Below are 72,089 nucleotides of genomic sequence, written 5' to 3'. Positions count from 1 at the left end.
CTGTTGGGGCTGGGGGCGCTGTTGTCACTATTTATGGTAATCGTGTAATTTTTTAAACGGCTTCCTACAAAATTCTTGATCGTACAATATGCATATTATTATTATTATTGGATAGAAAACAGTCTATAGTTTCTATAGGAGTTGAAATTTTGTCTCTAAGTGGAACAGAACCCATTCTACAGCAATTTCCCTGACATGGAGTCAGATTTCAGAAATTTTGGCCCCTGATCTGGAGTCAGTTAAAAGGCCATAGTTATTGCTATGAGTATACGGACACTGCTTACGTCTTCCCCTGGATGCCTTTACGTGATGACGATTTGAATGGGGTCGATTGCGCGTTCACAGGCACTATAAATTAAAAAACCCTGTAGCTAGTCACTCTTTTCTTGCTGCGTCATGCGCCTGGAGGACATCGACCCGCACTTGTTCCAAGCATTAGTGGAGGGAGTAATATTACTCTGGTCATGTTTCTACTCGTTATAGGAGTTAAAAACATCATAAGGTAGTTAATTTAAAGCGTTTTATAGCAATTTATATCCGTTTAGTGCGATTTTGGGACATTTATTTCTGAAACGCTGTGAATCGCTGGGCACGCTTCCAGTTCATCCCGAACGCAGTTGGCATTTCCACATGGCAAGAGGACAGCTTTCCACCAAAAGACGATTAGACCCAAGAAAGGATCCTTTGCCCAAGATACTGATGGAAGAACAGCTCAAAGTAGGACATTTTTATTATGATAAATCGTGTTTCTGTCGAAAAATGTTAGTGGCTTAGGACGCCATGTTTTTTGACGTAGCTTCGCTTGGCGCAAACTGTATTGAAAAGTAAGGATAATTTAAAAAATGTAATTCCGCGATTGTATTAAGAATTAAATTGTCTATCAATCGCTGTCCACCCTATATTTTTTAGTCACGTTTATGAGTATTTATGTATAAGAGTAGATCACTGTCTAATATGGCGCACGGACATTTTCTCACCAGCTGGGCTACATTTCACATTGTCTAACCATGATTTTGGTGGCTAAATATGCACATTTTCGAACAACCTGTATATGTATGTTGTAATGTGATGTTACAGGGGTGTCATCTGAAGAATTCTGAGAAGGTTAGTGAAAAAAATAATATATTTTGGCGATGTTGACTTTTATCGCTCACTTTGGCTAGAATCAATGCTGGGCTGCTATGTGCTATGTGCTATGCTAATATAACGATTTATTGTGTTTTCGCTGTAAGACACTTAGAAAATCTGAAATATTGTCTGTATTCACAGGATCTGTGTCTTTCGATTAGTGTATGCTGTGTATTTTTACGAAATGTTTGATGATTAGTAAGTAGGTAAACACGTTGCTCTATGTAGTTATTCTAGTCCATTTGTGACGGTGGGTGCAATTGTAACCTATGCCATCTACCTGAAATATGCACATTTTTCTAACAAAACCTATCCCATACCATAAATATGTTATCAGACTGTCATCTGATGAGTTTTTTTCTTGGTTAGGGGCTATAAATATCTTAGTTTAGCCGAATTAGTGATAGCTACTGTTGTTGGTGGACAAAGAAAAATGGTGGATTATGCTAATGTGTTTTTAGCTAATAGATGTACATCTTTACATATTGTGTCTTCCCTGTAAAACATTTTAAAAATCGGACATGTTGGCTGGATTCACAAGATCTGTGTCTTTCATTAGCTGTATTGGACTTTAATGTGTGAAAGTTAAATATTTGTAAAAAATATTTTTTTTGAATTTCGCGGCTCTGCCTTTTCAGTGGGGGTGGGGGGGGAGTGCCGCTAGCGGCACTCTCATCCTAGACAGGTTAACGTAAGTATTCAGACCCTTTACTCAGTACTTTGTTGAAGCACATTTGGCAGCAATTACAACCTCGAGTCTTCTGGGGTATGACGCTACAAGCTTGGCACACTTGTAATTGGGGAGTTTCTCCCATTCTTCTCTGCAGATCCTCTCAGGCTCTGTCAGGTTGGAAAGGGAGCTTTGCTGCACAGCTATTTTCAGGGCTCTCCAGAGATGTTTGATCGGGTTCAAATCCGAGCTCTGGCTCAGGACATTCAGAGACTTGTCCCGAAGCCACTCCTGTGTTGTCTTGGCTGTGTGCTTTGGGTCGTTGTCCTGTTGGAAGGTGAACCTTCACCCCAGTCTGAGGTCCTGAGCATTCTGGAGCAGGTTTTTATCAAGCATCTTTCTGTATATTGCTCCGTTCTTCATTGCCTTGATCCTGACTGGTCTCCTGGTCCCTGCCGCTGAAAAACATCCCCACAGCATGATGCTGCCTCCACCATGCTTCACCATAGGGATGGTGCCAGGTTTCCTCCAGACGTGACTCTGGCATTCAGGCCAGAGAGTTCAATCTTGGTTTCATCAGAGAATCTTGTTTCTCATGGTCTGAGAGTCCTTTAGGTGTATTTTGGCAAACTCCAAGCGGGCTGTCATGTGCTAGTCACGGAGGAGTGGCTTTTGTCTGGCCACTCTACCATAAAGGCCTGATTGGTGGAGTGCTGCAGAGATGGTTGTCCTTCTGGAAGGTTCTCTCATCTCCACAGAGGAACTCTGGAGCTCTGTCAGAGTGACCATCGGGTTCTTGGTCACCTCCCTGACCAAGGCCCTTCTCACCCGATTGCTCAGTTTGGCTTGGCGGCCAGCTCTAAGAAGAGTCTTGGTGGTTCCAAACTTCTTCCATTTAAGAAGGATGGAGACCACTGTGTTCTTGGGGACCTTGCTGCAGACATTTTTTCGTACCCTTCCCCAGATCTGTGCCTCATCACAATCCTGTCTCGGAGCTCTACGGCCAATTCCTTTTTTGGCTTGGTTTTTAATCTGACATGCACCATCAACTGTGGGACCTTATATAGACCGGTGTATGTCTTTCCAAATCATGTCCAATCAATTGAATTTACCACAGATGGACTCCAATCAAGTTGCAGAAACATCTCAAAATCAATGAAATCAGGATGCACCTGAGCTCAATTTCGAGTCTCATAGCAAAGGGTCTGAATACTTATGTAAATAAGGTATTTCTGTTTTATATTCTTAACAAATTTGCAACAATTAAAACCATTTTTTTGGTCTTGTCATTATCGGGTATTGTGTGTAAATTGTGTAGAATTGTTAAATATTACCTGTTAAATACTGCTGCACTGTCAGATCTAGAAGCATAAGCATTTCGCTACACTCGTAATAACATCTGCTAACCATGTGTATGTGACCAATAAAATTTGATTTGATTTGAATTGATGAGGAAAACATTTTTTAAATACATTTTAGATGTATTAGATGTAGACCGGCTTCTCTGGCATTATCACTTAAAAACCTCTTAACCTGTCTAGGATCAGCGTGGCGCTAGCTGCACCCCCCCCCCTCTGAAAAACCAGTGCCGCGAAATTCAAAAAAAATATTTTTTTAAAATATTTAACTTTCACACATTAAAGTCCAATACAGCTAATGAAAGACACAGATCTTGTGAATCCAGTCAACATGTCCGATTTTTAAAATGTTTTACAGGGAAGACACAATATGTAAAGATGTACATCTATTACCTAAAAACACATTAGCATAATCCACCATCTTTTATTTGTCCACCAACACCAGTAGCCATCACCAATTCGGCTAAACTAAGATATTTATAGCCCCTAACCAACAAAAAAACTCATTAGATGACAGTCTGATAACATATTTATGGTATGGGATAGGTTTTGTTAGAAAAAAGTGCATATTTCAGGTAGATGGCATAGGTTACAATTGCACCCACCGTCACAAATGGAATAGAAAAACTACTTAGAGCAACGTGTTTACCTACTTACTAATCATCAAACATTTCGTAAAAATACACAGCATACACGAATCGAAAGACACAGATCCTGTGAATACAGACAATATTTCAGATTTTCTAAGTGTCTTACAGCGAAAACACAATAAATCGTTATATTAGCATAGCACATAGCACATAGCAGCCCAGCATTGATTCTAGCTAAAGTGAGCAATAAAAGTCAACATCGCCAAAAGATATTAATTTTTTCACTAACCTTCTCAGAATTCTTCCGATGACACTCCTGTAACATCATATTACACAATCCATATAGAGTTTGATCGCAAATGTTTTTATTTAGCCACCAAAATCATGGTTAGACAATGTGAAATGTAGACAAGCTGGTCAGAAAATGTCCTTGCGCCACTTAGACAGTGATCTACTCTTATACATAAATACTCATAAACGTGACTAAAAAATATATAGGGTGGACAGGGATTGATAGACAATTTAATTCTTAATACAATTGCGGAATAACATTTTTTAATTTATCCTTACTTTTCAATACAGTTTGCGCCAAGCGAAGCTACGTCAAAAAACATGGCGTCCTAAGCCACTAAAATGTTTCGACAGAAACACGATTTATCATAATAAAAATGTCCTACCTTGAGCTGTTCTTCCATCAGTATCTTGGGCAAAGGATCCTTTCTTGGGAGCAATCGTCTTTTGGTGGAAAGCTGTCCTCTTGCCATGTGGAAATGCCAACTGCGTTCGGGATGAACTGAAAAGCGTGCCCAACTATTCACATCGTTGCAAAAATAAATGTCCCAAAATCGCACTAAACGGATATAAATTGCTATAAAACGCTTTAAATTAACTACCTTATGATGTTTTTAACTCCTATAACGAGTGAAAAGATGACCGGAGAAATATAACAGGCTAAACTAACGCTTGGAACAGGAGAGGGTCGGTGTCCTCCACGCGCGTGACGCACCAAGAAAAGACTTGCTAGCTACAGGGTTTTTTGATTTATAGGGCCTGTGAACGCGCAATCGACCCCATTGGAATCGTCATCACGTAAAGGCATCCAGGGGAAGACGTAAGAAGTGTTCGTACAGTCATAGCAATAAGAGTGCCCTTTTAACTGACTTCAGAACAGTGGCCAACATTTCTGAAATCTGAATCCATGTCAGGGAAATTGCTGTAGAATGGGCTCTGTTCCACTTAGAGACAAAATTTCAACTCCTATAGAAACTATAGACTGTTTTCTATCCAATAATAATAATAATATGCATATTGTACGATCAAGGATTTTGTGGGAAGCCGTTTCAAAAATTACCCAATTAGCATAAATAGTCTAAACAGCGCCCCCATCCCCAACAGGTTAAGGATCCGACCCTTTTTTTCAATTTTTGACTAAAATGACATACCTAAATCTAACTGCCTGTAGTTCAGAACCTGAAGCACGGATATGCATATTCTTGATACCATTTGAAAGGAGTGGCGCAGCGGTCTATTGTATATTGTACTACTATGCAAGATGGTAACCCTTTACACTTGTACCCATATACAGGTTGAAAATGGCAGAAGCGCCTAAACTGGAATGTAGTGGCTGTACGGTAACATGATATAAATTACGTCAGAGCTCTGGCTCTGCGCTTCACAGGGCTGTATGGGTTTTGACTGACAGTCGTTCTGAACTTGAGAACTGCATTTGACAAGAAGTTGCCTCCATCCCTGCTGCTAACTGGGCAACTTTAGCAATTTTTCAGTTATCTGAGTAATGGAAATGCTGTAAATTAAGAGGACTCAATGTATTTTGAAAGATGAGACTTTGAGGATTATAATAAATACCGCTTTAATGTCAAACTGGCCATTCAACATCACCAGTTGTCATCATAGGCAGGTGTATGGTGAGAAACATCTCGGTCCCCAAGACAAAAACCCTGCGTTCTACCACAGATGCCTGGAGCCGACACTGTCGGTGTCCATGTGGGGTCAAACGACATCAGGAAGGCTAGCTCGGAACATTTGAAAATGGATTTTAAAGAACTGATTTTAGCATTACAAGACTCCAAAAAATGTTTCAGGTCCAGTACCATCATTGGGCAGCGGGTGTGAAAGATTCAACAGACTGCTGGCATTACACATCTGGCTAAAAGACTACTGAAGCTCTGCTGGAGTCACTTTTATTGATAACTTTGACACCTTCTGGAAATAGAAGATACTCTACAGGAACGACGGAGTCCATCCAAATCAAAGACCAGCTCATTGTGACAATGAGTCATCATAATGCTGCATCAAATGTACATGATCTTAGGGGCATTGGCAAACACAATGTTAGTAATTTAATTTATGTACCCCTAATTGCACCGAATACATCTGCTTATCCTACAGCTATTGTAAGCAGTGATCATGAGCCTATAAACCAGAGTTACACTGTTAGCACTGAGGCGGTGTGCAATAGTAGGAAGACCACTTTATGCAGCTCACCCTGCACTATCAGCTCCAATGTAAATAACATGAGTAAGTCTACCTCTGACAAGCTTCCCAGTAAAGCATTAAAAACTATCGGCAACCCAGAGAAGTGCTAAAAATAGGCTATATTAACATATTAGCCTAAGAAACAAGGTCCATGAAGTCAATAACTTGCTTGTAACAGATGACATTCATATTCTGACTATCTCTGAAACTCACTTAGATAATACCTTTGATGATACATTGGTAGCAATACATGGTTATAACATCTACCGAAAATACAGAAATGCCAACAGAGGCAGTGTTGCGGTCTATATTCAGAACCACGTTCCTGTAAAGCTTAGAGATGATCTAATGTTAAATACTGTTGAAGTAATATGGCTACAGGTTCATCTGCCTCACCTAAAGCCCATTCTTGTGGGAAGCAGCTATGGCCCACCAAGTTCTTACAGTCCATATCTGGATAATATGTGTGAAATGCTTGATAATGTATGTGATATCAAAAGAGAAGTATATTTTCTGGGTGATTTAAATATTGAATGGCTATCATCAAGCTGCCCACTCAATATTTTTTTTAAACTGTAACCAGTGCCTGCAATCTGGATCAGGTTGTCAGTCAACCTACCAGGGTAATTACAAACAGCACAGAAATTATTCATCAACATGTGTTGATCACATTTTTACTAACGCTGCAGATATTTGCTTTAAAGGAGTATCCAAATCCATAGGATGTAGTGATCACAATATAATAACCATATCTAGGAAAACCAAAGTTCCTAAGGTTGGGCCTAATATACTGTATAAGAGGTCATACAAGAAGTTTTGTAGTGATTCATATGTTGATGATGTGAATAATATTTGCTGGTCTGTGGTGTGTAATGAGGAGCAACCAGACGCTGCACTTGACGCATTTATGAAACTACTTATTCCAGTAACTGAAAAACACGCACCCATTAAGAAAATGACTGTAAAAACGGTTAAATCTCCTTGGATTGATGAGGAATTAAAAAATTGTATGGTTGAGAAGGATGAGGCAAAAGGTATGGCAGTTAAGTTAGGCAGCCCAACTGATTGGCAAACATACTGCAAACTAAGAAATAGTGTGACTAAACTAAATAAAAATAAAAATAAACGACACTATGAAAGAAAGATAAATTATATAAAGAATGTTAGTAAAAAGCTTTGGGGCACCTTAAATTAAATGTGGGAAAAAAGCCAACTCAGCTCCTTCATTTATTGAATCAGATGGCTCATTCATCACAAAGCCCACTGATATTGCACACTACTTGAATTACTTTTTCTTTGGCAAGATAAGCAAACCTAGGGATGATATGCCAGCAACAAACGCTGACACTACCCATCCAAGTATATAAAACCAAATTATGAAAGACAAGAATTGTACTTTTGAATTCCATAAAGTCAGTGTGGAAGAGGTGTAAACCTTATTTTTGTCTATCAACAATGACAAGCCAGCAGGGTCTGACAATCTAGACGGAAAATTACTGAGGATAATAGCAGACGATTTTCCCACTCCTATTTGCCACATCTTCAAATTAAGCCTACTAGAGAGTGTGTGCCCTCAGGCCTGGAGGGAAGCTACAGTCATTCCGCTACCCAAGAATAGTAAAGCCCCCTTGCTGGCTCAAATAGCCTGTTACCAACCATTAGTAAACTTCTGGAAAAAAATGGTGTTTGACCAGATACAATGCTATTTTACAGTAAACAAATTGACAACAAAATTTCAGCATGCTTATAGGGAAGAACACTCAACAAGCAGAGCACTTACACCAATGACTGATGATTGGCTGAGAGAAATTGATGATAAAATGATTGTGGAGGATGTCTTGTTAGACATCAGTGCAGCTTTTGACATTATTGATCATAGTCTGCTGCTGGAAAAACGTATATGTTATGGATTTACACCCCCTGCTCTAATGTGGATAAAGAGTTACTTGTTTAACATAACACAGAGGGTGTTCTTTAATTTAAGCCTCTGAAATATAATCCAGTTAGAATCAGGAATTCCCCAGGGTAGCTGTTTAGGTCCCTTGCTTTTTTACATTTTTACTAACAACTGACCACTGACTTTGAGTAAAGCCAGAGTTTCTATGTATGTGGATGACTCAACACTATACACGTCAGCTACTACAGTGACTGAAATGACTGCAACGCTCAACAGGACGTTACTGTGTTTCTAACTGACAATGAATGGGCAACACAAACCAAAAATAAACTGATCATTTTGCAGAACTTCAAAATTGAATTTAAATTAACTGAATGATGAGGATGAAGAAGGTGTTTGAATTTAGAACAATAGTGTAAAAATTGCTATTCCTCTGTCCTGCACGGACACATCCGGGAAAATACACTTGTTTTTTTGTTACTACTCATCAGTATTACTTACTAAAACTTTTGTTACACTAAGGTTTTAATTCTAAGAAAAACTTAGACTACAATTAGGGTGTGGAAATTTTAGGATTATTTTGTAGCCTACTCCCAACCTGTCTTGTTGTACAGCACCCGAGTAGCACAGCGGTCTAAGACACTGCATCACAGTGCAAACTGCGTTGCTACAGACGCTGGTTCAATATTCGTGATGGCCTTCACCAAGAGGTGATGGTTCTCTCGCTCTGAAAACAGAAATAAGTCATTCTAAATAACAAACTGGCTATATTTACAAATTAGCAATAATGTCTCACCACATGTTCATGGGGTGAATGTCCTTTTTCTCACTCACTTTAGGTCATTTGAAAATGAAATTATCTCAAAAATATTGTTATTTTTTATTCAAGCCATAGAAAGTTGGTTGCAATTTAAGTTTAGTCCACCAGAAAAGACAGAACAAATAATACAACAAATATTGTGGTTAAAACCTTTACTTAATACCCATCCCATCCGGGATCCTCCTCATCAAAAAAGCTGACTAGCATAGCCTAGCCTAACGGGACAGGGATATCATATAATATAATTTTCATGAAATCACAAGTCCAATACAGCAAATGAAAGATAAACATCTTGTGAATCCAGCCATCATTTCCGATTTTTAAAATGTTTTACAGCGAAAACACTATGTATTTCTATTAGCTAACCACAATAGCCAAAGACTCCGCATATTTTCACCATGTTTCTACCGCATAGGTAGCTATCACAAAACCGACCAAATAGAGATATAATTAGTCACTAACCAAGAAACAACTTCATCAGATGACAGTCTTATAACATGTTATACAATAAATCTATGTTTTGTTCGAGAATGTGCATATTTGAGGTATAAATCATAGTTTTACATTGCAGCTACCATCAAAAATATCACCAAAGCAGCCAGAATAATTACAGAGTGCAACGTAAAATACCTAAATACTCATCATAAAACATTTATGAAAAATACATGGTGTACAGCAAATGAAAGATATACATCTTCTGAATCCAGCCAATATTTCAGATTTTTTAAGTGTTTTACAGCGAAAACACAATATAGCATTATATTAGCTTACCACAATAGCCAAACACACAAACGCATTTATTCACCGCATAGATAGCATTCGCAAAAACCAGCAAAAGATATAAAATGAATCACTAACCTTGAACAACTTCATCAGATGACAGTCTTATAACATCAGGTTATACAATACACTTATTTTTTGTTCGAAAATGTGCATATTTAGAGCTGCAAACCGTGGTTATACATTGTGAAAATGTAGCAAAATTTCCCCAGAATGTCAGGAGCTATTTTGGACACTCACCTAATCTGACCAAAGAACTCATCATAAACTTTACTAAAAAATACATGTTGTACAGCAAATGAAAGATACACTGGTTCTTAATGCAACCGCCGTGTTATATTTTTAAAAATAACTTTACCATAACAAACAGCTTGCGAGACAGCGCCCGCCAAAACGGCGGAGAATAGAAATAACATTTTCTACAAAAATACGAAATAACATCATAAATTGTTCTTACTTTTGCTGAGCTTCCATCAGAATCTTGTACAAGGAGTCCTTGGTCCAGAATAAATTGTTGTTTGGTTTTAGAATGTCCTTTTCTCCTGTCGAATTCGCGCCACACTGCTAGCCAATGTTGATGACGTTCCCAGTTTCTCTAGACGCAAAGAACGGAAAACTCCAGAAGTCCCAATAAACGTTGAATAATCTGATAAAACTCAGTTGAAAAAACATACTTTACGATGTTATTATCACATGTATCAAATAAAATCAGAGCCGGAGATATTAGCCGTGTATACCGAACGCTTATCAGAAGACAATATGGAGGTGCTTTGCACGCCTAGGTAGAGAAAGGAAATTCCTGACCTGCCACTCCAAAAGCTCTTGTTTGACCTCAGATCAAGCTAGACACCCCATTCCACCTTCCACTGCCTGTTGACATCTAGTGGAAGGCGTATGAAGTGCATGCATTTCGATAAATATAAGCCAGTTGAATAGGCAGGCCCTGGAACAGAGTCTCGTTTTCAGATTTTTCACTTCCTGTATGCAAGTTTGATGCAAAATGAGTTCTGTTTTACTTACAGATATAATTCAAACACTTTTAGAAACTTGAGAGTGTTTTCTATCCAATAGTAATAATAATATGAATATTGTGTGATCTAAAATAGAGTACGAGGTAGTTTAATTTGGGCACGATTTTTTCCAAAGTGAAAATAGCGCCCCCCTATTGACAAGAAGATTTAAACTAAAATATACTAATTGATATAAAAAAAACGTTATCAATTAGAACCTTTAACATATGGAATGGGGAAAGTATTATTATTAACCCTGTTTATCACAAGCATACAGGCTGTGAATTATTCTGCAAACAACATTTCTAGGATGGGCTATTAGCAGGACAATATATATTGGTCATATCGGTCATGGCTCCTGAGTGGCCAGTGGTCTAAGGCACTGCATCTCAGTGCAAGAGGTGTCACTACAGTCCCTGTTTCGAATCCAGGCTGTATCACATCTGACCATGATTGGGAGTCCCATAAGGTTGGCCCAGCGTCGTGTGGGTTAGGGGAGGGTTTGACCGGCCGGGATGTTCTTGTTCAAAACATAGGCACGGTGGGCTTTTGGTTTCTCTCCCTCTAAAAACAGAAATAAATATTTTGGCCATTATAAATATTATTTTGGCCTTTAACCACTGATTTACGGTTATTTGAAAACAAAATAATAGTTATTTTTTAAACAAGGACTTGAAAACGAGATTTGCGAACTCTGCAAACAACGTTTCCAGTCCGAGAATGAGAAGGGTAAATGAGTGTAATTAATACATTTGTTCAATACATTGGAATACAAAATAAGTCATTATTATCGGGAATCAAGGTAAGACCCAGATGCAGACACGTTGAATTGACATTTAATATACCAACAGGGGCAGGCAATAGACAGGTCAAGGCAGGCAGGGGTCAGTAAACCAGAGGTGGGGCAACGGTACCGGACAGCAGACAGGCTCAGGGTCAGGGTAGACAGAGGTCAACAATCCAGAGGTGGGGTGGTACAGGTCGGCAGGCAGGGTCAGGGGCAGGCAGAGTAGTCAGGCAGGCGGGCTCAGATTCAGGACAGCCAAGGGTCAAAACCAGGAGGGCGAGAAAAAGAGAGACTGGGAAAAGCAGGAGCTGATAACAAAAACGCTGGTTGACTTGACAAACAAGATGAACTGGCAACGGAGAAACAGAGAACACAGATATAAATACACAGGGGATAAGTGGGGAAGATGAGTGACACCTGGAGGGGGGTGGAGACAATCACAAGGATGGGTGAAACAGTTCAGGTCGTGACAGTATCCCCCCTCTAGGGACGCCACCTAGCGTCCTGACTGGGCGCACACCTGGTTGAGCGGGGTGCCGGCACTGGAATTCAGAGATGAGGCCTGCGTCCAGGATGTCCCTAGTGGAGACCCAGCACCTCTTTTCCGGGCCATAACCCTCCCAGTCAACCAGGTACTGGAATCCCCTGCCCCGAGGTCGAACCTTCAGGAGGCGTCTCACCATGTACGCCGGTCGGCTATCGATGAGACAGGGGAGAAGGGTGGGCCTGGAAACAGGAGACAAGGGACAGTCAGACATGGTTTTAACTCTAGACACAGAAAAGGTCGGGAAAATACGGCGGGTACGGGGCAACAGAGGACGTGCAGCAGAGGGGCTAATGATCTTGGAGCAGGGAAAAAAGTCTTGGCTTCCAGGGTAGTAGCAGCGTGACCTTGACCTTCTTGGATACCGATTGGTGTTGTGGAAACGAAGTGGCCTGGGCAATACCGAACCGCTCCCGGAGGTCCTGGTACTCTGCAGAGCTGGCGGGGAGGTCCGGGGCAATTTCCAAGCCCCCAGGAAGGCGTCCCGGGGCAGGCAGAACTGACTTCTGGCAATGAGTGTGGCAGGATGGGCTCCAGCCCATGATGGCACCAGTAGCCCAGTCAATGGAGGGATTGTGTTGCTGGAGCCAAGAGAATCCCAATACCACGGGAACCTGCGGAGACTCAATCAGCAGGAATTGGATCGTCTCGCTGTGGTTCCCAGACACTCGTCGGTTGACGGGGGTGTTCTGGTGGGTGACCCGGCCTATAGAGCGCCCGTCCAGCACTCTAACACCCATGGTAATGGAGAGGGGTTGAGTGGGGATGCCCAGCTCGGACGCCAGGGTAACGTCCATGAGACTTACTTCGGCCCCCGAGTTGATAAGTACCTGGAGAGACTTGGCCTGGTCGCCGCAGGATGGCACGGAGAGGGTGGTGAGCAAGGGGAGACAAAAAATTATGTTTAAGGCTCACCAGAGTACTCACTGCAATGAATGAGCAAGGTTTCTTGAAGGGACAGGTAGACACATAATGACCAGCAGTACCGCAATACAGACAACTCTGGGTCTCAAGTCTGGGTACGCGTTCGGCTGGAGACAGCCTAGCCCTGCCGAGCTGCATTGGCTCGGGAAGAGGTGAATTGGCAGTCTCCGGAGGCTCTTGGAGGGACTCGGGTAAGCTTGGATCCACTCTGGGACGTAGACGCCGGGGACTTCCAGTGTTCATCAGATGCAAGGTGGGATCCCTGAGTGAGTGTTGGAACTGCAATCGGACCTCTTCTCCCTCCTACATTCCCGTACCCGACCATTGATCCGAATGGTTAAAGCGATGAGTGAGTCGAGATCCGTCGGAAGTTCTCAGACTGCCATCTCATCTTTTGCCTCCAATAATCCGTGCAGGAACGTGTCGAACAGTGCTTCCGGGTTCCTGGTACCCTCCGCTGCTAGCGTGCAGAACTCCACCGCATACTCTGTCACACTGAGGGTGTCCTGCCGAAGCTGGTGTAACTTCTGGGCAGCCTCTCTCCCGGACACCAGAGCCTCAAACTTTTCCCACCTCCACCACGAATCCCTCCAGACTGAGGCAGATGGCGAATTGTTGCTCCCACACCGCTGTGGCCCAGGCGAGTGCCCTCCCAGACATCAGCGTAATAATGTACGTAATCTTTGAGAGGTCCGAGGAGAACGAAGAAGGCTGCAACTCGAAAATGAGGGAGCACTGGGAGAGAAAGGCCCGGCAGATTCTGGAATCTCCATTGTAGCACTTCGGGGGGGTAAACGGGGTTCCCGGGTAACCGGGGTGACGGTGCTGCTACCAGCCGGGTTACTGAGGGGCTGGGAGGTTGCTGTTGTGGTAGGCTGCCTGGTAGGCAACCCACAGAATTGCTCCCGCAATGCGGCCAATGCTAGGTCATGACGTTCGGCCAAGTCCTGGAACTCTTCCATCAAACTGCAAAGCAACTCCTCGTGTCTACTAATGATGGCTCCTTGGGAGGAGATGGCGTTGCGGAGCTGGTCCAAGTCTGCTGGGTCAGTCATTGCCAGTTCATGCTATCAGGTTTCAGGTAAGACCCAAGTGCATACTGTGTAGAAGTAACCATGTTTATTGTAACAACAGGGGCAGGCAAAGAACAGGTCAAGGTAGGCAGGGGTCGATAATCCAGAGTAGCAGGGCAAAGGTACAGGACGGCAGGCAGGCCCTGGGTCAGGTCAGTCAGAGGTTGGTAGTAAGAGAGAGACTGGAAAAAGCAGGAGCTGAGACACAAAACATTGATAGGTTTGAACAAACAAGACGAACTGGCACAGACAGAAAACACAGGTATAAATACCCAGGGGATAAATGGGGAAGATGGGCGACACCTGGAGGGGGGTGGAGACAAGCACAAGGACAGGTGAAACAGATCAGGGCGTGACAATACTTAATGAGTTCTTCCTCAAAGAAATCTCGAGCCATGATACCTGAAAAAGGAGGCAACAGTGAATTATTGTGGAACACAAAGCAGTCCGTGAGGTGTAGGCTACAATATCTTATGTACCTTTTGCTTTGTAAATAGCTAAACTTACCATCAAAAATCAAATATGGGCCTGGTCCCTGGCGAGAAATTGCCCCCCACACATAGAGTTTGAGGGGATGCTTGGGACTCTGCTTGCTTGATATTCTTCTTTTTTTCTGTATCAATTTTGAGTAAATTGCTCAGGGGCCACGGTTGATTCGTCTGTGAAGATGGCGTCATTGAATGTCTCGCCAGCTTTGATCCATGCCTGGGCCTGCAGGACACAAGTTCTTTGTTTGTCAGACGAACCATTGGGTTGAAACTACAGAACAATACAAAACAAGAGAACACATAGGTTAAAGTTCTGAAAAAAATTAATACGTACCTATACATTACAAATTCAAAAGTTTGGGGTCACTTAGAAATGTCCTTGTTTTGAAAGAAAAGCTAATTTTTTGTCTAGTAAAATAACATAAAATAGATCAGAAATACAGTGTAGACATTGTTAATGTTGTAAATGACTACTGTAGCTAAAAAAGGCTGATTTTATATGGAATATCTACATAGGCGTACAAAGGCCCATTATCAGCAACCATCACTCCTGTGTTCCAATGAAATTTAGCTAATCCAAGTTTATAATTTTAAAAGGCTAATTGATCATTAGAAAACCCTTTTGCAATTATGTTAGCACAGCTGAAACTGTTGTCCTGATTAAAGAAGCAATAAAACTGGCCTTCTTTAGACTAGTTGAGTATTTTTGAATTTGTATTCCTATTTATTATGGATCCCCATTAGCTGCTGCCGAAGCAGCAACTGCTCTTCCTGGGGTCCAGCAAAATTAAGGCAGTTTATACAATTAAATTTTTTTACAATACATTCACAGATTTCACAACACACAGTGTGCCCTCAGGCCCCTACTCCACCACTACCACATATATACAGTACTAAATCCATGTGTATGCATAGTGCGTGTGTTATCGTATGTGTGTGTGTATGCATGTGTCTGTGCCAATGTTTGTGTTGCTTCACATTCCCCGCTGTTCCATAAGTTTTTTTTAAATCTGTTTTTTAGTGAACGCGCTTCGTGACTTTGGAATTGTTTACCAAACGCGCTAACCAAAGTAGCTAATTGGACATAAATAACAGACATAATTGAACAAATCAAGCATTTATTGTGGACCTGGGATTCCTGGAAGTGCATTCGGATGAAGATCATCAAAGGTAAGGAAATATTTACCATGTAATTTCTGGTTTCTGTTGACTCCAACATGGCGGCTAATTTGACTAGTTCTGAGCGCTGTCTCAGATTATTGCATGGTTTGCTTTTTCCGTAAAGTTTTTTTGAAATCGGACACAGCGGTTGCATTAACCTCTCTAGGGTATGTGGGACAGTAGAGTCCCACCTCGTCAACAGCCAGTGAAACTGCAGGGCGCCAAATTCAAAACAATAGAAATCCCATAATTTAAATTCCTCAAGCATACAAGTATTTCATACCATTTTAAAGCTACACTTGTTGTAAATCCAGCCAAAGTGTCCGATTTCAAAAAGGTTTTACGACGAAAGCACCAAAAACGATTATGTTAGGTATGAGCCAAGTCAAGGAAAAAAACAGCCATTTTTCCAGCTAAAGAGAGCAGTAACAAAAAGCAGAAATAGAGATAAAATGAATCACTAACCTTTGATAATCTTCATCAGAAGACACTCATAGGACTTGTTACACAATACATATACAGTGGGGAGAAGAAGTATTTAACCTCTAACGAGCCTCTACCCCGGATCCGGGAGCACCCCCCACACAGATTAGCATCGCTAGCATAGCGTCACAATTAAATAGTAGCATCTAAATATCATTAAATCACAAGTCCAAGACACCTAATGAAAGATACAGATCCTGTGAATAAAGCCACCATTTCAGATTTTTAAAATGTTTTACAGGGAAGACACAATATGTAAATCTATTAGCTAAACACGTTAGCAAAAATCACCATTTTTCTTGTCCACCATTTTCTCTCAACACCAGTAGCTATCACCAATTCGGCTAAACTAAGATATTGATAGCCACTAACCAAGAAAAAACCTCATCAGATGACAGTCTGATAACATATTTATGGTATGGGATAGGTTTTGTTAGAAAAATGTGCATATTTCAGGTAGATGGCATAGGTTACAATTGCACCCACCGTCACAAATGGACTAGAATAACTACATAGAGCAACGTGTTTACCTACTTACTAATCATCAAACATTTCGTAAAAATACACAGCATACACTAATCGAAAGACACAGATCCTGTGAATACAGACAATATTTCAGATTTTCTAAGTGTCTTACAGCGAAAACACAATAAATCGTTATATTAGCATACCACATGTGCAAACATTACCAGAGCATTGATTCAAGCCAAAGAGAGCGATAACGTAATCATCGCCAAAATATATAAATTTTTTCACTAACCTTCTCAGAATTCTTCAGATGACACTCCTGTAACATCATATTACAACATACATAGAGAGTTTGTTCGAAAATGTGCATATTTAGCCACCAAAATCATGGTTAGACAATGACAAAAGTAGGTCAGCTGGTCAGAAAATGTCGTGCATCATATTAGACAGTGATCTAGTCTTATACATAAATACTCATAAACTTGACTAAAAAATACAGGGTGGACAGCGATTGATAGACAATTTAATTCTTAATACAATCGCAGAATTACATTTTTTTAATTATCCTTACTTTTCAATACAGGTTGCGCCAAGCGAAGCTATAGCAAACATAATGGCAGCATAAGCGTGTAACATATTTCGACAGAAACACGATTTATCATCATAAATTGTTCTTACTATGAGCTGTTCTCCCATCAGATTCTTGGGCAATGAATCCTTTCTTGGGTCTAATCTTCTTTTGGTCGAAAGATGTCCACTTGTCCGTCGAAATGCTCACTAACGTACGACCGGGACCCCGAAACGTGCCCAGAGCTTCAAAGTCTATTACAAAGCAATGCCTCAAAATCGCACTAAACGGATATAAATTGCTATAAAACGGTTTAAATTAACTACATTATGATGTTTCTAACACCTATAACGAGTAAAAACATGACCGACGCTATATTACTGGCTAAACCAAGACTTGGAAAAAGGCCAGTCAGATATCCTTCTTGCGTTGAGCGCAGACTCCAAAGGAATCCTACTTCCGGTCTTTGGTCATTTATAGAGCCTGTGAATGCGCAAAAGACTCCAATCAAATTGTCATCACTTACTGACATCTAGTGGAAGGCGTGGGCAGTGTTTGTATCTCATAGGATTAACAGAGACTTTAAAAACTGATCTGGAACCAGAGGCCAAGATGTCTAAATCTCACACACTGGGAGTAAAAGTGCTGTAGAATGAGTTCTGTTTTACTCAGAGACATAATTCAAACGACTATAGAAACTAGAGTGTTTTCTATCCAATAATAACAATAATATGCATATTGTACGAGCAAGAATTGAGTACAAGGCAGTTTAATCTGTAGAGTTAATTATGCTAATGCGAAATAGCACCCCCTATAGTTGCAAGAAGTTAATACACTGCCGATTTTGCAGGTTTTCCTACTTACAAAGCATGTAGAGGTCTGTAATTTTTTATCATAGGTACACTTCAACTGTGAGAGACGGAATCTAAAACAAAAATCCAGAAAATTACATTGTATGATTTTTAAGTAATTCATTTGCATTTTATTGCATGACATAAGTATTTGATCACCTACCAACCAGTAAGAATTCCAGCTCTCACAGACCTGTTAGTTTTTCTTTAAGAAGCCCTCCTGCTCGCCACTCATTACCTGTATTACCTGCACCTGTTTGAACTCGTTACCTGTATAAAAGACACCTGTCCACACAATCAAACAGACTCCAACCTCTCCCCAATGGCCAATACCAGAGAGCTGTGTAAGGACATCAGGGGTAAAATTGTAGACCTGCACAAGGCTGGGATGGGCTACAGAACAATAGGCAAGCAGCTTCTCTCACCACCTCTTGACAACCAGGGGAAGGTGTATGAAGTGTACGTAGACTTACGTTCATTGCCCATGTATAGGCATGAAGTTGAACAGAGCATCGATTTCTGACATTCCACTTCCTGGTCAGGAAATGTGCTGCAGAATGAGTTCTGTTTCACTCAGAGAAATAATTCAAACGGTTTTAGAAACTAGAGAGTGTTTTCTATCCAATAGTAATAATAATATGCATATTGTACGAGCAAAAATTGAGTACGAGGCCGTTTGAAATGGGCACGATTTAACTGGCTACTCAATACTGCCCCTTGCAGCCATAAGAAGTTAAACCTATTTGGTTAACTTTAGGTAAGTATGACAATCGGTTTGTATTGCTATTTAAAGCTTGCTGTTAGCTACCCAGCTGATGTTAGATGGCTGGCTAGCTAGCTAACATTACATGTATTAAGTGTGTGTAGTGATATTATGTCAGAATGCCATTTCGCATCTATTGTATAATAATGCTAAAATATTTGTATCTGGAATTTGTCTTTCAGCATCAGTAGAACATGCCTGACTCTCCTGAACCAGTCATACAAGGAGAATGGTCTAATGCCTCCTATCAAAAAGAGAGCTGGCCCAAGCCAGCAGCGCAGTCATCAACTACATGCACCATTTCTTCACCAACTACGGAATTGGGGAAACACGTGTGGACCTGAATTGTGATAACTACAGTGGCCAGAACAAGTTTGTGCTCTGGTATTTGATCACATGCAATACCAAGTTTGCCCCCGACTGGTGCTTCAGCCTCATCAAGCAGCGCTTCAGAAAGACCAGAGTGAACACTTTGTCTGAGATTGCTGGTGTTGTGAAGGACAGCACTGTGACAGGGGTCAACATCCCACAGCTGGTTGGACTGGAGGATGGTACGGTGCTGCCACAGATCAAGCAGTACAAGCACTTTAGGTGAAAATCCTTTTCATTGCATTGCATGAGATTATTCTTCTTATCTAAACTTGGGAAGTGAGTTGATCTTGTTCAGGGTTGTAATGTCTTCTGATTTTTGTTGTTGTTATTCCTTGTTTTACAGCTTCGATGCTCTGGAGCCTGTTGTTGTTGTCACCAAGGAGCGTTCAGACTTTCGGGACCAGGTTTCAGCTGCTGCGCAACGCTGACATCCGACCTCCCATAGATGGTCTGCTTGTACAAGCACCAGCTGGACTGGACACAGCTAGACAAACTTATCTTTTTGAGAAGATCAGGGAGTTTTGCGACAAAGAGGCTATGGACATCACATGCTCTGCACCAAAGTCAAGAGCAGGATAGAAACAGGCTGTCCAAATCTAGATTCCCTTGTTCATGTGTGGTTCGGACTTACCAGTTTTTCTATTTTTGTATTTATTATGGATCCCCATTAGCTGCTACCAAAGCAGCAGCTACTCTTCCTGGGGTCCAGCAAAATTAAGGCAGCTCATACACTTTTAAAACATTACAATACATTCACAGATTTCACAACACACTTTGTGCCCTCAGGCCCCTACTCCACCACTACCACATATCTACAGTACTAAATCCATGTGTATGTATAGTGCATATGTTATCGAATGTGTGTGTGTGTGTATGCATGTCTGTGCCAACATTTGTGTTGCTTCACAGTCCCCGCTGTTCCATAAGTTGTTTTATCTGTTTTTAATATTACAATTATACAATTTATAAGGCACGTATTTTGTATTTCTTACACTTGGATAATGAACTTTCAAAAAAGCTTTTCACATTCTCTACTGGTTGAAATTAAGTCTCTTGTGATGTGTCCTCAGATCAGTGCATATCTGAAACACACCTTTATTTGCCAAGGCAGAGTAAATGATCAGTGAATATATTCAATGTACAGGCTACACTGTGGGGATCTCATGCTTGGTAATAACTACATGCATACGACTTGCATCCTTGGCATAATAAAGTTATATAATATTCTACTAAATCCATAGGCTTCATTGGTGCCATTCAGACTGTTTTGAAGTTGATACTACCGACTACGATGGCTGAGGTTCATAGCTAGGTTCTGAACTAATATTTATACCAAACGTTTTAGGGTCCATACACAGATCGGCTACATACACTATGTCATGACGTTGGTCTATTTGGGTACAGCAAGCCCCATCCGCCTCTCCCTGCCTCTCCCTGCCCCTTACAACTACGCTGCTGTGGTCAGAGGGAGGTCGTAAATTCCTGAGTAGAAACCCTGCCACATAGCCACGCAGTATAGCAGAGGATACACATTCATAGAGAACAAAGGAATTTCTTCCACCTCACAGAACTTGAGGTACGAACAAATTTCATGTTCTGGAGAAAGTATAAAAGATCGGTGAAGAATCCAGCTAGGAACTGGTCCGTTTGTCACAACTTGGGAAGCTCATGGGAGACGGTGTGGCCACATTACCGTACCGCTGTTTATATAATAGCCTCAGATATTAGGTTTACATCTAATTGTTGTATAAGATGAATGAGTGAGTATGATACTGTTTGTATAATTGTGTAATATGATTTTGGACTGTTTAATGAAGAAAAATACAATTCCCTTTTGATTTGAACTAAATCAGAGGACTGCACCTGAGCCCAGTTAGGGTCAGACATCCTGGGACAGCCCCTTTTCTGCCATTCCGAATAAAACCCAACTTTGAGAAATTATCAGCAGACCGAGCTTACCTCAATTACGAGATGGCTGAAGGTTGCAGAACATTGCTGAATCTTTTAACCATACCACGTGGTTAAACTCTTAGACTATCGATACCGACAGAATAACAACAAGTCTTTGACATTAATTACTAGTCTGCAGCTAGGAACTCGGTATCATTGAACGCGAAGAACGACAACCCCCGAAACATCCACTCTATAACGAAACGAATGAATGTCACTCTGAACTATATCCTCTAACCAAGACAGAGAGAGAGAGACGGACAAAACTCTCCAACAGAAACAAACTTTTCACCAGCGATCAAGACGACACACTGAGCGTAAATATATATATTGATTGCAATTGTTCCCGAATGAGTGAGCCTTCATGTGCAAAGGATTAGCATTTCAATTGTTATAATTATGCATTTTGTAGTGTCTCATCTCAGTTGACCCCCACTTCCCTTTGGTCTAACAAGCCGCCATGCCGGTTTAGCCCACTAGGGCCGATTCTCCTATCATTTCTTGTAACCACATTTAATTTGTTTGTTTGTTTGTTTATGCATTTCTGTGAATTACTTAGTTAGTAATAAATAAATGATTTAAGACAATTGATGTATGGATGACTCATAGTGAAGACTGGGTTCGTGCAGATAACCAACAATTTACGACGTTTGGAATGAGACTAACGTGAGGTAAAATAAATAAAACATTAACCAGAAGACTATTGATCAGATATGAAAATATCTGAAAGGTTATATTGGGAAATTATAACTTTGTAATCTGAATACTTTCCTTGGTGCCCCGACTTCCTAGTTAATTACAGTTAAATGATTATTAATTTTAATCGCGTAAGACTAATTACAGGAATCTTTGATAAAAACTAAATCTTCAATTGAATGATAGTAAAGACACGACAACTACATGGCCAAAAGTACAGTTGACGTCAGAAGTTTACATACACCTTAGCCAAATACATTTCAACTCAGTTTTTCACAATTCCTGACATTTAATCCTAGTAAAAATTCCCTGACCCAGGGAGGTAAGTTAGGATCACCACTTTATTTTAAGAATGTAAAATGTCAGAACAATAGTAGAGAGAATGATTTATTTTATCTTTTATTTCTTTCATCACATTCCCAGTTGGTCAGAAGTTTACATACACTCAATTAGTATTTGGTAGCATTGCCTTTAAATTGTCAAACGTTTCGGGTAGCCTTCCACAAACTTCCCACAATAAGTTGGGTGAATTTTGGCCCATTCCTCCTGACAGAGCTGGTGTAACTGAGTCAGGTTTGTAGGTCTCCTTGCTCGCACACGCTTTTCAGTTCTGCCCACAAATTTTCTATGGGATTAAGGTCAGGGCTTTGTCATGGCCACTCCAACACCTTGACTTTGTTGTCCTTAAGCCATTTTGCTACAACTTTGGAAGTATGCTTGGGGTCATTGTCCATTTGGAAGACACATTTGCGACCAAGCTTTAACTTCAAGACTGATGTCTTGAGATGTTGCGTCAATATATCCACATAATTTTCCATCCTCATGATGCCATCTATTTTGTGAAGTGCACCAGTCACTCCTGCAGCAAAACACCCCCACAACATGATGCTGCCACCCCCGTGCTTCACGGTTGGGATGGTGTTCTTCGGCTTGCAAGCATCCCCCTTTTGCCTCCAAACATAACGATGGTCATTATGGCCAAACAGTTCTATTTTTGTTTTATCAGACCAGAGGACATTTCTCCAAAAAGTACGGCCTTTTTGTGGATGTACACACACAAACTCGTCTCCTTCCTGAGCGGTATGACGGCTGTGTGGTTCCATGCTGTTTATACTTATGTACTGTTTGTACAGATGAACGTGGTACCTTCAGGCATTTGGAAATTGCACCCAAGGATGAACCAGACTTGTGGAGGTCTACAATTTTTTTTCTGGGGTCTTGGCTTACTTTTTTGATTTTCCCATGTCAAGCAAAGAGGCACTGAGTTTGAAGGTAGACCTTGAACTACATACACAGGTTCAGCTCCAATTGACTCAAATTATGTCAATTAGCCTATCAGAAGCTTCTAAAACCATGACATAATTTTCTGGAATTTTCCAAGCTGTTTAAAGGCACAGTCAACTTAGTGTATGTTAACTTCTGACCCACTGGAATTGTGATACAGTGAATTATAAGTGAAATAATCTGTCTGTAAACAATTGTTGGAAAAATTACATCTCATGCACAAAGTAGATCTCCTAACCGACTTGCCAAAACTACAGTTTGTTAAAAATAAATGTATGGAGTGGTTGAAAAACAAATTTTAATGACTCCAACCTAAGAGTTTTTTCAAACTTCTGACTTCAAGTGTATGTGAACACCCCTTTCAAATGAGTGGATTCGGCTATTTCAACCACACCCGTTGCTGACAGGTGTATAAAAATCGAGCACAGTCATGCAATCTCCAAAGACAAACATCGGCAGTAGAATAGCCTTACTGAAGAGCTGTGACTTTTAACATGGCACAGGATGCCACCTTTCCAACAAGTCAGTTCGTCTAATTTCTGCCTTGCTAGAGCTGTTCCGGTCAACTGTGTGTTATTGTGAAGTGGAAACATCTAGGAGCAACAAAGGCTCAGCCACAAAGTGGTAGGCCACACAAGCTCACAGAATGGGACCGCCGAGGGCTGAAGTGCGAAAAGCGTAAAAATCATCTGTCCTCAGTTGCAACACCCACTACTGAGTTCCAAACTGCCTCTGGAAGCAAAGTCAGCAGAAGAACTGTTCGTCGGGAGGTTGATGAAATGGGTTTCCATGGCCGAGCAGCCACACACAAGCTTAAGATCACCATGCGCAATACCAAGCATCATGGTGTAAAGCTCGCCGCCATTGGACTCTGGAGCAGTGGAAATGTGTTCCCTGGAGTGATGAATCACACCTCACCATCTGGCAGTCCAACGGACGAATCTGGGTTTGGCGGATGCCAGAACTCTACCTGCCCGAATGCATAGTGCCAACTGTAGGGTTTGGTGGAGGATAAATAATGGTCTAGGGCTGCTTTTCATGTTTCGGGCTAGGCCCTTTAGTTCCAGTTAAGTGAAATCTTAACGGTAATGACATTCTAGACGATTCTGTGCTTCCAGCTTTGTGGCAACAACTTGGGTAGGCCCTTTCCTGTTTAGTGTGTAGATTGGAGGGAAATAAACTATTATCAATTTTAGAATAAGGCGTTAATAGTGGAAAAGGTCAAGGGGTCTGAATACTTTCCTAATGCACTGTAAACCAAATAATCTATTGATAAACTAAACAATGTTGTTTGCCTGCCGTGGCCTAATGCCAATAGTTCCAAATTATACAGCAAATAAAGGGGGTTATTGGCACTATAAAAAGGTGAACGGAGGGCGTATTCCAGGAAGACTTTCACACCCGTGCAGTTTTATGACAGGTCTGATAACAGGAAACATGCCATGCGCCAAGTAAATAAATCTCAATAATTTTGTACATGCGTAGACTTCAGAAATGGAACAAGCAGAAATTTAGAAATGGAATGGTTATAAATGAGGCACCAGGAAATTTTTGCCCAAAACCTAGTTGCCAGGAGGCAAGTGGATGTTCCAGCAAGAAGAAATATTACTCCGCTTAATATTCTTAAATATTTGTGTGTATATACCAAATGGGAAGAGAATAGAAGTGTGCTTCAGACAGTATTGAGCAAGAAAATAAACTAGATGACTTTAAAATACATTTTAATCAAGGTCTTTACAAAATCAAATCTTGATTAGAAAACAGATACTGAAAAACCAAATGTCTCTAAATGAGCACAACTGAAATCAGTCATTACGTTTTCAGAGCTCATGGAGCTTAAAACATTGAATAATATTCTGATGTATAATTGAAACTGCAATGTTCGAATTGTATTTTTTCTCCAAAAATAATCAATATCCTCTTTTCTTGTGTCTGGGTGTCTAAGTTGTACACTTCAGGGAAAACATGCCAATCAAAGTGATCAAGCACAAGACAATGTATGAACAAGAATACATTTTTACAAAAGATAAAATGGTAAATTGTCCAGATCCACCAATAAACTCTTCAGGGACTATAATCCCTTTATTAGACTGGCTGAAACTCCACCAACACTGACCAACACTTTTGGATGTGGCTACGCAAATAAAGCTTTTGATTATTTTTGCCACCAACGTAAGTAAAGTCTCAACAAAAAATAAATGTACCGAAAAAAATAAAAAAATAAAATCTTACTTCACCTACTAACAAAAGAAAAACATACTGCCATAACTTGCAGGAATGAAAAAAAGACCAAAGACAATAAAATGTCAAACTTTTAAAAAGAGAAAATAATCAATTATACAGTGTCCAACAAATCAGTTTGTGTCTCGCTGTGAGATCATCGGCGAGCAGGAGGGATCAGGAGCTGGGTAGCCGTCACAGAATCAGGAAAAAGGTTGTGATATGTCGGGAGAGGGACGTATGCCGCTGTGATCATTTTACCTGTGAAGAAAATTACAGTTAAGACAAATCATCTTCATAAACAATGACTCCATCACTGACAATTTACAGTCACCAGCCAGTTCATTAAGTACACCACGTCGGTCCCGAAAACTGATCGATCCTACATACAGTGAGTCACATTGCCGTGGCTTGCTATATAAAGCAATCAGGCAGGCATCCAGTTACTTTTGATTGAACGTTATAAAGGGCAAAACGAGGGCCTAAGAGACTGAGCGTTGTATGATCGTCGGTGCCAGGCGTACCGGATCCAGTATCTCAGAAACGGCCAGCCTCCTGGGATTTTCACACACGACAAAAGACAGCATGGCTTTTCTGGAGACAAAGGGGGGTGCGACAATACTAGATGGGTGTACCTAAAAAACTGTCCGGTGAGTGTATAATTGAGTAGCAGTCAGTCAGTTCTCTTACCTGCAAAATATCGACCATGTAATGCGTTTACTGCAGCCATGGCAGCAGGAATGGTTGGACATTTCACATACACGTTGCCCTAAAAATAAAAACAATAACTTTAATTTCTATTTAAGACTGCAACCGTTTCAAAACCATTCAACTATACTTAAGTCTCACTTCAGTGGAATTCTTATCGACGTATATGTGCACAACTCCTCCATGTTTGTTGCATTCCTCAATGACATCATGCTGAATGTCAACATCCCAGCCTGGGTCATCTTCACTGTAAAACCAGATAGGAAATCATCACCCACAAGGGACTAGTGATTGGGACCAGTATTTGGGAACAAATATCATTTTAAGGTCAAAGAAGTCTATAGTTTGTGTACTTTCATCAGCTGGCACCCCTTGGAATACAAAGATGCTGCATTGAACAACTAGATTAATAGTTCAATACTTACGACTGAGGGTTGAACATGTTAGACAGCTGGAAACAGTGTGTAGCTAGTGGCTGGGATGGCAAGTTCATAGCTGTATTCATGTTCATATTCATGTTCATGTTCATAGCAGGATTCATGGCAGCTAAAAAAAAAAAAAGTCAAAATACATCATATCACACTAAACTGAACTTTATTTATGTTTAATGTGCGTGTCAAGCCAGCCCAGTTCTGAAGCGATTCTCACAGACCAGCTCCTCGCATCATATCAACCAATCATAGTGTCTCACTGGCAAAATCAACAGATTCGATCAATGCCGGATAAAACCTGCCTTTTCCAAATACCTCAGAGAAAACCAGCCATGGCAGTCAGATGGGTTTGTCCAAATGATCATCCTTTTATTACCTGATACAGCAGCCATGGCACCAATAGCAATGGCCCCACTCATCTGTAGGGCTTGCTGTGCGGCTGGAGGAATTTGCAGTCCCGTGCCTGAAAGATATTGGGCTCGACATTTGTACTTGTTCACACTTTATAAATCGGTTCTGAAGTGAAACAGTACAGACATTTCAAGATTTTTTGTGAATACAGGCCCTGGGCTCTCAGGCTTTACCTTCAGCCAGTCTGGCCATGAGCTGCAGGCGCCCGGTGGTGCCTAGGTCAATGCCCGTCCTCTCCAGCTCGTCGCTGTCCAGGAATGAACTGGCGGTGGAGGCATCTGTGCGCTCCGTGACATGGCCCACCTTCATGGGCCGGCCGGCCAGCTCAAACCCGTTCAACTGCTCCAGGGCCTTCTTGGCACACTCTGCGTCCGAGAACTAGAGGACACAAATGCCATTTAAATGACTTTACATGCACACTAATCAGGGTTTATGCAGACAATTTTTTTTCTTAGGGGTGGATCAGCTTAATCTGATGAGGACAGAGGGCGCTGTGTTCACTTTGAGGGAAAAACGTGCCCAATTTAAACGGCCTCGTACTCAATTCTTGCTCGTATAATATGCATATTATTATTACTATTGGATAGAAAACACTCGTTTCTAAAACCGTTTGAATTTTGTCTGTGAGTAAAACAGAACTCATTTGGCAGCACACTTTCTGACCAGGAAGTGGAAAGTGTGAAAATTATGCTCTGTTCAAGGGCCTGCCTATAAATGGGCATGATACGTATGAGTATACATGCACGTCATACACCTTCCCCTAGATGTCAAGAGGAAGTGAGAGAAGAAATGAAGTGTTTATCTTGGTCTGAGGTGGAATATATCCTCTTGGCACGACGAGTCATCCATTTCCTGTTTTCTGGAGAGCGCGCAGATGGACCTGGAATTGCCTTCTGAAAAGCCGTCGTTATAGGGAACTACTATCTCCGGCTTTGATTTGATTTGATACATGTCACAATATCATCGTAAAGTATGTTTTTTCAATATAATTTTATTAGATTTTTGAAATTTATTCGGGACGTTAGGCGTGTTGCGTTGTATCCCTTTGTTCAGAAAGGAGAGCTTCGCGCCACTTGGCCAGTGTGCTTGCTAATTCAAGAGGGAAAAACGATGTTCTAAATCCAAACAACGACTGTTCTGGACAAAGGACCCCTTGTCCAACATTCTGATGGAAGATCACCAAAAGTAAGAAAGATTTTATGATGCTATTTCATACATCTGTCGAACTGTATACTAGTAGTTTTGCGCCCAGGTTTTGGCCACTCTCTCGCTATAACATAAGCCTTATGTCGTAATGAAGATATTTTTAGAATTCTAACACTGCGATTGCATTAAGAACTAATGGATCTATCATTTCCTATACAACATGTATTTTTTTGTAATGTTTATGAATAGCTATTTGGTCAGAATAGGTGAGAGTCTAATAGAAATATCCGCACATTCTGGGAAAAGGAAGCTACGTCAGCATAATGGATAACCACTGATTTCAGCTCTAAATATGCACATTGTCTAACAAAACATAAGTGTATGTATAACCTGATGTTATAGGACTGTCATCTGAGTTAGGTTTATGAAGGTTAGTGAAAATTAATATCTTTTGCTGGTTTATTCGCTAACGCTAACGTGCCTATTGCTATCGCTAACGTGCCTTGATGAATGAATGCGGTTGTGTGGTAGGCTATTGTAGTAAGCTAATATAATGCTATATTGTGTTTGCTGTAAAACACTTAAAAAATCTGAAAAATTGGCTGGATTCACAAGATGCTTGTCTTTCATTTGCTGTACACAATGCATTTTTCAGAAATGTTTTATGATGAGTATTTAGGTATTCCACGTTGGTCTCTGTAATTACTCTGGCTGCTATTTTTGACGGTAGCTGTGATGGTAGCTGCAATGTAAAACTGATTTATACCTCAAATATGCAAATTTTTCTAACAGAACATCGATTTATTGTATAACATGTTATGAGACTGTCATCTGATGAAGTTGTTTCTTGGTTAGTTTGGTTGGTTCTTGGTTAGTTAGGTTGGCTTTGTGCATGCTACCTGTGCTGTGAAAAAAATGTCTGTCCTTTGTATTTGGTGGTGAGCTAACATAAATATACGTGCTGTTTTCACTGTAAAACATTTTAAAAATCGGACATGTTGGCTGGATTCACAAGATGTGTACCTTTCATTTGCTGTATTGGACTTGTTAATGTGTGAAAGCTAAATACTTCTAAAAAATATATTTTGAATTTCGCGCTCTGCCTTTTCAGTGGAATGTGGGAGGAGTTCCGCTCGCGGAACGCCTGAGCAGTAAAGGTTAATATTGCAGAAAGATTGTTGCTTCCATCAATGTAATTGTCTGCATAATTTCCAATCCCCCATATACACTGCTCAAAAAAATAAAGGGAACACTTAAACAACACAATGTAACTCCAAGTCAATCACACTTCTGTGAAATCAAAGTGTCCCCTTAGGAAGCAACACTGATTGACAATAAATTTCACATGCTGTTGTGCAAATGGAATAGACAAAAGGGGGAAATTATAGGCAATTAGTAAGACACCCCCAAAAAAGGAATGGTTCTGCAGGTGGTGACCACACACCACTTCTCAGTTCCTATGCTTCCTGGCTGATGTTTTGGTCACTTTTGAATGCTGGCGGTGCTTTCACTCTAGTGGTAGCATGAGACGGAGTCTACAACCCACACAAGTGGCTCAGGTAGTGCAGCTCATCCAGGATGGCACATCAATGCGAGTTGTGGCAAAAAGGTTTGTTGTGTCTGTCAGCGTAGTGTCCAGAGCATGGAGGTGCTACCAGGAGACAGGCCAGTACATCAGGAGACGTGGAGGAGGCCGTAGGAGGGCAACAACCCAGCAGCAGGACCGCTACCTCCGCCTTTGTGCAAAGAGGTGCGCTGCCAGAGCCCTGCAAAATGACCTCCAGCAGGCCAAAAAAAATGGAAAAAAAATGAAAAAAATAATAATAATAGCTGCAAGTAGCAATGCCAGGGTTCAGGATGTGGGCCCACAGTGCCACCATCAGGACAAATTTGACACATCACGCTACTTCTGTACTTCTTATAACACTTGCCAAATATCACAACTAAAACACATCATGCAATATTCCTATTTTGGACTATTTTATGCTGACTACTTTAAACGTCTTCAACCACAACTGCTAGGCACCAAATTTGGAATATAGCTTTATGGATGCAAATCTTCAAACGCAATATTTTCCACAACTATATGGCTGCAATAAGCCAATGAGCTTGCATGAACGGTTATGTCTAACAGCACCCCCATGCAGCCAAACAACCATACTTTACAGGTTAGCTGGACATCGCCCTGAGCGAGTGCTAAATTTCATCAGTCAAACAGAGCAAGAGAAACGTGTGGCCGGTGTATTGATGTGTATACAGGCCTCATTTGTAAAAAAGACACCCTGTCAATAAGGTTAAATGCCCAGTGCAGTCCATAAAGTACATTTTCTTTGTTTTATATTTCCACAGTGAGGTTGGAATAATACTACAAAAAATTATAATAATGCCCTTTTAGTGTAATAGCTGTTAGAAAATAGTGCCTGAAATTGTAGCCTGTTTTGGTGGGATGGAGTAGTAAATGAGTTAACCTGTTTGGGCTAGGGGGCCGCATTTTCACGTTTGGATGAAAAGCGTACCCATAGTAAACTGCCTGCTACTCAGTTCCAGTTGCTAATATATGCATATTATTAGTAGATTTGGATAGAAAACTCTGAAGTTTCTAAAACTGTTTGAATGATGTCTGTGAGTATAACAGAACTCAAATCTGTTCCATCAGAACTCAAATCCAACCAGGAAGTGGGAAATCTGAGGTTTGTAGTTTTTCAACTCTTGGCCTATCGAATACACAGTGTGTATGGGGTCATATTGCACTTGTTAAGGCTTCCACTAGATGTCAACAGTCTTTAGAACCTTGTTTGATGGTTCTACTGTGAAGTGGGGGCGAATGAGAGGGGATTGAGTAAGGTCTCTCCTAGAGAACCACGAGCTGACCATGCGCGTTCACGTGAGAGTTAGCTTGAGTTCCATTACATTTCTGAAGACAAAGGAATTCTCCTGTTGGAACATTATTGAAGATTTATGTTAAAAACATCCTAAAGATTGATTCTATACTTTGTTTGACATGTTTCTACGGACTGTAACGGAACTTTTTGACTTTGTCTGCTCCTAGTGATCGCGCGTCATGAATTTGGTATACTGGTCTAAACGCGCTAACAAAAAGGATGAACTTTATCCAACAAATCAAACATTTATTGTGGAACTGGGATTCCTGGGAGTGCATTCTGATGAAGATCATCAAAGGTAAGTGAATATTTAATGCTATTTCTGACTTCTGTTGACACCAACATGGCGGATATCTGTTTGGGTTGTATTGGTCTGAGCGCCGTACTCAGATTATTGCATGGTTTGATTTTTCCGTAAAGTTTTTTTGAAATCTGACACAGCGGTTGCATTAAGGAGAAGTATATCTTTAATTCTGTGAATAACACTTGTATCTTTTATAAATGTTTATTATGAGTATTTCTGTATGTGATGTGGATCTGTGCAAATTCACCGGGATGTTGGAGGCAAAGCCAAATGTAAACTGAGGTTTTTGGATATAAATATGAACTTGATCGAACAAAACATGCATGTATTGTGTAACATGTTGTCCCGGGAGTGTCATCTGATGAAGAATATCAAAGGTTAGTGATTCATTTTATCTCTATTTCTGCTTTTTGTGACTCCTCCTCTTTGGTTGGAAAATCGCTGTAAGCTTTCTGTGACTAGTTGCTGACCTAACATAATGATATGTTCTGCTTTCACCGAAAAGCCTTTTTGAAATCGGACACTGTGGTTGGATTAACGAGAATTGTATCTTTAAAATGGTGTCTAATACTTGTATGTTTGAGAAATTTGAATGATGAGATTTCTGTTGATTGAATTTGGCACACTGCAATTTCATTGGCTGTTGGCGAGGGGTTCCGCGACAGGTTACCAGATCACCGACCATTTCGAATCTTACCGTACCTTCTCCACTATGCAATCTGGTTTCTGAGCTGGTCATGGGTGCACCTCAGCCACGCTCAAGGTCCTAAACGATATCATAACCGCCATCAATAAGAGACAATACTGTGCAGCTGTATTCATCGACCTGGCCAAGGCTTTCGACTCTGTCAATCACAGCATTCTTATTGGCAGACTCTACAGCCTTGGTTTCTCAAATGACTGCCTCGCCTGGTTCATCAACTACTTCTGAGACAGAGTTCAGTTCATACATCAATTATGTCGCTCTTGCTGCGGGTGATTCTCTGATTCTTCTCTATGCAGACGACACCATTCTGTATACTTCTGGCCCTTCTTTGGACACTGTGCTAACAAACCTCCAAACGAGCTCCAATGCCGTACGGCACTCCTTCCAAGGCCTCCAACTGCTTTTAAATGCAAGAAAAAAAAGGTGCCAGCTCTTCAACCAATTGCTGCCCGCACCCTCCCGCCCAACTAGCATCACTACTCTAGACGGCTCTGACTTAGAATATGTGGACAACTACAAATACCTAGGTGTCTGGTTAGACTGTAAACTCTCCATCGACTCACATTTAGCCTCTCCAATCCAAAATTAAATCTAGAATCGGCTTCCTATTTCACATCAAAGCATCCTTCACTCATGCTGCCAAACACACCCTCGTAAAACTGACTATCCTACCGATCCTTGACTTCGGCAATGTCATTTACAAAATAGCCTCCAACAATCTACTCAGCAAATTGCATGTAGACTATCACAGTGCCATTCATTTGGTCACCAAAGCCCCATATACTACCCACCACTGCAACCTGTATGCTCTCGTTGGCGAGGCCCTCACTACATATTTGTCGCCAAACCCACTGGCTCCAGGTCATCTATAAGTCTATGCTAGGTAAAGCCCCACCTTATCTCAGCTCACTGGTCACCATAGCAATGTTAAGTTCATGTTTTAAGTATCCCTATACTTCTGTTATTACGGGGCTATCACTGAGTCAAGAGTGCGCCTGCGCATGATGTCTTGTCGTTGATGGACCTGGCCTTGAGTGTAATGACTACTTGTAGTGTGTTCATATAGTATAGCAAACTTTGTTAAACTGGAACCTTGTCGTTGTGTCATTGAGTTAACATTGTAGTTAGAAACCATCCTCTGCTACCAATGTGCCACCTCGCTTCGACGAGAAGAGGTCGTACGAAAGTTGAAAAAATGAACTGGGCATCTGGACACGCGTTACTAATCTGGACGCCAAAAAGCAAGCACTTGCGGTGGTATTATCGCTCGAGGGAAGAGCGAGAGATACAGCACTGGAAATATCCGTTGAGGATTTGAACAAGGATGACGGTATGGGAACTTTGATCACAGCACTGGATTCTGTATTTCTTAAAGAGAAAGACCGTGCATACGAGGCATATTCAAACTTTGACAGTGTTATGAGAGATATTTCGGTTGCAATGACAGACTACATCATTGATTTCGAACAGAGGTACAATAGGATGCGCAAGTACGACATGGTTCTCCCAGATGCAGTGTTAGCGTTCAAGTTACTAGATACTGCCTGTCTAGATGGTAGGGAGAAACAGTTGGCTTTGACTGCTTGTACTGTGCTGACTTTTGCATCTATGAAGTCGGCACTAAAAAATAATATTTGGTGAAACGACGTCTGTCGCGCCAATAACAGATGGAATGCAAGTGAGTGACGCAGCATATTACACTGAGCAGCACAGAAAAGGCGCCAACAAGTCACCTTCTCAAGACAACCAGAAGAGGGCGCCATTTCCCGGCACGAATCCACTGGACAAATATGGAAGGAGATCGAAATGTGCAATTTGTCAAAGCACTTACCATTGTGTTAAAGAATGTCCTCATAAAAATGAACAAGTTAAACTAACAGAGGAAAATGTAAACACAGAGATAGAGCAGTGTAACATTACACTGTTTTCAAATGAATCTGCTTCTGATACTGAGATTTTTATAGTTGAATCCTTAGGATCTGCTGTGATTGATACTGCATGTACACGGACAGTGTGTGGTGCAAAATGGCTTGATAGCTATGTCAGTGAACTAAATATGAAAGAAGTACAAAATATGATTGACACACCAAGCAACAGAGCTTTCACTTTTGGAGATGGTCAGATTAAGTGTCACATTGAAACAGAGGTGGTCCCTACAGATATCCCCTTACTATTAAGCAAAGCTTCCCTCAAGAAGGTAGGGGCTGTACTAGACATAAAAAATGACAAGGCAGTGATCTTTAAACAGCCAGTGACTCTTGAACTTACTACCTCAGGCCACTATTGTGTAAACATTTTAGACAAAGACATCACACAGCGTCCATGCAAAAATGAGATTCTGAATGACACAGAGAACATGAGCACTAAAGAAAAACAAAGTATTGTTAAAGCTTTACAAACAGATTGGACATGATACAGTTGACAGACTTCAGAGGTTACTCAGCAGTTCAGGAAATAATGATGATAAGAACGAAACTGGAAACAAAGTGTACTACAAACGAGTTGACTCAAGAGTGGAAAGGACCGGGAGTAGTCATTGTTCAAGATGGTGTGGTGATATTTGTGAGGCACGGAGGCATGATTGTCAGGGTGCATCACTCAAGATTGCGGAAAGTAAATGATCAACAAGATAGAGGGGCTGTTGCTGAGAATCAGTCTCCTAATAAAAATGACAAAAAGGACACAGTAACAGACACAAACCTACCAGATGTCGCATCCAATGATATGGACACCGAAACTGACACAAGAAATGGAGCAGAGACCTTCAACCATGCCACAGGTAATACTGTTGAGCGTTCAAATGAGGAAAACATTCAACAGCCAAATGTGTTAAGAGAACATGGTTGTTCCAATCTGAAAACTGGACAAACTGTTTAAATACATGGACAGAGAAAGTGGTATTCCACATACAGCAACCGTCATTGGACGAGCAGGAAAAGCAAAACACAAGAACTGGTACAACTTGCAGTACTCTGAACCAGCTACACTTTCTGGTACAACAGGGTCAGCTGACCTGTCACTTGTAGATAATATCAGAATTGAACAGATGGAAAATCGAGAAAAACAGAATGACATTCAAAATGATGATGTACTTGAAACAAAGGACATGTCATTTGACTCAGCTAAGCTAGATTAGCTCAGTAATTGGAGGAAAAATGGAGTGTTTGAGGAAGTCAAAGACATTGGCCAAAAGTGCGTCTCAACAAGGTGGGTGTGTACCCTTAAAGAATCCTTAACTGGAATAGTGCCCAAAGCACGTCTAGTGGCTAGAGGTTGAGGAGCTGGCTGCTAAAGAACTCCCAAAAGACTCACCGACATGTGCCTCAGAGTCACTCAGATTGCTGATGTCAGTCATCTGCCAGAAAAAAATGGAAACTTAATTCCATAGACATCAAATCTAGATTTTTGCAGGGAACAGAGCTATCAAGGGACATTCACATTCGACCTCTGCCTGAAGCTAAAAGCGAAGGAACACTGTGGAAACTAAAAAAGTGTGTGTATGGACTGGCAGATGGATCACTCTACTGGTACAACAAAGTCAAGGCAACAATGCTGAATACAGGTGGAAAAATGTCACAAGTGGATCCTGCAGTCTTCTATTGGCTTGATCAAGACTGCAATGTGACTAGAGTACTTGCCTGTCATGTTGATGAATTTATCTGGGGTGACTCACAGACCTTTGCTTCAACTGTGATTCCACACCTCAAAGCTGTTTTCTAGGTTGGCCGTGAAGAGCATGATCATTTTTGTTATGTTGGCATAGAGTTTATTACAGTTGATGGAACAATACTGATGCAACGGGAGAGCTATATCAAGAATCTTCAACCCATCCACATGGATTCTTCAAGACCCGTACAAAGGAATTCCCCTCTATGTGGAATTGAAGCTGATCAATTGAGGTCGAAGATAGGTCAAATTCTATGGGTTGCTAGACAGAGTAGACCTGATGTAATGTTTGATGTTTGCAACTTGGCATCTAACACAAAACGCGCCACTGTACAAACCATTCATGAGGCAAACAAAGTTGTTCGTAAACTGAAATCACAACAAGTGACTTTAAAGTTTCAGCATGTTGGAAAAGATGACTCTTTGAAACTAGTTGTCTTCAGTGATGCGTCGCTAGGGAAACTTACAGATGGAGGCAAACAAGGTGGACATCTAATCGTGTTAATGGGTGAAGGAGGAAGATTCTCACCTATCTGTTGGCAGTCGAAAAGGATCAGCAGGGTTGTCCGAAGCACACTTGCTGGAGAAACACTGGAATTGACAATGCGATCTTTCTTGCAACTCTGTTCTCAGAGCTTACCACTGGTGAGACAAAACGGCACATTCTACCTGTAGTTTGTGTCACTGACAACTACTCATTAGTTGATGCTGTGAAGTCAACCAAGTCTGTCACAGAGAAAAGAATTCATCTTGAGATTAGCAGCATCAAGGAAATTATTCAAGCACAGAGAATCCAGCGGATTCTGTGGTCGACCACAAAGGAACAGCTTGCTGACTGTGACTAAAAAAGGAGCATCCAGTCTTGTGCTCCTACAGGCTCTCAGTAATGGAAAGTGGCAGCTTGAGTAATAAAAATAAAAACTGTCACACAACCCATTTGTAATGGGGATCTTGAATAATACTTGGACCTTTAATTATGTTTTATTTGTCTTTAAAGAAAAGGGGGAGATTGTTAAGTTCATGTGTTAAGTTCATGTTTTAAGTATCCTATACTTCTGTTATTACGGGGCTATCGCTGAGTCAAGAGTGCGCCTGCGCATGAAGTCTTGTCGTTGATGGACCTGGCCTTGAGTGTAATGGCTACTTGTAGTGTGTTCATATAGTATAGTAAACTTTGTTAAACTGGAACCTTGTCGTTGTGTCATTTCAAGTTAACCTTTTCTCAATAGGGGGTGCTGTTGGCACTTTGTAATAATTTCGTTCCCAAATTAAACTGCCTCGTACTCAATTCTTGCTCGTACAATATGCATATTATTATTACTATTGGATAGAAAACACTCGAGTTTCTAAAACCGTTTGAATTATTTCTGAGTGAAACAGAACTCATTCTGCAGCACATTTCCTGTCAGGAAGTGAGATTTCTGAAATCGAGGTCCCTGTTCTAGGGTCAGTTTATAAGTCCCCATGCAAGCTATGGGGCTACATGCACTGCATACGCCTTCCTCTAGATGTCAGTAAGCGGTGAGAATTTGAATGGACTGGATTGCACCATCTGGGACACTATAAAGGCTCATGGAACGGAAGTACCGTTCTTTTCAACGGGGCGCCAGGCGCAAGAGGGACATCATAATGGCGTCCTGAAAAGCTTTCGTTTTAGCAGCTCTGTATCTCCGGCTCTGATTTAATTTGATTTGTCTTAACTTCATAAGGTAGTTAATTTAAACCGACTTATAGCAGTTTATATCAGTTTATTGCGATTTTCTGGGGTTTCTTTGTCACACGCTGTCACGAGTTGGACACCTCTCAGGTGGATGGCTAGCATTAGCTGCTATTTCTATAGGAGAAGAGGACATCTTTCAACCAAAAGACGATTGTTCTGGAGAAAGGACACCTTGCCCAAGATTCTGATGGAAGCTCAGCAAATAGTAAGCAGTCTTTATGTTGTTAATTCGTATTTATGTTGACAAATGTCAAATAATAATTCCGCCATTAATATCCGCACTGTCTCGCTTTAGCGCACGCTGTATGCGTAGTAACGTTAATTTTTAAAAATGTAACAGCGATTGCATTAAGAACTAATTTGTCTTTCATTTGCTGTTTTTTATTTTTTAGTCAAGTTTATGATTATTTATTGATTAGAATAGGTGCCTCCAAAGATTTCTTCCGACATTTTCTGGGCAACTTGGCTACTTTTCTCATTGTATAACCACGATTTGTGCCGCTAAATATGCACATTTTCGAACAAACTCTATATGCATTGTGTAATATGATGTTATAGGACTGTCATCTGAAGAATTCTGAGCAGGTCAGTGAAAAAATTAATATATTTTGGTGGTTTATACGTTATCGTTATTTTTGGCTTGAATCAATGCTGTTGTGATGTTTGCTATTGTGGTAAGCTAATATAACGCTATATTGTGTTTTCGCTGTAAAACACTTAGAAAATCTGAAATATTGGCTGGCTTCACAAGATCTGTGTCTTTCATTTGCTGTACGCTGTGTATTTTTAAGAAATGTTTTATGATGATTAATTAGGTAATACACGATGGTCTCCGTAGTTAATTCTAGTTGCTTTGGTGAGAGTTGTGATGGTGGCTGCAATGGTAAACTATGATTTATACATGAAATATGCACATTTTTCTAACAAAACATATGCTATACAATAAATATGTTATCAGACTGTCATCTGATGAAGTTGTTTCTTGGTTAGTGGCTATTTATATCTTTATTTGGTCGAAATTGTGATAGCTACCTATGCAGGAAAAAAATGGTGGGGAAAAAAAGTGGTGTCTTTTGCTATCGTGGTTAGCTAATAGATTTACATATTGTGTCTTCCCTGTAAAACATTTTAAAAATCAGAAATTATGGCTGGATTCACAAGATGTGTATCTTTCATCTGGTGTCTTGGACTTGTGATTTAATGATATTTAGATGCTACTATTTACTTGTGACGCTATGCTAGGCTATGCTAGTCAGCTTTTTTACTGATGGGGGTGCTCCCGGACCCGGGATTGGGAGGAAGTAGAAGTTAACAAGCAACATCCACCGGTAGAACGCGCTCCAGCAGGTATATATCTCACTGGTCACACCCAACGCTTCCTTTGGCCGCCTTTCCTTCCAGTTCTCTGCTGCCAATGACTGGAACGAATTGCAAAAATCACTGAAAATGGAGACTTATTAAATCTCCCTCTAACTTTAAGCATCAGCTGTCAGAGCAGTTTACAGATCACTGTACCTGTACACAGCCAATCTGTAAATAGCACACCCAACTACCAGCATCCCCATATTGTTACTTACTCTCTTTCACCCCAGTATTTCTACTTGCACATCTGCAAATCTATCACTCCAGTGTTAATGCTAAATTCTAATTATTTCACCTCCATGGCCTATTTATTACCTTACTCTTTTACTTTTGCACACACTGTACACAGATTTTACTATTTTGTTATTGACTGTTTAAGTGCAACTGTGTTGTTTGTCGCACTTCTTTGCTTTATCTTGGCTAGGACGCAGTTGTAAATGAGAACTTGTTCTCAACTGGCCTACCTGGTTAAATAAAAGGTGAAATAATAAAATGTGAAATTTGCATTTTACCTTACAGTGAAATGCAAGTAGTCTGGATAGCCAGATGTTGCCTGTAATCCATGGCTTCTGGTTTGGGTCTGTACGTACAGGCACTGTGAGGACGACGTCATCGATGCACTTATTGATGAAGCCAGTGACTGATGTAGCTTAGCATCTGCTACATCTGACGTTTTTTTTATTGACTCAGTCACTGGTTCTTCCTGCTTTAGTTTTTGCTTGTAAGCACAAATTAGGAGGATTTAATTAAGGCCAGATTTGCCAAATGGAGGGCAATGGAGAGATTTGTACGCGTCTCTGTGTGTGGAGTAAAGGTGGTCTAGAGCTTCTCTCCCCCCCCCCCCCCCCCCCCTCTGGTTGCACATTTAACATCCTGGTAGAAATTTGGTAAAACAGATTGAAGTTGGCCCCCTCGTTGACGGATGCTGGGAACATACGCTCTCTCTGTCCGGTTCTTCTCTCTTCACTGGATGGACGTAACGTTAGTGTTTAACCCCTCTGTGTCCAAGGACAACGTTTTTATATTATTTTTGAGGCACCCCAAGGTTATTTGTGTAAAACTTCAGAATCGTTGCCCAATGTTTGGGCTTATTAAAGCACGTTTCACTCCACCAGCAACAAACAGCAGTTTGAGCTCTATCAGCAGCTCTCACGCTACATCACTGGTATTTCATATCACTGAATATGCAAAAATATATTGCTTCGGAACGGGATTTTGTATTTTTTGGGGACAAAAGGAAACTTGATTAATCTGCTTTACATATATTTTATCGTCCAAAAGTCGGATATTACCGGCTAACGGAAACCCTGGTATGCATGTAAACGAGGGGATTTAAGTTTAGAATAGAGGAAAAGATTGACTGGATTTAGTGTGATACTTACAGTGATGAAGCCATATCCTTTAGATCTTCCAGTCTCACTGTCCATCATGAGCTGAATACTCTCAATCTGGTGGAAAGAAATGGATAACAGATTCAAATCTGCACAGCACTGATATACTGTAGCCCTACAATCTGTGTCCCACCCTCTTTTCATAGGCTTAGGCTTTTGGTTGCATTCAAGACAAGGTTGTTTTTATTGATCTCAGTTTCTTGGTGTATGAGTGGACTGTCATTTTGATATTAAAAATATGCTGCTAATGTCTACATAATGACATTAAATGGTTTTATAAAAGGCCATCTTTTTTCACGCCTAGTTAAATAAAGATAAAAAAATAAATAATATGCATAGCCTAATAAACGCTTATGCTCAGCTCTAGGCCTGCTCAGAACGGGTATTTTTGCAAACAGTGAGTGAGTTATACACTGCTCAAAAAAATAAAGGGAACACTTAAACACAATGTAACTCCAAGTCAATCGCACTTCTGTGAAATCAAACTGTCCACTTAGGAAGCAACACTGATTGACAATAAATTTCACATGCTGTTGTGCAAATGGAATAGACAAAAGGTGGAAATATTTTACAGGGCTCTGGCAGTGCACCTCCTTGCACAAAGGCGGAGGTAGCGGTCCTGTTGCTGCGTTGTTGCCATCCTACGGCCTCCTCCACGTCTCCTGATGTACTGGCCTGTCTCCTGGTAGCGCCTCCATGCTCTGGACACTACGCTGACAGACCCAGCAAACCTTTTTGCCACAGCTCGCATTGACGTGCCATCCTGGATGAACTGCACTACCTGAGCCACTTGTGTGGGTTGTAGACTCCGTCTCATGCTACCACTAGAGTGAGAGCACCGCCAGCATTCAAAAGTGACCAAAACATCCGCCAGGAAGCATAGGAACTGAGAAGTGGTCTGTGGTCACCACCTGCAGAATGACTCCTTTTTTGGGGGTGTCTTGCTAATTGCCTATAATTTCCACCTTTTGTCTATTCCATTTGCACAACAGCATGTGAAATTTATTGTCAATCAGTGTTGCTTCCTAAGTGGACAGTTTGATTTCACAGAAGTGTGATTGACTTGGAGATACATTGTGTTGTTTAAGTGTTCCCTTTATTTTTTGGAGCAGTGTATTAACTTACAACAATGACTTGGCCTACTGTTAACAAATCTACACACCGGCCAACCTTGAAGTATTTTTATCAGTACCACTTTAGCCCCGGCACTGGACCCCATGACAGCCCACGCGCGACACCCACACGGCTCAAATCATAGGCAAATGCTATTTTTTTTTGCCTATTAATGTCATGTTGGCCAGTAGGAATGGTAGGCTCTAGACTTATGGGTCCTTGGTAATTGGCTGCTCTTCAGTAGCTAACTAGAAATATGTTTAAATGTACAAATCAGGGCTCTCCTTAGGATTTTCTGACAAGGTGGTGCTGATGTAGGCCTAAAGTTGGGTTAGAGGGGAGGTCAGGAAGGGGTCCATCAACTTTCCCCTCAGGAGTTTGGTGTATTTAACTTAAAAAAACAACCTGTAACTGCCATTTCCACTTTATAGGTTACATTTTAGGTTAATCATCCCACTTAAGGTGTTATGTAGATAGTCTAGCAAAATTGTACACTGGCTTCTTAACTGAATAATTCAATTACCAGATACAATGTAGTAGTCCAGCCTCTACAGGATTGGTGAACCCCCCCCGCGGGACAGTTGAGCTAACGTGCACTAATGTGATTAGCATGAGGTTGTAAGCAACAAGAACATTTGCCAGGACATAGACATATCTGATTTCAGCAGAAAGCTTAAAATTCTTGTTAATCTAACTGCACTGTCCAATTTACAGTAGCCATTACAGTGAAAAAATACCATGCTATTGTTTGAGGAGAGTGCACAGTTATGAACTTGAAAATGTATTATTAAACCAATTAGGCACATTTGGGCAGACTTGATACAACATTTTGAACAGAACACAATGGTTCATTGGATCAGTCTAAGAATTTGCACATACACTGCTGCCATCTACTGGCAAAATCTAAATCGCGCTTAAACTGGAACACATTGCGATCTTTGTCTTGCATTTCAAAGATTAAAGAAAATAAATTACGCATGTTTTTTTCTTTGTATTATCTTTTACTAGATCTAACGTGTTGTATACTCCTACATTAATTTCACATTTCCACAAACTTTAAAGTGTTTCCTTTCAAATGGTATCAAGAATATGCATATTCTTGCTTCAGGTCCTGAGCTACAGGCAGTGAGATTTGGGTGTTATTTTAGGATACTTGTTTTTGAAAGGGTCCGATCCTTAAGAGGTTTTAAATTACTGTAGAACTGATTCATTAACAGACTTAAAGATTAGTAGGCCTAAAATAACTTTGTGAAGGACGCTATTAGCGGAACAGCTCCCGCGGCCACATCTGTTTCCATCCACACTCTGAACAACCTCAATACAGCACATTTCCTTACTCGTCAATGCGCTTGCACCCACTACCGTTGGCAATCAAAGAAAGTGTTCTCGCTTAGTTGACTAAACGCTGTCGCTAACTACCTTGTCCGTAACGACGCCTTAGCTAAGGAGCTAACTACAAAAGTGGTCGTGTGCTTGACCAACACTTAACTTCTTGTGGGCAGGGGGCAGCATTTACACTTTCGGATAAATAGCATGCCAAAATTCAACTGCCTGCTACTCATCCCCAGAATATAAGATATGCATATTATTAGTAGATTTGGATAGAAAACACTCTGAAGTTTCTAAAACTGTTTGAATCATGACTGAGAATAACAGAACTTATGTAGCAGGCAAAACTCTGAGGACAAACAATTCAGAATTTTTATTTTTTTGATGTCACTGTCTTTTCAATGAGTTTTCTTAGAAACACCAGATTTCTAATGGACTTGCTTGCAGTTACTACCGCTTCCACTGGATGTCACAAGTCCTTGGAAATCGGTTGAGGTTATTCCTTTGTGTAATGAAGAAGTAGGGCTATCGTAAATGAGGGTCACATGAAGTAAATTTTTTGAGAGAGGCACGTTACGAAAAAGGTTGCGTCAGTTTGTTTTCTTTTTGTATTGAACATAGATCATCCCGTCTTCAAATTGATCGATTATTAACGTTTAAAAATACCTAACGTTGTATTACAAAAGTAGTTGTAAATGTTTTGGTAAAGTTTACGAGTAACTTTTGATATATTTTGTAGTGAAGTGGCGAAAGTTGGAAGCTGTGTTTTTCTGGATGAAATGGTCCAAATAAATTGACATTTTGGATATATATCGACGGAATTAATCGAACAAAAGGACCATTTGTGATGCTTATGGGACATATTGGAGTGTCAACAAAAGAATTTCGTCGAAGGTAAGGCATGATTCACATTTTATTTCTGCGTTTTGTGTCGTGCTTGCAGTGTTGAAATATGCTACTCTGTTTACTGTTGTGCTATCATCAGATAATAGCATCTTATGCTTTCCCCCCGAAAAGCCTTTTTGAAATCTGACATGTTGGCTGGATTCACAACGAGTGTAGCTTTAATTTGATATCTTACATGTGTGATTTAATGAAAATTCGATTTTTATATCATGTTATTTGAATATGGCGCGCTGTATTTTCCCTGGCTATTGGCCGGTGGGACGATTGCATCCCACCTGCCCCCGAGAGGTTAAACAGTTTGTTCTACATACTCACTGTGGTATCAATGGACAAAGTGGAGAGCTGCCATCCAGCTTGAGGGGGGACAATAATACTATGACTACGGTCAGGAGCAAAGAGCTACAGATTTTTTTCTACGCATCCAAGTCCTCTGATTGGCTCAGCGCCATCTTCAGACGGTTGAGTCAAAAACCACAATGTGCCAACAAAGCCTATTTTTGTGTATTTTAGGGTCGTTTTTCATATCAGTGTGCTTTGACCTGAAATTGCATGCATGGTACGCAAAATGCATGCAGGTTTTTGGCATGTCTGAATCTACTCATCACACTATGATTTTTACCTTATGTTAGTCTGCAAATGTGATAGACGCATGGAATGCTTTATTATAAAAGGTGATTTATTTGTGTGTGGAGAAACAGCTTCCACAAACTTGAAAGAAATGTGCCACCTATGGGTACATTGTACAACAGCTCTCACCCTTCCAAAAGGCTCAAAAATTCCTCTCAGCATCTCCTCTGTGATGTTAAAGTGTAAGGATCCGACGTAGAGCCTCATCGGGCCAGCGTTGCCCTTCTGCAGGTTGTTGGCCATGGCAGCAGCCCTGTTTTTTTCAGCCTAGAAAGAACACACACAAAGTGACCGTAGGGAAATGGTGCAAAACGCCTCATGCTGTTAAAATAAAGGCTGTCGAATAATTTAAATAATTAAGTCAAGCACATGGTTTTCTGTAGTTAACTTTGAATAATTAAAAAAAAAAATTAATTTGACCCTAATCAAAAAGGTTAATTTAAAACATTCCATTGGGTTGTAATAACCTATTCTAAGACATCTAAGCCAGGTCTGATATAAAAGATAATGTAAAATATCATAGTTAGATCTAGCCTAGGCTACTTCGTATCCATGTTCAAGATACATTAACCACAAGATGCTAATGTATTAGAATTTGGATCATTAAAATATTTTGACCTGAGAACTACAATAAAAAACTAACTAAATGGAATAGAAGTTCTGTTTTGATTAAAATCAGTCGGAAATTAGTGTTGAATCTAGAGGCATTCAGCCAAGGCATTCTAAACATTCGGATCGCTAGCTAATGTTAGCATAACTGACTAGCTACTTATGTGCAATTCAAGTTTTTGCTGTTATCTAAAGAAATGCCAGGGAAAGTGTTAATGGTTGAACTTTCTGTACGTTTTCCTTCAAATTTGTGGCTGAGGTGCATGCATAGTGGATGGTTTCAGCACCACAAGTAGGGTGTCCACCCACTCTGCCCAGAGTTGGTGAAAACTCACTTTAGTGATGAAATTTCACTTATGCTAGAAAATACATGTTACAGAGACAAATATGATTATTCATGTTCTGAAACGTTCCGAGGGGCTTTTCTCAAACATATTAACATTATATCCAAAAAGTCATATTTAGCAAAATAATTATAATGTAAAAGGCGGTGAAAATAAAAGGCTTGTGGCCATTGACATTTCACAGAGGTACGCTTGTTATTGTGAGAAATCTTCCAGGAATAACCAGCATTTCTAATTAATATCTAAAGTGTATACTAAAATAAACATTACATCATGTCTCAAAATTGATATTACCTCTATATTAGGGATGTGAGCACTTAAACGAAATTGTGATCCTGACGATAAGAGAAATCGCAAATGGAACATTTTTTGGGGGTGGGTTTTCCCACACAAAATTAAAATCAGTGCAGCTGGCTTGCCTGCTCTTTCTCATCGCTAATGATACATGTGTGTGTTCAGTCGGTTGCGTGTAGAATATCCTAGCCTATTCATTAACGATAGGCCCTGCTTTGCTGAAGTTGCAAGACAAGAAATTGCTAAATACAGTATTCCATTGCAAGATAGAGCTTTGATTTCCAATAGGATGAGTGAACTGTTCTGACTCCGGCAGTCTGGACCTGCCTATACTGTGTCCCTCTCTCTCCGTCCCTCGCTATGAAAGATGCAAGTGTTTGTGTTCGCGCAAGTATGGCAACTAAATCATTCTCCTTCGTTCCAAAAATACTGAATTTTACGAGTCGATTCAGGGCCAGCCCGCAAATTAGGCAGGGGTGGCATTTTTAGCTAAAATGACTGACCAACACCACATAAAACCTAACTTCTCCCCAAAAGAATGATAATTTCTCTCACCCAGCGGCATATGTGCCTGTGGAAATCAGCAGACTCTTACAAGAAGAAATCTAGGGCCTCCCCAGTGGCGCAGTGGTCTAAGAGACTGCTTTGCTGAGCTAGCGATACCACTAGAGATGCTCTAGCGACTCCTGGGCCGGGCGCAATGCACGCTGACACAGTTGCCAGATGTAGTGTTTCCTCCGACACATTGGTGCGGCTGGCTTCCGGGTTAAGCGGGCATTGTGTCAAATCAGGCTTGGCTGGGTTGTTTCTCGGATGACGCACAGCTCTCGACCTTCGCCTCTCCCGAGTCAGTACGGGAGTTGCAGCGATGGGACAAGACTAACTACCAATTGGATACCACAAAATTGGGGAGAAAAGGGGGTAAAAAAACAATTTTTACCAATTTTTACAAATGACATACTGCAATTCACATAGTTGCAAACACTTAATTCTGTCACAAATGTACCTGATGTTGTTCCATTTCTTCTCTTAACATGTATCACAAAATGTGTTTGATTTTATATTTAACCATAAATTTATTTTGAGATATATTTGGGCCTTTTTACCTAATTTCTGTTTTAATAAAATACATAATTTGAAGAACAAACAACTGTGACAATTCATATCTTGCAGTAAAATGTTTTAAGAAACAAGTTTAATGTTTAAAAAAAGGTAATGTTCTTACTTAAATTGTCCTGATCATATATATCCACCCAAAATAGAACACACTGAATTCATAAATTTTATCATTTCAATTGTAAACAATAGCGCAACAAATTTTTTCAATCTGGAAGGTAAACTCAAAGTATTCAATTTCACGGTGTATTTCGGATGGAATCGATGCATTCCAATGTACCAGAGTACAAAATAGAGCTTTTGGCAAAAAAATCTTAGTCGACCCAGAGGACGCTGGCTGGCTACTCCACGTGCTTGTGGAAAACACTGCAAACTTAATTCTTGCACAGAATCCAGCCTTGAAGACGTGATTTTTTTTTTTTAAATCAAATTTTTCCACCACATTTTGTCTCTGGCCTCCATTGATCACCCTAATTCTGACCATCCTACAAGGATAAGAACTCCAATAACTTCTGAACAGATTATGATAGAGACATGCTGTTTTGACCATTGGTTTTAACTTCTTGTCAATATGGGGGCGCTGTTTTCACTTTGTAAAAATTCGTTCCCAAATTAAACTGCTCATACTCAATTCTTGCTCGTACAATATGCATATTATTATTACTATTGGATAGAAAACTCTAGTTTCTAAAACCGTTTGAATTATATCTGTGAGTAAAACAGAACTCAAGTTGGAGCAAACTTCCTGACAGGAAGTGAGAAATCTGAAATCGGGCACTCTGTTCTAGGGTCAGTTTATTAATTTGCATGTATTCTATTGGTCGACATGCACTGCATACACCTTCCCCTAGATGTCAGCAAGCAGTGAGAATTGTAATGGAGTTGCTAGGCAGATCTGAGGCCATTTAAAGGGTCTTGGTACGTGGGGGGGGGGGCACTCTTTTCAACGTTCGCCATGACGCGAGACAGACCTCAGGATGGCATTCTGGAAAGCTCTCGTTATAGGCCTTAGATATAAAATCAGAGCCGGATATTAGATATAGGTGTTAAAAACGTCATAATGTAGTTATTTTAAACCGAGTTATCATTTTATATCAGTATATTGCGATTTTCGGAATTTTCTTAGTGCTGCGTTTTAGTGAGTTGGACACGTCTTCGCCACATGGCTAATGTTTGCTGCTAATTCCAAAGTTGAAGGCGACAATCTACAACCGAGCAACGATTCTTCTGGACAAAGGACAACTTGCCCAACATTCTGATGGAAGATCATCAAAAAGTAATAACTATTTATGATGTTAATTCGTTGTTCTGTTGAAAAATGTAAAACTACTATTCCGCCATTAATTTCGGTGCGGTCTCGCTTTAACGCACGCTGTATGTCGTAGTAACGTTAATTTAAAAAATCTAACACAGCGATTGCATTAAGAACTAATGTATCTTTCATTTGCTGTCCAACCTGTATTTTTTAGTCAAGTTAATGATTAGTTATTGATTAGATTAGGTGCCTCCCAAGATTTCTCCCGACGTTTTCTTTGCAGCTTGGCTACTATTCTCATTGTATAACCACGATTTGTGCCGCTAAATATGCACATTTTCAAACAAACAATATATGTATTGTGTAATATGATGTTATAGGACTGTCATCTGATGAAGTTGAGAAGGTTGGTGAAAAATGTAATATCTTTTGCTGGTTTATTCGCTATCGCTAACGTGCATGAATCAACACTGCTGTGTGGTTGGCTATTGTAGTAAGCTAATATAATGCTAAATTGTGTTTTCGCTGTAAAACACTTAAAGGAGTATCTACACAATTAACATTATTTTACCCATTGGTCAAAAGATGCGTTTTTGAATGGACACCCTACCCCAAGAAAGAATGACAGCTCTACTGCAGCTGCCGAGAGCATGTTGCGCTCAAAAGGGGGCGTTCGGGAAAAAAAAGACTTTTGGGGAAAAAAATTGGCGCGATTAAATAAACATTTTAAAGCATGAACATTTCAAAAGTTAACTACATTTCATGAATTCACTTTGACAGCTCTAGTTAAAATAAATAGAAAATGTAAAATCCATGTGAGATGATTACTGACCATTACCTGCGAGGCCTGAACAATGATTGGCACCCCCAGAAGTCGCTGACCAGACAATCCTATAGCCAGCGGCACAGAGTTGGCCTCCACAAACTCTATGTAAGCTATCCCCTTCGACCTCCTCGAATTTCTGTCTGAGATCATGCGCACATCTCTCACCTTGAAAATGAAAAAAAAAACTGTTTTCGAATGGATGGTTTAGGCATAAGAGGAAAAGACATTGCTAAATCCATTGGTCTTGGTGGCTGTGATAAGTCAAATAAGAATTTGCACCCTTCTCAAAATAAAATGAAATATTGCACACGGCACACCTGGCGCAAACACCCCAAAAAATTCCGCAGGAATGACAATGACATCACAAGCAGAGATACTCACTTTTCCCACTGCAGAGAAAAACTCTTCCAGGTCTCGTGGACGGATTCTGGCTGCCAGCTGCATGCAAAACACAGTGCGAGCATCCCTTTCCTCTGGAGTCAGGTTGTCAATTGGCTGCCTGTAGAAACAAAGCATTGAATTACTCTGAGGTAAACCCATTTTTTGTCTTTCACAGTGGCCTCAATCTTTGAGAAAAGCACTTGAATTTTACTATATTTTGCCATCAAAATGGTCATCTCGGCAATCCAGAACAAAAATCATGTGCCAGCTACTCTGCAAGTTTTGGGCAAGTCTACTATGGGCCAAATGTCCCCTCCCCTTTTAAATCGCAGTCTGGTGACAGGTATTAACTTCTTATGGCTGCAGGGGCAGTTCTGAGTAGCTTGGATGAAAGGTGCACAGAGGTGCCCATATTAAAACAGCCTGCTCCTTAGTCCCAGTTGCTAATATATGCATATTATTATTCATATTGGATAGAAAACTGAGGTTTCTAAGACTGTTTGAATTATGTCTGTGAGTATAACAGAACTCATTTGGCAGGCAAAAACCTGAGAAGTTCCACTTCCTGTTATTGTTTCTGAGGTGTCAGATTTTCAACCAAGCTCTCAATTGAAATTACAGCGAGGTAATTGATGAGTTTTCACTTCCTACGGCTTCCACTAGTCAACAGTCAATAGAACTTTGTCTGATTACTCTAATGTGAAGGGGGGCCGAAGGAGACAGGAATGAGTAATCACTTCCACGAGCTGATCACGCATTCACCATGCGCCTTCACATGAGTATGACGTCCGTTCCACCGCTCTTCTGAAGTCAATCTAATTCTCGGGTTGGAACGTTATTCAAGATGTATGTTAACAACATTCTAAAGATTGATTCAGTACATCGTTCGGCATGTTTCTACTGACTGTTATGGAACTTTTGGACATTTTGTCACGTTATAGTGGAGGCGCTTTGTGACTTTGGAATTGTTTACTAAAGGCGCTAACCAAAGTAGCTAATTGGACATAGATAACGGACATTATCGAACAAATCAAGCATTTATTGTGGACCTGGGATTCCTAAGACTGCATTCTGATGAAGTTCATCAAAGGTAAGGAAACAATTATCATGTATTGTCTGGTTTCTGTTGACCCCAACATGGCGGCTAATTTGGCTATTGTTCTGAGCACCGTCTCAGATTGCATGGTTTGCTTTTTCCGCAAAGTTTTTTTTTTTTAAATCTGACACAGCGGTTGCATTAAGGAGAGGTATATCTATAATTCCATGTGTATAACTTGTATTACCATCTACATTTATGATGAGTATTTCTGTTGAAACGATGTGGCTATGCAAAATCACTTGATGTTTTTGGAACTAGTGAATGTAACGCGCCAATGTAAACTCAGATTTTTTGTTATAAATATCAACTTTATCAAACAAAACATGCATGTATTGTGTAACATGAAGTCCTATGAGTGTCATCTGATGAAGATAAAAGGTTAGTGATTAAATTTCTCTATTTCTGCTTTTTCTGACTGCTATCTTTCGCTGGAAAAATGGCTGTGCTTATTGTGGTTTGGTGATGACCTAACATAATCGTTTGTTGTGCTTTCGCTGAAAAGCATATTTGAAATCGGATACTTTGGTGGGATTAACAACAAGATTACCTTTAAAATGATATAAGACACATGTATGTTTGAGGAATTTTAATTATGAGATTTCTGTTGTTTGAATTCGGCGCCCTGCACTTTTACTGGCTGTTATATCGATCCCGGTAGCAGGATGCAGCCATACCATATGTTACATAACTCTTTAGGCAAAGTATTATCAAAATGGTAAGCCGACTTTGTCGAGCAAGGGTAAACAAGCTTTAAAAGTGGAATGTCAACCTGATTGAGCCATGATGCGTCTTCTCTAAAGTTGGTAGGTAAGAGTGGTAGGGCCACAGATCGTACACTACCATGATACACATCCTACACCTAGAGGGAAATGGCTGCTGAGGACAGGAAAAGAAGCTGTGGGATCCACAGGCAAGGGAGATTAACAAGCTAATCAGCTGAACAAGTGATCTCCCGACCCGCGGGGCTTTTGATTTTGTGTCTTTTGTTTGACACCCTTTTGGAGTTTGATTGTTATTTTTGTCACCAACTGAACATTTTTTTTATTTTATTTTTTATTTCACCTTTATTTAACCAGGTAGGCAAATTGAGAACACGTTCTCATTTACAATTGCGACCTGGCCAAGATAAAGCAAAGCAGTTCGACACATACAACACATAGTTACACATGGAGTAAAACAAACATACAGTCAATAATACAGTGAAAATAAGTCTATATACAATATGAGCAAGTGAGGTGAGATAAGGGAGGTGAAGGCAAACAAAATATATATATAAATAAAAAAATGAAAAAAATATATATAAAAAGGCCATGGTGGCGAAGTAAATACAATATAGCAAGTAAAAAAATAACACTGGAATGGTTGGTTTGCAGTGGAAGAAGGTGCAAAGTAGAGATAGAAAGAATGGGGTGCAAAGGAGCAAAATAAATAAATACAGTAGGTAAAGAGGTAGTTGTTTGGGCTAAATTATAGATGGGCTATGTACAGGTGCAGTAATCTATGAGCTGCTCTGACAGCTGGTGCTTAAAGCTAGTGAGGGAGATAAGTGTTTCCAGTTTCAGAGATTTTTGTAGTTCGTTCCAGTCATTGGCAGCAGAGAACTGGAAGGAGAGGCGGCCAAAGGAAGAATTGGTTTTGGGGGTGACCAGAGAGATATACCTGCCGGAGCGCGTGCTACGGGTGGGCGTTGCTATGGTGACCAGCGAGCTGAGATAAGGGGGGACTTTACCTAGCAGGGTCTTGTAGATGACCTGGAGCCAGTGGGTTTGGCGACGAGTGTGAAGCGAGGGCCAGCCAACGAGAGCGTACAGGTCGCAGTGGTGGGTAGTATATGGGGCTTTGGTGACAAAACGGATGGCACTGTGATAGACTGCATCCAATTTATTGAGTAGGGTTTTGGAGGCTATTTTGTAAATGACATCACCGAAGTCGAGAATTGGTAGGATGGTCAGTTTTACAAGGGTATGTCTGGCAGCATGAGTGAAGGATGCTTTGTTGCGGAATAGGAAGCCGATTCTAGATTTAACTTTGGATTGGAGATGCTTGATGTGAGTCTGGAAGGAGAGTTTACAGTCTAACCAGACACCTAGGTATTTGTAGTTGTCCACATATTCTAAGTCAGAGCCGTCCAGAGTAGTGATGCTGGACAGGCGGGCAGGTGCAGGCAGCGATCGGTTGAAGAGCATGCATTTAGTTTTACTTGTATTTAAGAGCAATTGGAGGCCACGGAAGGAGAGTTGTATGGCATTGAAGCTCGCCTGGAGGGTTGTTAACACAGTGTCAAGAGAAGGGCCAGAAGTATACATAATAGTGTCGTCTGCGTAGAGGTGGATCAGAGACTCACCAGCAGCAAGAGCGACATCATTGATGTATACAGAGAAGAGAGTCGGTCCAAGAATTGAACCCTGTGGCACCCCCATAGAGACTGCCAGAGGTCCGGACAACAGACCCTCCGATTTGACACACTGAACTCGATCAGAGAAGTAGTTGGTGAACCAGGCGAGGCAATCATTAGAGAAACCAAGGCTGTCGAGTCTGCCGATGAGGATGTGGTGATTGACAGAGTCAAAAGCCTTGGCCAGGTCAATGAATATGGCTGCACAGTACTGTTTCCTATCGATAGCGGTTAAGATATCGTTTATGACCTTGAGCGTGGCTGAGGTGCACCCATGACCAGCTCTGAAACCAGATTGCATAGCGGAGAAGGTATGGTGGGATTCGAGATGGTCGGTAATCTGTTTGTTGACTTGGCTTTCGAAGACGTTAGAAAGGCAGGGTAGGATAGATATAGGTCTGTAGCAGTTTGGGTCTAGAGTGTCTCCCCCTTTGAAGAGGGGGATAACCGCAGCTGCTTTCCAATCTTTGGGAATCTCAGACGACACGAGAGGTTGAAAAGGCTGGTAATAGGGGTGGCAACAATTTCAGCAGATAGTTTTAGAAAGAAAGGGTCCAGATTATCTAGCCCGGCTGATTTGTAAGGGTCCAGATTTTGCAGCTCTTTCAGATCAGCTGACTGTATTTGGGAGAAAGAGAAATGGGGAAGGCTTGGGCGAGTAGCAGAGGGGAGGGCAGTGCTGTTGACCGGGGTAGGGGTAGCCAGGTGGAAAGCATGGCCAGCCGTAGAAAAATGCTTATTGAAATTCTCAATTATAATGGATTTGTCGGTGGTGACAGTATTTCCTATCTTCAGTGCAGTTGGAAGCTGAGAGGTGTTCTTATTCTCCATGGACTTTAGTGTCCCAGAACTTTTTTGAGTTTGTGTTGCAGGAAGCAAATTTCTGCTTGAAAAAGCTAGCCTTGGCTTTTCTAACTGCCTGTGTATACTGGTTTCTAGCTTCCCTGAAAAGTTGCATATCACGGGGGCTGTTCGATGCTAATGCAGAACGCCATAGGATGTTTTTCTGTTGGTTAAGGGCAGTCAGGTCAGGAGAGAACCAAGGGCTATATCTGTTCCTGGTTCTAAATTTCTTGAATGGGGCATGCTTATTCAAGATGGTGAGGAAGGCATTTTTTTTAAATATCCAGGCATCCTCTACTGACGGGATGAGATCAATATCCTTCCAGGATACCTCGGCCAGGTCGATTAGAAAGGCCGGCTCGCTGAAGTGTTTCAGGGAGCGTTTGACAGTGATGAGTGGAGGTCGTTTGATCGCTGACCCATTACGGATACAGGCAATGAGGCAGTGATCGCTGAGATCTTGGTTTAAAACAGCAGAGGTGTATTTGGAGGGCAAGTTGGTTAGGATGATGTCTATGAGGGTACCCGTGTTTACGGAATTGGGGTGATACCTGGTAGGTTCATTGATAATTTGTGTGAGATTGAGGGCATCAAGCTTAGATTGTAGGATGGCTGGGGTGTTAAGCATGTTCCAATTTAGGTCGCCTAGCAGCACAAGCTCTGAAGATAGATGGGGGGCAATCAGTTCACATATGGTGTCCAGAGCACAGCTGGGGGCAGAGGGTGGTCTATAGCAGGCGGCAACAGTGAGAGACTTGTTTTTAGAGAGGTGGATTTTTAAAAGTAGGAGTTCAAATTGTTTCGGAACAGACCTGGATAGTAAAACAGAACTCTGCAGGCAATCCTTGCAGTAGATTGCAACACCGCCCCCTTTTGGCCGTTCTATCTTGTCTGAAAATCTTGTAGTTAGGGATGAAAATGTCAGAATTTTTGGTGGTCTTCCTAAGCCAGGATTCAGACACGGCTAAAACATCTGGGTTGGCAGAGTGTGCTAAAGCAGTGACCAAAACAAACTTAGGGAGGAGGCTTCTAATGTTAACATGCATGAAACCAAGGCTATTACGGTTACAGAAGTCATCAAAAGAGAGCGCCTAGGGAATAGGAGTGGAGCTAGGTACTGCAGGGCCTGGATTCACCTCTACATCACCAGAGGAACAGAGGAGGAGTAGGATAAGGGTACGGCTAAAAGCTATGAGAATTGGTCGTTTGGAACGTCTAGAACAGAGAGTAAAAGGAAGTTTCTGGGGGCGATAAAATAGCTTCAAGGAATAATGTACAGACAAAGGTATGGTAGGATGTGAATACAGTGGAGGTAAACCTAAGTAATGGGTGATGATGAGAGAGATATAGTCTCTAGAAACATCATTGAAACCAGGTGATGTCATCGCATATGTGGGTGGTGGAAATGAAAGGTTGGATATGGTATAGTGAGCAGGGCTAGAGGCCCTACAGTGAAATAAGCCAATAAACACTAACCAGAACAGCAATGGACAAGGCATATTTACATTAAGGAGAGGCATGCTTAATCGAGTGATCATAAGGGTCCAGTGAGTAGAGGTTGGTTGGGGGCACGGCGATCCAGACAGCTGGCCGGGTAGCTGGCTATCGGTAGCAAGATAACATAGGATGGAGGTCTGTTTTTATTTTTTTTGTCACCTCGTTCGTTTCCGTCGGTAGATTAGTGGGGTTCCGTGTGGTAGAGTGGATCGATCCAATTGGCAAAATAGATATAGTGACCAAGGAAAAAAGAAAAAAAAATTGTCCGGTATATTTATTTAGATAGCAGCCGATAAGACAGCTAATAATTAGCAGATGGGTATTCAGAAACGTCGCAATGGAAAAGCCTGTTGAAACCACCAACATAAATGACACGCGCTTGGGCTGGCTGACCACGGAGTCACATCAGAGCTGTCCCCCTGGTATGCAAACCCGCTGTCCCCAGGCACACACCCCGAACACTGTCCACACAATCATACTTTCATGTTAATGCACACTGTCAGGTTACAGAGGAAATAGGCAAGTCTAAGCCCCCTAGACAAAGCGAGTATAGTGCAACAGTAAGGTTGTTTAGACACTTACCTCACAGGACTCTTCTCTTTCTTGAAAGGGCTTCGGCTTCTGGAACGCCTTCGGCTGAAAGAAAGGGCTCCATTAGAATCTATATGAGTTGATTCATTGCAGCGTCAAAGCACAAAACTACCCACACAAACGGCAGAAAATTGTGTAATAGAAACCTTAGCTTGATGACAGGTGGAGGGCCAATCTTCCCTCTGGAACCACCGTTAAATTTCGGCCCAGAGCTGCGATTGAAAACAAGGTTTATCTCAGTACCTAAGGCCACTACTACTGATCTCATAATGGGGATAAGGCACTCCAGGAATTAAATTGTGCCAGTCAAGACAGTGCAGGCAGGAGTGGGAGGGTTGTTATTTGTTTATTTGGATTCTAATTAGCTTTCGCAGAAACTACACTTCCTGGGGTCAAAAATAAACAGTGGTTTTGGGGTCCATGTGATGGCACTTGCCTTTCTAAACACTTAGCCTAATCAATCTCTTCACTTGAACAAAACCCTTTAACCTGCAAGCCTAAAAGTTCCCCATCTTGTCTCAACTACTGATAAAAAGCAATGCCTTAATTGTCCATTTCAACTGGAGCCGAATGCGAACGAGACGCTCACATTTTCCTATACAGACTGGAGTGATGCAGACTCAAGGGAGATGCTGACACCAGATGAGGCATACATACAAGGTAGTCTTGTGGTCCCTGTAGCGGCCGCTGCGCTCCCTGCTCCGAGTGCGGCTCCGGCGCCTCTCCTTGCTGCGGCTCCGCTTTCGCTCGCGGCTGCGGCTCCTCTTGTGGTCATGGCTCTTCTTGCGATCACGGCTCTTGCTTCTCTTCCGGTCTTTGCTTCGGCTCCTGCTCTTCTTTTTCCTGCGGAAAGATAATTACTCAATGTAAGGCAGTTAAGGAAAGATCAATAAACAAGAATAAATACATCAAATAAATACATTTGGGCGAGTGTTGATTGTTACCAAAGCATGTCTGTTTCACTTACTTCTTGCTGCGTTCCTCATGGCCATTGGGACTACTGGGCTTGATCTCATCCTAAGCAGGGCCAATAGAACAGCATAAGGACGAAGAGGCAACATTTCAAGTTGTCAGGATCAAGGTGTGTGGGAACAAGAGAAAATATAGTTTAAAAAAAGTATTCATACAAAAGTTAACATAGGGACAGATCTACAGTTAGGTTATTTTAATGAGTGTCTACCCCCATCATAAATGTTGATTACTCATTTTGCATAAAATCAATGAGTAATATGAGTACTAATACATAACCTAAATCTCAGGTGCATTTGTCTTCAGCAGCCCCATCAGGATCATCACCAAAGCTATTCTTTGCCTAACATGCTGACCACACCGCTCAGGTCGCGTACACGAGCGTTGCAAAATAAATGTACACATACATGTTATTCAATCATTGTGGCCAGGCGCTAAAATAGAAACAGGTTCTATTTGTGATGCTCAACGTGCTGCAAGTCCAGCCTCTGCCATCTCATCGGTTTTTAAAAGCATATACCCACATCCCAGCTCCTCATTGGTGTTTAGGAGCATATACCCACATGGGTGATTGAAAGATGAACTAACGTCCACACTCCAGTCGGTTGTAATAATGCACCGTAAAGTTGGTTGCAAACGCGATATTAAGCCGAAAGAAGTAAAAAAAGAAGCCTGAGGAAGGAGGAGAGATTACGAGAAAGGAATTTGGTTTACCATTTTATCTGTGGATTAAATGTCTGAGTAGAGGACCTTGTGCATTTCAGGTAAAACAACCCAATGTTTACATCCCAGGACAAATTAGCTAGCATCAGCAAGCTAGCTAAATTGCCATAGATGTTAAATGCTTTCGACCTGTCCCCAAATTAATATAATTGGTTCAGTTTGTTTTGATATTTCAACCTGCGTGTCCTGATCGTGTCTGGTGTGGAGGTACAAAATCAACATGCATGTGTCCGGTTTGGTCAGCATGTAAGATCAATGTGCCCATGCTAGCAGCGAGACAGATCGATTTCCAGTGGGGGGGGGGGGGCATTCTAGTGATCTCCACCCAGTTTCATTTCGTGGACTGTAAGAGCTCGCCCTGAAGCAAACAGGGATTCACACAGCTTAGCAATATTGACTAACAAGGAAAGTCATGATTAAATATAAAAAGAGATATACGAAAATCCTTAGTTGGTGCTGTAGCCAGCAGCATAGAAGAGTTCCATGTTTCCTACAGTTTGTACTTAGTTCTATCAAATTTAGCCTTTACATAAAACAGTGGTAAATATAATGGACTTATGGGGAAATAAACATTTGTGAATGAGCATGCAAAAATAATTACATTCTGGTCAACCATGGAGAAAACGCTATTTTGTGTTAAACAGGATATGTAAAATAACTTGAAAGCAGCATAATGACAAAATCCATACATTCTCTCTCACTAGAATGAAAAATAAGAGTGAACATTGTGAACGGACCTGCTTCCTCTACATAACCACACACCTCATTTACTGAAGGTAAAGGACATACAATCATGTATTTCAATAATGTGTCAGCTTACCAAACCTTTATCATTACAGAGGCAGACAAAGTCAACCATGTGGAACAACCACAACATGCATACAAATAATTGAATACTGTCTCCATGGTATGTCTTTTAAATTAAAGGAACTGTCTTCTCAATCAGACCCGGTCAGCTTTTGTGTTTTTCCTAATCGACCGGGCTAACATTCTGCAATCTGTCACAAAGCAGCGTAATGGCTATATGTGAGGTGAAACTGTCAGAAGACTTGAACTAACATGACAATTGTCTGTAATTTAGGCTAAAATAGGGAATCTATTCTGAACACCACACATACAGCCCTAGATTCTAATTTGTGACAAACTCCTCAGACATGTGACAAGAATTGTTTGACAGCTGTCAAATTCTTGGTTACCACCCACATGAGCATAAGATTCACCAAAATGAAAGGTATCGCACATTAGCAATGGGTTTCGCATAGCCCATGCACAAAATGTTAACCCAGTTGATAAAATATAGAATGCCAATTGGGCCTGATCAAGAACCCAGTTCCTAAATTAAATGTTATTTTGCATCCACTGCATTCGCCTTGTAGACTGGCCATTCGATGACCACAATTATGTTACCAAGGGGACGACAGTACAGCAATACATTGGGCAATTACTACCTTCATTTTTTGACAGATCACACTGGAATTCATGGAAGTAGAGGTGAGATATCGTTAGGCAAGTCTACAAAAAGAGATAGATGGTCGTTTATTCATAGTCTCAAAAGGAACTGCAGCATCACATCAGAAACACATACAATAAGCTACTAGAAATATAGGGTCTGGGGCAAAGTGGTGACATTGGCCACCACAGTATTTACAATAAGGTGCCTTAAAACCACAAACGTATTGCCTGGGCCTGTCTGACATTTGACACTGACAAAAATATTTTTTGAAACAGCAAAATACTAAAATATTTTATTCCAGCGTTCATCGTGGGGTCATTTGGAAAACGCCCCTGGAGTTAAAAGGAATGGTTTTGTTGCGATATGGACACAGTATTTACAATACAGTGCATTACAAATCACAAACAATACCTTAGGCCAAAACCCACCTTTCTATACGGAGCCTCAAGCATTGCTTCTATATCAAAGTCATCAGCCATGATGATGGAGCACTAAAGAGGAAGATAAACATAATTTGAACACATCATTAACGTTAGCTACAACACGTCATACGAGAACCGTGTATTTCCACCCCGTTGATGCAAGTTGTTTTGCATTCATTGAACCACAACCTGCTAGCTAGCCAACACATGCTTGTTAGCTAGTGAACATGTACGCATTAGTTCACTCCATTAAATATGAGAGGTCTGTGTGTCTACCATACCGGCTTGTCCATATGAGATGATTGGTTAGGTAACATGTTCACTTGCCCACGTTAACTAACTACCTAGCGTTAGATAGCACATAGATGAACACGGGAGGTGGCGAGCTAACTAACGCTAGCTAAGTTAACTATCTAACGTTACCTAGCTAGCTATGACCACACACCCAGTAGCAAGCTAGCTAGGCAACTATAATGTTATGTAAGAAAACTAGCTGGCTAGCAATTACTATACAACGTATTAAGAAAGACAATGTTCAGGTATTAATGTACCTGAAAAATATGTTGTTTCTTCTCCTGGGGTTTCTTGTGGCGTTTTCTTGTTGCCACAAACTAACTAACAGGAGCTAGTAGGCCTCTAGTTGTTTTCCTTCCGCGTTGCTAATAGCAAACAAACATTAGCTACATGTAACTTCAAATGTAGGTTTTGATACCCCAAAGCAGTAGAAACTGTGTAAACAGACAACAATTTAAATAACCTTGATGTGCTGAGAAAAATGTATGCGAGTTCGAAAATACTGTTGCTGTGTCTTGTTCCCCGCGCTCATCTAATGGCGCATGCTGTAAAGAATCCGTGGTCGCGTTCCAGGCTGACTATATTCAAAGATTGTCTGTTCTAATGAAAAGATATTCGAGTGACCACTTTAGCAATGGAAATGCATGTCCTCAAAGATGGAAGGCAGGCGGGAGGAGGTGAGGTCAGGTGGGACCATTCTAGCCAATGAGAGGGCAGATACGTGTGTGAACAATAGGCCATATGCAAGCTGTGATTCACGTAGGTTTACCTGGCGGGACGTTTTGATAACCGTGTAAATCTCTCTAGGTAGGACAAGGTGACTTTTATCAACATATTCGCCTGTATTTACTCCCGAAAAATGACACACTAGTTAGCTGCTAATGTGGCTATCATAAAGAGTTACAAATGCTATGATCTGGACGAGACTGCCGAACCGAGGCAAAAGTAAAAAATCTCTGGATATATTATCTAATGTTTGCTAAATGTAGTAATCAATAAATTGGCGTACATATGTTTTTAAATTGACAATTATGTACACTAGTGCAAGTTTTAAATTGACACAATACCTGTTAGCAAAGGACGTGCAGGAGCTTGCAAAGATTTGTAGTTTTGCATAATGTCTACTTTGATGCTATGGGTATTATGACACCTCCAATGTGGGGCGCTATATGGAAATGGGTTTGGAATACATGGTGGTTTGTAGTCTGTCAGTGGCCATTTTTAAATGAATTGAATGGCTATTCTAGTCCTTCTACTTTTTTGAGTTAGATTAACTTTAAATAGTCTATCAAACTATTATTCTGTATCTTATGGTCATAACAGCCTGAATATGCTGGATCTCGTCTGATCTTGGAAGTTAAGCAGTGTCAGGCCTGCTTAGCAATTGGATGAGAGACTCCTGGGAGTACCAGATGCTGTAAACTTTCTGCCCAGTAGAGTGTACTGTTGTAAACTTTCTATTATTTAGAACGGTGAGAATATGGTTTTAATAAATGGAGCGTTTATGGTCAATTTGTTCGCTGTCCGTAAAGGTGATGCTGATAAATGTGTTGATCAGATTAATTTTCCTTCAAATTTTTTAGAGCTGGAATCTTTATGTAAAGTTCTCAGTATTCCAGGGAAATAATCTTCAGGCAATATCCAAAAGATTAAGGAATACATGGTAGTTTGTAGTCTGTTTCAATGGGCATTTTAAATGTAATAGCAACTCTAGTCCATTTACGTTTTTGAGTTACATACATAAACTTTAAATAGTCTGTCAATAGGTTTTGGCCATACCGACCCATATTTGCCGGGATCGGGCCTGGTTAGTACTTTGATGGGAGGCCACCTGGGAATACCAGATGCTGTAAACTTTTTTGCCCAGTAGTTACTGTTGTAAACGCTCTTGCGCTATCGACCTTCTAGCATGAGGTCCGGCGCGCTATTGACTGTGCCGCAAAAGCATGCTCGTGCGGCAGAGTCGATTTCCGTGCTTATAAACCCAGGGTCGTTACACTACTCCCTCCTTTCAAAGAGCGCGTCCTCCCGCTAGCTTGCGACTCTACGTCTTACAGGAACACGCTCACTGGCCAAGCACACGCACTGTCGTGGATGCAAGGTCCGATCCCACTTCTGACACCAATGTAATGACCTGACAAGATCATAAAGGAACAATTGTCCTTTATGAGGGTTGAGTTTACGAATTGACGGTTTATTAACCCAACTTTACACAGGCTACTGTTTGGCCGTAGCCCACGCCAAATAAACGAAAGATACACCACAAGCCAACCGTGACCTTCTCTTGTGAAGTCCAGACATGAGAGAGAACAATGGCTAAACCTGGTCTTAACTTCCAATGCTCCATCCCCCTGCCCAACCCCCTTCCACGCCACTCCACCAAACACCATGATGCCCGGCATCAGAACATTCCAGGCATCCCCGTGATTGGAAGATAGCAGGTTGATTGGCATGTCGGACCCCGCGAACACTGGTAAGTACAACACAACCCACTAATAGCCTACCACATAACACACCGCTGTCTGTGCGGGTCGCTACACAGCCCCCCCACCACAAAGTCCCTCGTCCATGAGGGAACGAACAAAGTCTCTGAAGCGACCTGGAGGTCTCCTTTGCCGTGGCCGTGATGGTCGCGGAGTGTCCAGATGTGAAACAGGGGGCTCCATCTGTGGCAGGGGGCTGCCTCTCTGGGACCCAGGGGATGAAGGAAGGGATATGGGGGACAAGGAAGCGGGAACAGGGAATACAGTCCGTGGCTCCGGGGAACCACGCCGTGACACAGGGAGAGAGACAGGGGGAGTGGGCTGTCTGGAGCCTTGTCTGCGGCACCTGGGGGTGGGTGCCTGGAGAATGTCATTGCCAGAGAAGGGAATTGTGGGGGTCCCTGGGATTTGGGGAGCAGAGTCTAACCTGTCCCCAAATGGGATATGGGGCTAACCTGTCCCGTTGCAGTGCCACCTTTCTCCCCCTGGGAGGAAGCTACACCCGGTAAACAACCTCCCCTACCCTCTCCAGGACGCTGCAGGGTCCCACCCAGTGACTGTCCAACTTGGGGCATCTGCCTTTTTTCCTTAGGGGGCTGTAGACCCAGACCAGCTCCCCAGCCACAAAGTGCCTTCCCCGGCTGTGGATGGACTCCGCAGCTCCAAACCTGCTGAACATCCCCGCTGTCAGGGCGTCGACGATGGTCTCTGACTCCTGGTCAGGCAGATCATAGGCCTCGGGCCATTTTGTGAAATAGTCCATGGTCGTGAGCACCCAGCGTTTTCCACTGTCTGTGCTGGGGAACGGCCCAACTACATCCACTCCCACCCTCTCCATGGGAGCCCCCACTGGGAACTGTTGGAGCTGAGCATGAGAGCGGCCTGGGGGGCCCTTTCTCGCTGTGCAGTTGTCACAGCGGCGGCAAAAGTCTTCCACATCCCTCTTGTGCTGCCCCCAGTAAAAGCCCTGACGGAGGTGGCGCAGTGTTTTTGTGACCCCAAAGTGTCCAGTACCCGCCCCCCCATGAATACTCTGGAGCATAGCCTCCCGCAATGCTTTTGGGACCACCACCTGCCACCTCTCCCGTAGCTGACTCCTTCCATGCCGGCTGTAGCACGCCATCAGCCAGCCGCAGTCGCTCAAACTTTAACCACATCCCTTTGGTCGCGAGTGAGAGCGCTGTCACCTCTTCCCATGGGAGCCTCACCTGCGCCTCTACCCACTGTAGCACTGGCTGTAGGTCTGTGTCCCGTCCCTGCTGCTGCCCCCATTCAGCCACGCCAACAGTCTGCAGCTCAGAGCAGACAGGCCCGCTCGCCCGACACAGACCCCCTCCTCTGCACACAGCTCTCTCTCCCGTCCCTCGCTCCGCTCACAACAGTGGCGGCAGCCGTCAGCAGTACAGGGCCGACGGGACATGGCATCAGTGTTGGAGTGGCTGCCCTGTGCTTGCCTTGCCCTGTGCACCACTGTGATGTCATATGGCTGAAGCTCCTCCAACCAGCGTGCCACCTGCCCCCCTGGCTCTCTGAAAGACATGAGCCACTGGAGAGCAGAGTGGTCAGTCCTTACAGTAAAGGGCAGGCCAACCAGGTAGTACTTGAAGTGTTTGACGTAAGCCACAACAGCCAAGAGCTCCCGCCGGGTGACACAGTAGCGGCGCTCATGTTTGTCAAATGTTTTGCTGAAGAACGCCACCACTCTCTCCCCCTCTGGCCCCAACTGGGCCAGCGCCCCACCCATGCCCACATTGCTCACGTCTGTGTCCAGGATAAAGGGCAAGGTGAGGTCAGGGGGGGGCGAGCACGGGGGCCTCGATCAGTGCACGTTTGAGGCTGTTAAAGGCCTCCTCACACGCCACTGTCCAAGTGAAAGCCTTGTCCTTCGGCAGCAGGCAGTTCAGGGGAGCAGTGATGCTTGAGAAGCCCCGTACAAACCTCCTGTAGTACGAGGCCAGGCCCAGGAAGCTCTTCAGCTGACGCTGGTCGTTGGGGGTGGGCCAGTCTCGGACAGCCCCCACCTTGTCCTCCATCGTGCTGATCCCCCTCCTTCCCCACTCGGTGGCCCAAGAAGGACACCTCTCTCCTCATGAAGTGGCACTTCTTGGGGTGGAGCTTCAGACCTGCGGCAGTCACCCGCTCCAGCACACGCCGTAGCGCCACCAGGGCTGACTGGAAGGAGCTGCCATGGGCCAGGATGTCATCGAGGTATACCAGACACTGCTGTCGGGGGATGCCATCCAGCACCCTGTCCATCAAACGCTCAAAAGTAGCTGGAGCATTGCACAAGCCGAAGCACAGAACCTTGAACTGCAAGTGTCCTCTGTTAGTGGAGAACGCAGTTTTGGCTCTGGCCTCTGGGGAGAGGGGCACCTGCCAGTAGCCACTGCGGAGGTCTAGTGAGGAGAACCAGGAGGACCCCCTAACCAGGTCCAGTGACTCACCCCATACTGCGTATTGATATGAGTCCTTCCTGGTTACCTCATTCAGCCGCCTGTAGTCCGCACAGAACCTCAGCTTGCCCCCCTTCTTCGGAACCATGACGACTGGCGCCGCCCAGGGGCTGTCTGAGGGCTCGATAAAGTATGCCCGCTGCATCTCCAACACAGCCTTGTCTGCCGCCTCCTGGCGTGCCAGCGGGATACGGCGGGGAAGCATCTTGATGGGTCGAGCATCACCTGTGTCGATCTCATGCTGTACCAGATGAGTCTGACCCACCTCTTCCTCACTTAGCGCAAAGCTGTCTCTGAATTCAAACAGCAACTGCCACAACCGTTCCTGCTGCTCGGGGTCAAGACCAACACAGTTCCTCCCCCATATCTCCCTCACTGCAGACAGTGTCCTTTCCTCTCCCATCTTGGGTAGCTGGGCTGGGGGGGTGCGGCCCGGGCTCACAGAGGGCTGTGTCGTGGAGGTAGCTGGGGGAATGTAACACACAGCCGTAGGTGACAGGGGGGCTGGGGAAAAGTGACACACAGATGTGAGGAAGGGGGGCAGCCACGAGTCTCTGCTGCTTTAACTGTTGGAGTAAAGGGTTTGTTGGGTTGAGTGAATGTGACATTAGGGGGCGAGGGGGGGGGGGGGGGGCATGGTGACTGCTGGCCCTCCCTGGAAGGTCAGTGTGCCCCCATTTAGGTCTAACTGGCAGCCTGTGCTCCTAAGAAAGTCCAACGCCAGTATACAAGGGTCCTGCACCCACACAGGATGACGCACAGACCTGCCCCCTACTGTCAGAGTCATTATTCCCTTCCCTTTCATGGGTGCCAGCTCACCTGTGACTGTGTGGAGCTGCACAGTTGTAGGCTCACACTGAATCCAACCTGGCACAATTTCTGGCCTCACCAGGGTTACTGTGGACCCAATGTCCACCAGGGCAGAGCAGGGCACCACCTCCACAGTGACAGGGACATGACAAAGGTCCCCAACACAGGTCCGGCCCACCACAACAACAGGCTCCATCCGCTTGCCCTCGTCTGCTTCTGGGGGAAGTGGAGCCTTGCTTCCCCGTCTGTGCCGGTGGGCTCCTCCTGCAGAAGATGGTGGTTGGGATAGAAAGCCAGGGGTCCGCACTACCCGGTCTATGCGAACCCCGATCCGTTTCCCTGAGCTCTGGGGGACATGGGGCAATCTCGGCGCAGATTGCCTGGCTGGCCACAACACCAGCAGACCCTGGGACCAGGGTGTGTGTTTCGTGCCGCCTGTAGCGACACTGCACGAATGAGTTCTGTCATTTCAGCCACCCATTAAGGCTTTTCCGGCTCCGGGCTGCTCTGTCCCCCAGCTCGCACAGAGGTTCTGTCTCCCTGCACCCTCACCAAAGTCCCAGATGAAGCCCCAGCCCACACCAGCTTCCTCTCCAAAGCCATCTCCAAGGCTATCTGAAATGACTCAGGATGAGCCAGCTGGGTCTGTATGCGCAGCTCCGTAGGAGAGAGCGCCTGTATGAACTGTTCCCGTGCTAGCTCGCTCTGCACGGAGGGGGGCATGTGAGCATATGCCCGCCGAGAGAGGCTCTCAATGTCATTAGCTAGCGCCAGTAGAGGCTCTCCAGGCTGCCTGCGTCTATTACTCAGTTTGGAGCGCAGTAGCCCGGGCTGTACACACTGTCCATAGCGCCTCCTCAGTGCTCCCACTAAAGCACCATAATCACGTCTGTCCTCGGGGCTAATCAATATCAAACAGGCCAGAGCTTCATCCGTGAGGCATAAAGCCAACTGCAGTGCCCTATCTTCATTCGACCACCCCGTAAAATGAGCTAACAGTTCAAACTGAGCATGAAAAGCTTCCCAATCCGCCTTACCGGAATACGGGACCTTACCGGTCTTATCAGATACGGACGCAGCCGGGAACTGGACGCCGCTAAGTTTGTTTACATCCTGAGCCCCAGATTCCTCGTCCCGCCGCATCGACGTCACCCCTTCGGTCCGCCCACCAGAATCCGCGCAAAGCACAGTTGACGAAGGACTCATGCCTGCTTCAGCTTCCATCACTCTAACGTCCTCCCTCAAGCGGCCTCTGGGCTCCGACGCCCTGGCGATCTCCTCAGCCAGATCCTCCAACGTCCATGCACACGCACCTCCTTGGCCATAATTGTCCCCTACCTCCACCTTCACTTTCGGATTTCCTCGAAGCATTTTCAACCCCCGTTCTCACCTACGGTAGCTAGCCACAGAAGTCAGCTAGCTAGCTGGCTAACTTTTATCAATGTTTTTACTTCTGACACCAATGTAATGAAACAGCAGGGAGCAGGTCTCGAACCCTCGACCTTCTAGCCCGAGGTCCGGCGTGCTATCGACTGTGCCGCAAAAGCATGCTCGTGTGGCAGAGTCGATTTCCGCGCTTATAAACCCAGGATCGTTGCAATAATATAAAGGCCATTTTAAAATGGAGTGGCTATTCTAGTCTCCCGACTATTTTGGTGTACACAAACTTGAAATAGTCTATCCAACTCTCTTTTCATACCTTACAGCTATACCAGGCTGAATACCGCAGAAGCTTTCGCCTGGTCTTTTTTTATATACCTTTATTGAACTAGGCAAGTCGGTTAAGAACAAATTCTTACTTACAATGACAGCCTACCGGGGAACAGTGGGTTAACTGCCTTGTTCAGGGGCAGAACGACAGCTCAGGGATTCGATCCAGCAACCATTCAGTTACTGGCCCAACACTAACCACTAGACTACCTACCACCCCTGGTCAGTGCTGTGATAGGAGACCACCTGGGAATAACAAGTGCTGTTAGCTTTTGCCCAGCAGAGTGTACCGTTGTAAACACTCTTTTATTTATAATAGTAATAATATAAAGGCCATTTTCAAATGTAATGGCTATTCTAGTTTTTTGACTATTTTGGTGTACATTAACACTAAATAGTCTATCCAACTCTTGTTCTGTCGCTTACGGCCATATATGGTGGTAAAAATGTCAAACTCCGTTATGCACATGTGCTGTATAAGCCTTAAACCGGTACATTTCCATTGTATGTTTGTTTCATGTAAAAAGAAGCTAGTATTTTTCCTGTCTTGGTCACACGGCCAAAGACAAAGAGCCTCTGAGAGTGACCAGTTTGAGTCCATCCTGTTCTTTTTGTATCTTTCAAGCGCACAGCTGTGTGGAGATATGAAGAGAACAGAGGCTAACTTGAGCAGCAATGACAATTCTATCAACAGAAAGGAGTAACAAAACTGGCGTTATCACTTGTTTGTACTCTATGTTCCCATCATGATCTCACACACCTGCTAAACTGCCACGTAGACAAAGGTTATAAAAGCTGACACCCAACTCTTGTTCGTTGGGCTCTTAACTCTGCACCTTTTGAGTGATTTATTAACCTCTCCAGAATTGCAATTCTTATAATAAATGCTTGTTGTTTGAAGATTCTACACTCTCTCTTCATCTCTGGATAGAATTCACAACCCATACCAGCCTGAATATGCCTGATATTGTCTGATCTCTGAAGCTAAACAGGCTTGAGCCTGGTTAGTACTTGGATGGGAGATAGCCTGGGAAAACCTTTGTGTACTGTTGTAAGCATTATTTTATTTATAACAGTAATAATATAAAGTACATTTTACAGTGGAATGGCTATTCTAATCTTTCAACTATTTCGGTGTATATTAACTTTAAATAGTCTATCCAACATTTATTATATGGTTTAGGGCCACACCAGCCTGAATATACCAGATTTTGTCTGAACTCGAAGCTAAGCAGGCTCGGGCCTGGTTAGTACTTGGATTGGAGACCACCTGGGAACACCAGGTGCTGTAAGCTTCTTGCCCAGTACTGTTGTGAATGCGCTTTTATTTATAACAGTAACAATATAGAGGCCATTTTAAAATGGAATGGTTATTCTAGTCTCTCGACTATTTCGGTGTACATTAACTCTAAATAGTCTATCCAAATCTCGTTCTATAGCTTACGGCCATACCAGCCTGAATACGCCTGATGTAGTCTGATCTCGGAAGCTGAGCAGGCTTGCGTATTGTTAGTACTTGGATGAGAGACCGCCTGGGAATAACCAGTGCTGTGAGGCGACCGGGAGACCCATGAGGTGGTGCACAATTGACCCAGCATTTCCCGATCGGGAGTTGCAGCGATGGGACAAGACTGTAACTACCAATAGTCTGATCTCGGAAGCTAAGCAGGCTTGCATCTCCTTAGTATTTGGATGAGAGACCTCCTTGGAATTCTTTATTTATTTTACCTTTATTTAACCAGGTAGGCAAGTTGAGAACAAGTTCTCATTTACAATTGCGACCTGGCCAAGATAACGCAAAGCAGTTCGACACATACAAAAACACAGAGTTACACATGGAGTAAAACAAACATAGTCAATAATACAGTAGAAAATAAGTCTTTATACAATGTGAGCAAGTGAGGTGAGATAAGGGAGGTGAAGGCAAAAAAAAGGCCATGGTAGCGAAGTAAATACAATATAGCAAGTAAAACACTGGAATGGTAGATTTGCAGTGGAAGAATGTGCAAAGTAGAGATAGAAAGAATGGGGTGCAAAATAAATAAATAAATACAGTAGGGAAAGAGGTAGTTGTTTGGGTTAAATTATAGATGGGCTATGTACAGGTGCAGTAATCTTTGAGCTGCTCTGACAGCTGGTGCTTAAAGCTAGTGAGGGAGATAAGCGTTTCCAGTTTCAGAGATTTTTGTAGTTCGTTCCAGTCATTGGCAGCAGAGAACTGGAAGGAGAGGCGGCCAAAGGAAGAATTGGTTTTGGGGGTGACCAGAGAGATATACCTGCTGGAGCACGTGCTACAGGTGGGTGCTGCTATGGTGACCAGCGAGCTGAGATAAGGGGGGACTTTACCTAGCAGGGTCTTGTAGATGACCTGGAGCCTGTGGGTTTTGCGACGAGTATGAAGCGAGGGCCAGCCAACGAGAGCGTACAGGTCGCAGTGGTGGTTAGTATATGGGGCTTTGGTGACAAAACAGATGGCACTGTGATAGACTGCATCCAATTTATTGAGTAGGGTATTGGAGGCTATTTTGTAAATGACATCGCCGAAGTCGAGGATCGGTAGGATGGTCAGTTTTACAAGGGTATGTTTGGCAGCATGAGTGAAGGATGCTTTGTTGCGGAATAGGAAGACAATTCTAGATTTAACTTTTGATTGGAGATGTTTGATGTGAGTCTGGAAGGAGAGTTTACAGTCTAACCAGACACCTAGGTATTTGTAGTTGTCCACATATTCTAAGTCAGAGCCGTCTAGAGTAGTGATGTTGGACAGGCGGGCAGGTGCAGGCAGCGATCGGTTGAAGAGCATGCATTTAGTTTTACTTGTATTTAAGAGCAATTGGAGGCCACGGAAGGAGAGTTGAATTGCATTGAAGCTCGCCTGGAGGGTTGTTAACACAGTGTCCAAAGAAGGGCAAGAAGTATACAGAATGGTGTCGTCTGCGTAGAGGTGGATCAGAGACTCACCAGCAGCAAGAGCGACATCGTTGATGTATACAGAGAAGAGAGTCGGTCCAGGAATTGAACCCTGTGGCACCCCTATAGAGACTGCCAGAGGCCCGGACAACAGACCCTCCGATTTGACACACTGAACTCTATCAGAGAAGTAGTTGGTGAACCAGGCGAGGCAATCATTTGAGAAACCAAGGCTGTCGAGTCTGCCGATGTCAATCACCAGATCCTCAGAGTCTAAAGCCTTGGCCAGGTCAATGAATACGGCTGCACAGTATTGTTTCTTATCGATGGCGGTTAACCTCTAACGCCTCCCTAACACGGATCCGGGATCCCCCCCATCACAAAAGCTGACTAGCATAGCCTAGCCTAAAGTTACAGGGATATCATAAAATAAAATGTTCATGAAATCACAAGTCCAAGACACCAAATGAAAGATACAGATCTTGTGATTCAAGCCATCATCTCTGATTTTTAAAATGTTTTACAGGGAAGACACAATATGTAAATCTATTAGCTAACCACGTTAACAAAAGACAACAATTTTCTTACTCCACCATTTTCTTACTGCATCAGTAGCTATCACAAATTTGACCAAATAAAGATATAAATAGCCACTAACCAAGAAACAAACCTCATCAGATGACAGTCTGATAACATATTTATTGTATAGCATAGGTTTTGTTAGAAAAATGTGCATATTTCAGGTAGAAATCATAGTTTACAATTGCAGCCCCCTGTAATGGCGTTCCTCCTCCTCTTCATCCGAAAAGGAGGAGTAGTGATTCGACCAAAATGTAGCGTTGTAGTTCGACATATTATTTATTAAACAAAACAGAAAACACGACGAACACTTGAATAATTACAAAACAATAAACGACGTAGACAGACCTGGACGACGAACTTACATGAAACACGAAGAACGCAATAACAGGAAAACTGACTACATAAAATGAACGAACAAACAAAACCGAAAACAGTCCCGTGTGGCGTAACATACACTGACACAGACACAGGAGACAACCACCCACAAACAAACAATGTGAAAACACCTACCTTAATATGACTCACAATCAGAGGAAATGAAAACCACCTGCCTCTAATTGAGAGCCATATCAGGTCACCCTAAACAAACATAGAAACACATAACATAGACTACCCACCCAAACTCACGCCCTGACCGTCAAACACATACAAAATAACAGAAAACCGGTCAGGAACGTGACACCCCCATCACAACTATCACTAAAATGACTAGAATAACTACAGAGACCATCGTGCATTAGCTAATTACTCATCATAAAACATTTCTTAAAAATACACAGCGTACAGCAATTGAAAGACACAAATCTTGTGAATCAAGACAATATTTCAGATTTTCTAAGTGTTTTACAGCGAAAACACAATATAGCGTTATCTTAGCTTACTACAAGTCAGTCACACAGTAGCATTGATTCAAGCCAAAAATAGCAATAACGTTATAAACCACCAAACGCTATTAATTTTTTCACTAACCCTCTCAGAATTCTTCAGATGACAGTCCTGTAACATCATATTACACAATGCATATAGTTTGTTCGAAAATGTGCATATTTAGCCGCACAATTCGTGGTTACACAACGTGTTTAGTGGGCAAAAAATCAAGCAATCTGTCCGGCACCATTTTGGAAAGGCACCTAATCTTATCGAAAACTATTCATAAACTTGACTAAAAAAATACAGGTTGGACAGTAATTGAAAGACAAATTAGTTCTTAATGCAATCGCTGAATTACATTTTTAAAATTAACCTTACTGCGCAATACTGGGTACAATACAGGGTGCGATAGCGCAACGCTACACGGAAAATAATGGCGTCTAATACATTTTTCTTTTTCAACAGAACAACGTTTTATCAGCATAAATAGTACTTACTATTAGCTGAACTCCCATCAGAATCTTGGGGAAGGTGTCCGTTGGCCAAAAGAATCGTTGCTGGGTTGGAGAATGTTTCCCTCGACATTGCAATCAGCAGTACAGAATGGCATTCGAGAGAGAGACACCCACGTTTCTACAGCGCCATGGAAATAAATACCTGAAAATCGCAATATACTGACCTAAACTGGTATAATTCTGTTCAAAATAACAAGATTATGATGTCTTTAAAGCCTATAGCGAATAAAAACAGAGCCGGATACATCTAGGAGCTAAAACCAGACGTTCTAAAAAGACATGCCAAGATCCTCTTTGCGTCAGCGCGAAGTCCCAAAAGGTCGGACACCTCGGTTCCAATCAATTTATAAACTTTGGGAACTACGTAGAGACGTCATTTCAACTCTCCCTATTCGCTAACAGCCAGGGGAAGGCGTATGCAGTGCATCTCAACCAATAGAAGACAGGCAAAGTTAAAGACAGGTCTCAAAGCAGATGATAAAATTTCCCATTCTCACACAGACATAGGAAAAGTGCTCTAAGTCGAGTTCTGTTTCACTTACAGACATAATTCCAACGGTTT

At 42.2% G+C, this 72,089-nt stretch overlaps 1 protein-coding gene and 1 pseudogene across 5 annotated transcripts; one reads left to right on the top strand and one right to left on the bottom strand.

Moving 5' to 3' along the window:
* Positions 1–24,865: 24,865 nt before the first annotated feature.
* Positions 24,866–59,804, bottom strand: LOC129839898 (RNA-binding protein 39-like). 5 transcript variants are annotated; one of them, XM_055907624.1, is made up of 17 exons: positions 59,452–59,804; positions 58,907–58,969; positions 58,474–58,537; positions 56,301–56,350; positions 55,991–56,176; positions 55,480–55,545; positions 55,325–55,378; positions 48,909–49,026; positions 48,534–48,692; positions 44,213–44,350; positions 40,100–40,165; positions 27,105–27,309; positions 26,897–26,983; positions 26,515–26,635; positions 26,231–26,336; positions 26,072–26,150; positions 24,866–25,642 (listed from the first exon to the last, which is right to left on the bottom strand). In XM_055907624.1, exons 3-17 carry the CDS (start codon positions 58,504–58,506, stop codon positions 25,539–25,541), a joined length of 1,572 nt encoding a protein of 523 aa, XP_055763599.1. In that variant the 5' UTR covers positions 58,507–58,537; positions 58,907–58,969; positions 59,452–59,804; the 3' UTR covers positions 24,866–25,538. The 5 variants fall into 5 exon arrangements, with proteins under 5 accessions (XP_055763599.1, XP_055763584.1, XP_055763593.1 ...); XM_055907609.1 differs by lacking the exon at positions 58,474–58,537 and having other exon boundaries at positions 59,452–59,559; positions 59,658–59,804; XM_055907618.1 differs by lacking the exon at positions 58,474–58,537 and having other exon boundaries at positions 48,540–48,692.
* An 8,023-nt stretch (positions 59,805–67,827) lies between these two features.
* On the top strand, positions 67,828–67,945 carry LOC129851600 (5S ribosomal RNA; annotated as a pseudogene).
* Positions 67,946–72,089: the final 4,144 nt, after the last annotated feature.

Source organism: Salvelinus fontinalis, chromosome 3 (assembly GCF_029448725.1).
Source record: "Salvelinus fontinalis isolate EN_2023a chromosome 3, ASM2944872v1, whole genome shotgun sequence".
Taxonomy (NCBI): Eukaryota; Metazoa; Chordata; class Actinopteri; order Salmoniformes; family Salmonidae; genus Salvelinus; species Salvelinus fontinalis.
Note: the sequence above shows the minus strand (reverse complement) of the source record. Positions and strands in the feature narration are given on the sequence as shown.

Coding starts and splice junctions, on each gene's coding strand:
- LOC129839898 (XM_055907609.1), bottom strand. CDS start 58,957: ATGGCTGATGACTTTGATATAGAAGCAATGCTTGAGGCTCCGTATAGA. Junction 56,351..58,906: donor TTGAGGCTCCGTATAGAAAG/GTGGGTTTTGGC, acceptor GGCCCTGCTTAG/GATGAGATCAAGCCCAGTAG. Junction 49,027..55,324: donor AAAGAGAAGAGTCCTGTGAG/GTAAGTGTCTAA, acceptor TTGTTTCTACAG/GCAGCCAATTGACAACCTGA.